The 72089-nt window shown below is 36.2% G+C and overlaps 5 protein-coding genes and 1 non-coding gene across 8 annotated transcripts; 3 read left to right on the top strand and 3 right to left on the bottom strand.

The window, feature by feature from the left end:
- Positions 1–585: 585 nt before the first annotated feature.
- LOC148570194 (small nucleolar RNA R71) lies at positions 586–689 on the top strand. The gene has a single exon (XR_015908043.1). It is a non-coding gene; the product is annotated as a small nucleolar RNA R71 (small nucleolar RNA).
- Positions 690–5175: 4486 nt separating this feature from the next.
- On the top strand, positions 5176–5793 carry LOC148570193 (uncharacterized). Its single transcript, XM_088506896.1, has one exon. The coding sequence runs from the start codon at positions 5176–5178 to the stop codon at positions 5791–5793; it is 618 nt and encodes a 205-aa protein (XP_088363022.1).
- Positions 5794–26987: 21194 nt separating this feature from the next.
- On the top strand, positions 26988–32032 carry LOC107630050 (polyadenylate-binding protein-interacting protein 9). The gene is made up of 10 exons (XM_016333071.3): positions 26988–27624; positions 28239–28346; positions 28458–28502; positions 29216–29288; positions 29425–29537; positions 30017–30076; positions 30463–30510; positions 30617–30685; positions 31550–31611; positions 31701–32032. The coding sequence occupies exons 1-10, from the start codon at positions 27334–27336 to the stop codon at positions 31756–31758; spliced, it is 927 nt and encodes a 308-aa protein (XP_016188557.1). The 5' UTR covers positions 26988–27333; the 3' UTR covers positions 31759–32032.
- Positions 32033–41081: 9049 nt separating this feature from the next.
- Positions 41082–47181, bottom strand: LOC107630051 (disease resistance protein RPS2). 3 transcript variants are annotated; one of them, XM_016333072.3, is made up of 7 exons: positions 46933–47181; positions 43654–46431; positions 42848–43129; positions 41968–42733; positions 41789–41823; positions 41555–41707; positions 41082–41460 (listed from the first exon to the last, which is right to left on the bottom strand). In XM_016333072.3, exons 2-6 carry the CDS (start codon positions 46396–46398, stop codon positions 41675–41677), a joined length of 3861 nt encoding a protein of 1286 aa, XP_016188558.1. In that variant the 5' UTR covers positions 46399–46431; positions 46933–47181; the 3' UTR covers positions 41082–41460; positions 41555–41674. The 3 variants fall into 3 exon arrangements, with proteins under 3 accessions (XP_016188558.1, XP_088365055.1, XP_016188561.1); XM_088508929.1 differs by lacking the exon at positions 46933–47181 and adding an exon at positions 46685–46816; XM_016333075.3 differs by lacking the exon at positions 41789–41823.
- A 7811-nt stretch (positions 47182–54992) lies between these two features.
- Positions 54993–55850, bottom strand: LOC110270081 (uncharacterized). The gene is made up of 2 exons (XM_021118595.2): positions 55185–55850; positions 54993–55097 (listed from the first exon to the last, which is right to left on the bottom strand). The coding sequence occupies exons 1-2, from the start codon at positions 55848–55850 to the stop codon at positions 54993–54995; spliced, it is 771 nt and encodes a 256-aa protein (XP_020974254.1).
- A 3493-nt stretch (positions 55851–59343) lies between these two features.
- Positions 59344–61767, bottom strand: LOC107630052 (gibberellin 2-beta-dioxygenase 1). The gene is made up of 3 exons (XM_016333076.3): positions 61220–61767; positions 60775–61126; positions 59344–59851 (listed from the first exon to the last, which is right to left on the bottom strand). Exons 1-3 carry the CDS (start codon positions 61618–61620, stop codon positions 59588–59590), a joined length of 1017 nt encoding a protein of 338 aa, XP_016188562.1. The 5' UTR covers positions 61621–61767; the 3' UTR covers positions 59344–59587.
- Positions 61768–72089: the final 10322 nt, after the last annotated feature.

Here is a 72089-nt window from a genome sequence, read left to right as displayed (position 1 = left end):
GCTAAGTCAGAGAGGTTCTGCTTAGAATTCTCTGTCTGTTGCTCAGAAGATGATGGAAAAGGCTTGCTATTGCCAAAACCTATTTCTCCCACCATTATTATTATTAAAGCCTTGATTAGGCTTCTGCTGATCCTTCCATGAGAAATTAGGATGATTCTTCCATGAAGGATTGTAAGTGTTTCCATAGGATTCTCCCATGTAATTCACCTCTTCCATTCCAGGATTCTCAGGGTCATAAGCTTCTCCTTCAGATGAAGCTTCTTTAGTACTGCCGGATGCAGCTTGCATTCCAGTCAGATTCTGAGAAATCATATTAACTTGCTGAGTCAATATTTTATTCTGAGCCAATATGGCATTCAGAGTATCAATCTCAAGAACTCCTTTCTTCTGAGTCATCACATTATTCACAGGATTTCTTTCAGAAGTGTACATGAACTGGTTATTTGCAACCATTTCAATGAGTTCCTGAGCTTCTGTAGGCATTTTTTCAGATGAAGAGATCCACCAGCAGAGTGGTCCAATGATATCTTGGACAATTCAGACAGACCATCATAGAATATACATAGGATGCTCCATTCTGAAAGCATGTCAGAAGGACACCTTCTGATCAATTACTTGTATCTTTTCCAAGCTTCATAGAGGGATTCACCTTCCTTCTGTATGAAGGTTTGGACTTCCACTCTGAGCTTGCTCATCTTTTGAAGTGGAAAAAATTTGGCTAAGAAAGTATTGACCAACTTTTTCCAAGAGTTCAGGCTTTCTTTAGGTTGTGAGTCCAACCATATCCTAGCTCTGTCTCTTACAGCAAAGGAGAAAAGCATAAGTCTGTAGACCTCGGAATTAACCCTATTAGTCTTAACAGTGTCACAGATCTGCAAGAATTCAGCTAAGAACTGATGAGGATCTTCCAATGGAAGTCTATGAAACTTGCAATTCTGCTGCATTAGAGAAACTAATTGAGGCTTAAGCTCAAAGTTGTTTGCTCCAATTGCAGGAATTGAGATGCTTCTTCCATAGAAGTCGGAAGTTGGTGCAGTAAAGTCACCAAGCATCTTCCTTGCATCTCCACCATTGTTGTTATTTTTGGATGCCATGTCTTCTTCTTTTTCGAAAATTTCTGTAAGGTCCTCTCCAGAGTGTTGTACTTTAGCTTCTCTTAGCTTCCTCTTCAGAGTCCTTTCAGATTCCGGATCAGCTTCAACAAAAATGTTCTTATCCTTGTTCCTGCTCATATGAAAAAGAAGAGAACAGAAGAAGAAGAAGAATCCTCTATGTCACAGTATAGAGATTCCTTTATGTGAGTAGAAGAATGGAAGAATAGAAGAATGAGGTAGAGAGAGAATAAGAGGAATTCGAACACAGAGAGAGTGAAAAGGTTCGAATTATGAGTAGAAGAGAAGTGTTAGTAAATAAATAAAATAAATAGAAAGAGATGAGAGAGAGAGAGTTATTCGAATATTAAAAAGAGGGAGAAGAAAAATATTTTTATTTTTATTTAATTAATTAAGTTAGAATTCAAATTTTAAGAAAAGAAATAAAATAAAATTAGAATTTAAAACAATTAGTTAATTAAAAAGAATTTTGAAAAAGTGGTTAGTTGTTTTCGAAATTAATGAGAGAGAGAAGTAGTTAAGTGGTTTTGAAAAATATAAGAAATAGTAAACTTTTTAAAATTAAAATAGACAAATCAAGTGGTTAATTGAAAAAGATTTGAAAATCAATTTTGAAAGGATAAGAAGTTAGAAAAAGATTTTGAAATTAAATTTTGAAAGAGATATGATTGAAATTTATTTTAAAAAAGATTGAAAAGAAAATTAAAAAGATTTGATTTTTAAAATTAAAGTTGATAACTTGACTAATAAGAAACTAAAAGATATGATTCTAGAATTTAAAGATTGAACCTTTCTTAATAGGAAAGTAACAAACCTGAAATTTTTGAATCAAAACATTAAATGTTAGCAATGATTTCAAAAATTATGAAATAAAAATTAAGAAAAAGATTTTGAAAAATTTATTTAAGAAATTCGAAAGTATTAAGAAGAAAAAATGAAAAAGATTTGATTTTTGAAAAAGATTTGAAAAGATAGAATTTTTAAATTGAAATTTTGGCTTGACTAACAAGAAACAACTAATTTTAAAATTTTTTGACAAAGTCCCAAAATTTTGAAATTTATGAGTGAAATAAGGGAAATATATTATTTTTAATTTTTTTGAATTAATGAAGAAAGAGAAAAACAACAAAATGAAACAAAACATAAAAATTTAAGATCAAAACAAAAAAATGCATGCAAGAACACTTTGAATGTCAAGATGAACACCAAGAACACTTTGAAGATCATGATGAACATCAAGAACATATTTTTGAAAATTTTTAAAAAAAGAAAGGCATGCAAGACACCACACTTAGAAATTTTTAATGTTTAGACACTATGAATTCGAAAATGCACAAGAAAAACAAGAAAAGACACCAAACAAGAAAATTTAAAGATCAAACAAGGAAAATCATCAAGAACAACTTGAAGATCAATGAAGAATACAATGCATATATTTTTGAAAATTAAAGAAAAATTAAAACATGTAATTGACACCAAACTTAAAATTTGACACTAGACTCAGACAAGAAACACAAAATTTTTGGTTTTTATGGTTTTATTAATTTTTTTGTATTTTTTTCGAAATTATTTTGGAAAAAGAAATAAGAAATTCAAAAATTTTAATAAGAATTCCAGGATTCCTGCAATGTTATTCTAAAGCTTCGGTCTAAAAGAATTAGACATGACCAAATGGCCAGCCAAGCTTTAGCATAACAAATACAGACATGTCCTTTCTACAATAGAAAGTGGAAACCTCAGTCCAAAGATTAGACATGGCTTAACAGCCAGCCAGGTTTCAACATATCTCATGAAGCTTTAGAATTCATTCTTAAAAACTCTAAAGAACACATTTTTTTTTGTATTTTCGAAAATAAAAATAAAAAGCTTAAACATAAAATAAAATTACCTAATCTAAGCAACAAGATGAACCGTCAGTTGTCTAAACTCGAACAATCCCCGGCAACGGCGCCAAAAACTTGGTGCACGAAATTGTGATTATACTTTTCACAACTCCGCACAACTAACCAGCAAGTGCACTGGGTCATCCAAGTAATACCTTACGTGAGTAAGGGTCGATCCCATGGAAATTGTCGACTTGAAGCAAGCTATGGTTATCTTGTAAATCTCAGTCAGGCGGATTCAAATGGTTATGAGTATTGATAATTAAAAGATAAAAAACATAAAATAAAATAAAGTTACTTATGTAATTCATTGGTGGAAATTTCATATAAGCGTTTGGAGATGCTTTGGTACTTCTGAACCTCTGCTTTCCTATTGTCTTCTTTCAATCATGCGTGCTCCCTTCCATGGCAAGCTGTATGATCATCTCGGATGAAAAATACCAGGTACGGTTTCTGCACGGCTCATCAACTGTCGGATTTCTCGTCTCGGATGAAAAATACCAGGTACAGCTACCACACGGCTAATCATATGTCGGTTCTCACTAGCGTCGGAATAGGATCTCTCTATCCTTTTGCACACTGTCACTGTGCCTAACATTTGCGAGTTTGAAGCTCGTCACTGTCATCCCGTTCCAGATCCTACTCGGAATACCACAGACAAGGTTTAGACTTTCCGGATCTCAGAAATGCTGCCAATTGATTCTAGCCTATACCACGAAAGTTCTAATCTCACGGACTCAGTCCGTGGATTAGAGACCCAAGAGAATATACTCCGGTTGTTGTCCAATGACTACGTTGAACATCATGTAGACCGCTTGTGGTTGTCAAGCACGCGGATCTTGGCTAAGCGAGTAACAAAGATAGTGGGTGATTGTCACGGGTCACCCCTTCATTCTGACTTAACTGAATTAAGTACAAGAGTATATCTTGGAGAAGAAGTAGGCGTGAGTTGAAAGAAAAACAATAGTACTTGCATTAATTCATGAAGAACAACAGAGCTCCGCACCTTAATCTATGAGGTGTAGAAACTCCACCGTAGAAAATACATAAGAGAAAAAGGTCTAGGCATGGCCGTGAGGCCAGCTTCTAAGTCCTAAGATGATAAAGTTCATCAAAAGATGATAAGATGATAAGATCCTCAATACAATAGTAAAAAGTGCTATTTATACTAAACTAGTAACTTAGGTTTACAGAAAATGAGTAACTAAGTGCAGATAGTGCAGAAATCCACTTCTGGGGCCCACTTGGTGTGTGCTTAGGTTGAGCATTGAAGCTTTCACGTGCATAGGCCATTCTTGGAGTTAAACGTCAGCTTGGGTGCCAGTTTGGGCGTTTAACTCCAGTTCTGGTGCTAGTTCTGGTGTTTTACTCTAGAAAATAGTCTTTGGTGGGCGTTTGAACGCCATTTTGGGCCATCAAATCTTGAGCAAAGTATGGAGTATTATATATTGATGGAAAGCCCAAGATGTCTACTTTCCAAATCAATTGAGATCGTGCCAATTGGGCTTCTGTAGTTCTAGAAAATCTACTTCGAGTGCAGGAGGGTCAGAATCCAACAACATCTGCAGTCCTTTTTCAGCCTCTGAATCAGATTTTTGCTCAGGTCCCTCAATTTCAGCCAGAAAATATCTGAAATTACAAAAAGACACACAAACTCATAGTAAAGTCCAGAAACATGATTTTTGCATAAAAACTAATAAAAATATAATAAAAAGTAACTAAAACATGTTAAAAACTATGTAAAAATAATGCCAAAAAGGGTATAAAATATCCGCTCATCAACCTCGAACTCGTGTTAAATACCTTAAGGAAACATCGAATGCGCCTCAATCCAACAAACTGCACGTTCGGGATGGAAGCTGGAAAATTTTTGCGTTTCATGATCACCCAATGGAGGGTCAAAGCAAACCCAGAAAAGTGCAGTCATCCTTGAGATGAACAGCCCAGCAAATCTCAAAGACATCCAAAGACTAACTGGACGACTAGCCGCCCTCTCCTGATTCCTCGGATCCTCGGCCCAAAGGGCCATCCCTTTCTTCAAACTCATGAAAAAAGGCATTAAATTTAGGTGGAAAATTGAGTGCGAAGAAGCCTTTTGACACTTCAAAAAAGTACTGCCAGAACCCCCCGTACTCTCCAAACCCAAAATGGGGGAAACACTTTACCTCTACCTATCCATAATGGGAGAGACACTAGCCGCGGCACTCGTCCGAGAAAACGAGCATAAGGTACAAGAGCCAATATACTTCATAAGCAAGGTCCTCCAAAGCACGGAGACACGCTATTCCCGGCTTGAAAAAATTGCCTTTGCACTACTCACGACCTTGCAACACCTCCGACAATACTTCCAGGCCCATCCCATCACGGTCCGAACCGACCAGGCAGTCAGGCAGGTGCTACAAAAGCCAGACCTAGCAGGAAGGATGCTCGCGTGGTCCGTTGAACTATCACAATACCAGATTGGATTCGAATCCCGAAATGCCATCAAAGCACAAGCTATGGCCGACTTCATTGCCGAAATTACCCCGGGAAATGAACCCACAAAACTCTGGAAACTACATGTGGATAGCTCGTCCAACACCAGTTCGAGAGGAGCAAGAGTGATACTGGAAAATAAAACTGAAATCGTCATCGAAAAGTCCATTCGATACGAATTCCCGATATCTAACAATCAAGCCAAATACGAGGCCCTCCCGGCCGGACTAACATTAGCCAAAGAAGTCGGGTTGATAGCATTAGAAATCTGCAGTGACTCCCAGTTAGTCAGCTCCCAAATTAACAAAGACTACCAAACATAGGACCCCTTGCTACAATAATACCTAGTAAAAGTAAAAGAGCTAATCGCCGAGTTCGAGCGAGTAACCATCCAACATGTTTCCAGAGAACAGAACACAAGGGCGGACTTACTCTCGAAGCTAGCAAGCACCAAGCCAGGCCAGGGAAACCGGTCACTGATCTAGGAGGTCACCAAAACACCGTCCATTTCGGTCATGACCACGGTCGACCTCTCGATCTCAAGCCAAAACTCATGGACCTCCCCAATTCTTCAATACCTTATGAACGGAACATTACCCAAGGATCCCAAGGAAGCAAAATGCTTGAAACAAAAAGTCGAGAACTACACCACAATAGCGGGACAGCTTTATAAGCGCAGACTCTCGCAACCTCTCCTAATATGCGTAGAACCCGGCAACACAAACTACATACTTCGTGAAATCCACGAAGAATGTTGTGGCCACCATATAGGAGGGAAAACCTTGGCCCAAAAAGTCATCTGAGCAGGCTACTTTTGGCCTTCCATCATTAAGGACTCCCTCTAACTAGTCAAAAGATGCGGCCAGCGCGAAATCCATTCCGATTTCCACCAAGCCGCCCCACACCAGCTAAGCACCATAATGACGGATCGGCCCTTTGGAACATGGGGAATCAACCTCGTCAGCCCCTTCCCCACAGCTCCCGAACAACTCTGATACCTCATCGTCACCATCGACTACTACATTAAGTGAATCAAAGCCGAACCTCTGGCCTCCGTCACGACTGCCCAATAACGAAAGTTCTTTTTGAGACATGTCATTACCCGATTTGGGATTCCTGAGGTTGTAATTTCAGACAATGAAACCTAATTTGCGGACAAGTAATTCAGAGAATTCCTAGAAGAACTCCACAGCTCCCACTGATCAGTTCAGTGGTACACCCACAGACAAACAGGCAAGTCGAATCCGCCAATAAAATAAGAGTAAAAGGCCTTAAAAAGCGGCTCGACTAAGCAAAAGAACTTTGGGCCGACGAGCTCAAATCGGTCCTCTGATTGTACCGAACCTCCCCCCAAACTTCAACCGGAGAAACTCCCTTCCGGCTAACTTACGGCCTGGAAGCCACCATTCCGGTTGAAGTTGGGGCCCCCAGCCCACGAAGAACCATCAGGAAAAACGACGAAGAAGCAGAGCAGGACCTCACAGACGAGGTCAGAAGCATAGCCCACCTGCGAGAGCTAGCCTAAAGCAAAGAATAAGCATAAGGTACAATCGCGGCCTAATCCGATGGGATTTCAAACCCGACAACCTCGTCTTACGATGAAACAACATCGATCGTCCAACTCCCAGGGAAGGAAAACTCACCCCCAGCTGGGAAGGCCCCTACCGGATAAAAATGGTAATCGAAAAAAGAGCCTACAATCTTGAATGACTTGACGGATCCTAGATGCCAAGAAGCTGGAATGCCACCAATCTACGGCACTACTACACCTAGGAACATCAATCTCAAACTGGAAAAAACCATATTTTAATTTATCCTTGTTTTTCTTTTATTTCTTGTTCATTTTTTCTCATTATCGGGTACACTTTCCTATCCATCTCGGGAGGTTTTAACGAGGCCCAACATCTTAATAAAAAGATCATTTCCCCTTTTCTTTAAATACTACCCTAACCGACAGCATGAACCCCACACGGCTACCCCCGGGAATCGATCACCCTCAAGGCCAAACAAACACAGATATCCATGAAAATAAACAAGTAACAAAAAGGCTTAAGCATGGCCTAAATGGCCCTATCAAAATAAACAAGTCTTAAAACCGGCTTAACACGGCCTGGACAGCCCCATCAAAACAAACAAATCACAAAACTAGCTTCACATGGCCCGAAGGCCCTATCAATATAAACAAGTCACAAAAACATAGCCCAGATGGCCCCAAAGCAAAATACGCAAGTCATGAAATCGGCTTAAAGACATTAAAAGGCAAGTATCATACAAATGGCCAAAACGGCCCACCATAAACGAAGTCTTACAACATGAAATTATTGAGCCGAGAAAATGAACTACAAACTTACAAACATCAGAAAATAAGAAAATGCTCTACTCTAAATCGACGATCTGGCCATCTCGGAAGGTCTTGAACACCCCCATCACGGACACATCCGCTTTCGGCGCAAGAACCAAAGCTTGGGCCCTCATTATCTCCTCGGTAGCAGATACTGTACCCTTCACATCGGCCAGCAGTTCCCCCTTCTCCTTCCTCAAGCTCGCTACCTCAGCCCGCAGAGCCTCCGCTTTGGCAAGCAAAATGGTAACCTAGGATTCAGCATCTGAAGCCTGCTTCCACTCACTCCTCCTAAATGGAAAAAAAGCGAAGTCTCTAGCTTGGAAAGACGGAGCAGCTCGGCCCTGGCACCCTCAGCATCCTTGACAGGCTTCAGCCGAGCTGTCTCTGACACTTCCAGCTCCTTCTTCAGCTTGCCAATGTCAACGTGGGCCTGACGCAGCTTCGCGTCTAGCAAGCTCACTTAGGCCATCACCGGCTCTGCCTTCTGAACTATCACGACGGAGTAGAGGAGGGCACAATACACCGACTTTGCCTGTCCGGCGACGTCGCAATCCGCAAAAAACTCGTCAGTACCCAGGAGGAGATGCTAATCAACGAAAGCTAGAGCATCAAAGCTCCGATCCATCATAGAAGGCACTGGACCCTCCTCCTCGAAGTTCTCGCTGTTTCCCTCCACCGGCCTCTTTGGCTTTTGAAATGCTTCGGCAGCTGAAACCACAATCACCTACTCCTCGGTCCCCTCAACCACCAGACCAGCGGAAGCCGGACCCCCAACCGAGACTACCTCCTGAAAGACAGTCTGGGAGTCCTCTTGAGGTCGGGTAGAAGGAGTGGAAGGAGAAGCATCCAAACCCACCTCCTGGTCCATGGTGGCCTTCAATCTCGTCAAGGTACTCAGACCACCGGCCATTTAAACTAAAAAAATCAAAAGAAAAATTGTAAGTCGCAATCCTAGAAAAATAAAGAATAAAGGAAGAGTTATACACTGATATAAGTTCGGCACGTTGTGAGATCTCCCATGACATTCCGAGGATTCAAAGGACGCTCCCCAAAAACGTGACAAAGGACATCAACGATGTCCTTGTTTTCTAGGGACAACCCCTCATAGGTGACCCACGTCAAATACGACGCCTCGGCACCGAAGTTCTAATACGTTGCAAACCGACACTCTCCTTCCAAAGTCAACCAGAAGGGATGGTGCCCCCGAGTAGAGTGCACCTTAAAATACTCCCTCTTGATCCCATGAAAAGAGTCCTCAAAGAAGGCCAGTTTTGGACTTTCTGAAGCTGATTGAGTGCTATATTAAAGAAGGCCTAACTCCATGTGAAAGGGGGGAGAAATTAGGGTTAGTTTAGCATTATGTAGGTTGTTTTCTAGAGAGAGAAGCTCCCCCTTCTCTCTAGAATTAGGGTTTCTTAGTTTAATTTCTTGTAATTTCTACTTTTAATTCTTGTTTTCATCTAGTTTCTTCTACCTTTCTTTATTTTATTGTCTTAAGTTCCTTATGTTATCTTGTTAATTTCTCATTTTTCTTACTTTTTATGTTTATGCTCACTCTTGTTATTTTAATTTACATTTAATGCAATTTATATTTTTATGTCATTTATTGCTTAATTGAGTTGCTATCTTTACTTTCCTTGCTTCGTAGTTGTAGCATTTATTATTTCTTGTCAATTTATCATGCTTTCTTTTCATGCCATCCAAGTATTTGACAAAATACTTGGTTGGATTTTTACCTAGTTTTTCACACTCTTGGTTGGAAAATTGGGTGATTGGGTGAACTTGAGTGGTGGATGTCCATTCCACATTGTGTGAGGATTGTTAATTGATTTGGTTTCCACTAACACTAAGCCTTCCATTAATAGAGTTGGTAAGGACTTGTGGATTGAGATCAATTATGCCCTTTTAACTTATTCTCGATGTTAAGATTGACTAATTGGGATTAATCCACATAATTACCATGTTTGTGGTCCATAACTAGGATATGAATCCTTAATTTCCCAATTCCTACCAAGAGCCCTTTTTAGTATTTAATTTCCATTTTTATTGCTTTTACTTGCTTCCATTTAATTTCATGCTTGTTTCATTTATTGCCATTTTAATTTCTTGCCCCTTACAATCAAAACCCCAAAATTTTCCCATAGCTAATAATACGACATTTCATTGCAACTCCTAGGAAAGACAACCCGGGAGTTAAATAATCTTTGTTAATAATATGTGTTTTGTATTGTGACATCTTTAGAGAATTTAAATTTGATTTGAGTATTACTAGTTGGTTTGGAACTATACTATCAACGGAATTATTTTATTCCTAACCATACGAAAATGCTCTTTCAAAATTTTGGCGCCATTGCCGGGGAGTTGCAATGGTATTGTTATTGGCTATTGTGCATATGTGATTAGTATGAATAGCTTATTTTTGGTTTATTGTACATATGTTGCTTGCTTATTTTTGGTTGATTGTGAATATGTTAATATGTGAATATGTGAATATGTTGATATGTGAATATGTGAGTATGTTAATATGTGCATATGTGGATAGTTTGTTTTTGATTGATTGTTTGTTTTTGTTAGTTTTAGGAGTTCATTTTATTTGTTCATATTACCTTTGATTTTTATTTTCCTTTTATCATATGAATTCTCACCCATTGTATTGTGAGTTTTGTTGCTATTGTGTATAGGAATTAGGAATTTCAATTGCTTGTTACCTAGATTGAATGAAAGGGACTCACCGCTATACTACAAGATGTGGGTGCACAAGCTTTGGAATCTCAATTGCCTTAGAGAATACAAGCTTGGGTGAGAGCTTTTCAATAAAGTCCAACTTAAGAGCTCTAAATAGAAGTGCTAGGTGGAAGACACCCCACCATGGTAACATTGTTCCTACCTTTTTCTTGTTTATAATTTTGGTTTGTTGCATGTTTGCTTGTTTAAGTTAGCTTAGAATTAGTTTAATTTTGAGTTTAGATAGGTTAATTTTGGTTTGAATCATGAATTTATGGGTTCTTGCATGTTTTGGTGTTGAGTTTTGATTGAGCTAAGGCTTGGTACCTTAGAATTTGAAAGAAAAATTTTTAGAAAACAGGGCATCTGTGTGTGTGCACACCTTTGTTGCGCACACAACTTCTATTTTCTGCGTCCTGTGCGTGTGCACCGACCTGTGAACACGCACAAGAATGGTTATGTCCTCTGTTCGCAGTGCCAGCACAGCTTGTGCGCGTGAACCCCTGCCCCCTTTTCGCTCTCATTCGTGCGCACGGACCTGTGTGCGCGTGCACACATGATCATGTAAAAAAATATCACCTGTGCGTGCACACACCCTTGTGCGCACGCACACTCTTTAATTCCTCTTCTGCCCGGGGCGCTCGCATAGAGTGTGCACTCGCACACCTTCCCTTTTCCACCTAGTGTGCGTACGCACACGTAGCTGTGCGTACGCACGCCCTTGTTTTCTCACCACTGTACTTCTTTTCTTCTCTTCTTTTCCCCTCCACCCCTCTCTTTTCTTGCTTTTTTCTTGTTTTCTACTTATCTTAGTTTGTTTTATTTGTATCTCATTTTCACTTTAGTAATTACATTAGTTCTTGTTTAGTTATTTGTTAATTAAATAAATTGCAATTGTTGCATGATGTTGATTGGGTTGCTTCTTGCTTTCTTAAATTTTGATTTCATTATGTTGATGAATATGTGCACTGAGCATTAAAGACTTGTTTAATTGCCTAGATGAATTGTGAGTTTGATTCATATGTTATAGCTACCATATGCATTAGACTATATCCTTTTGTGGCATCTTGAATTGTGCACTTTTACTTTAGTGAATTGAGTTGAATTACTTGTTCATCATGGTTTTACAATCAATACAAGCACATTACAAGACACTTGTTTGTTTTTAATGCTTTGCATTTGTTTGAGTGATTTGACTTGATTCTTATCAAGCTTATCACTTTTTTGCAACAAGTACCTTGATTATGTGGCTATTGCATTATGTGTCATGATGAACAAGTAGTTTGTTTTTCATTATTGAATTGATTATCGTTGATTGTGTCATTTTCTATTCGCCTTGCGCTTTCACTTACACAACTTCAATAACCAATGTCTTATATATTCAATTCACTTTAGTTGTGGCTATCTAGGTTTGTTTGTGTCCTATCTCTTGCTTATTCTTTACTTGCAACCTAGGCCACTTAATTGAGGAACACATGCTTTTTCTGTTGTTATGTGGTTACCTTTTTAACTGACCGATGTGTTGTGTTCTAGACCGTGCGCATGTAGAATATATACATTGTCTTTTATCATACCACACTACTATGACTTTTTCCTCAATTCCTATTTTCTACAATAACCCAGAGCCCCGATGCCCACCAGCTAAAGGTGGAGCCTCACATCTCTTCACCCCCAGATTGAGTGCATGCACGGAGGACCGTGCAACATTTAAGTGTGGGGGAGGATCTGCAATTTTGGGGTATAATTTCTTTTTCTCAACACTTTGCATTAAATTCCTAGTTTTTAGTAGTTTTTGTCTTTTGTGAATATTTGTTAGTATTTTATTCCATTATACTTTGCTTGGTTTGCTTGTATATATCTTAGCTTGCTTATAGTTTTATTTTAGTAAATATTTGCATTTGTATTTGCATAGTAGAGTAAATAAGTTTAGTAAAACAACAAAGAATTTTCAAAAAATCCCTTTTAGGGCGTTCCATTAATTAGATTTGGAAACTTGCTTTGAACTTGCATGAAGTATTTCTTAAGGAACATAGAAAAGAGCATGAACAAATTACCTAGTGAGATTTGAGTTTTAATTGTGTGGTTGCATATTTTTAACCATTAATTTTGTTCTTTTGTGTTATACTCTTTTACAATTGTGATCTTAGATTTGCTTTAGTCTATATATCCTATATTTGGTGTTTTGAATGCATTTAGTATGATTGAGGCTATTTTTGAATTTGAACTCACTAACCCATATGGCCAACCCTTACATCTACCTTTGAAAACCACTTTTGAGCCTTTTAATTCTCCTTTGTTCTAATTTTAAGCACATCTTTTACCTTAAGTGGAAAACCATTATGTCCATGAATTGTATCTTTGATTAGCTTGGGTTTGAGTGTGTGTGTTAATCAAGTGTGGGGGGGAAGAATTTGTGGGAAATATTGGTAGAAAGTTACTTTGGGTGTTTGATGTTGGGCGAAAGTTGATCGATTAAGAATTCAATTTAGGAAATACTTTGCGAGTATAGTTCTTAACCAACAAAAATTTGCTCATCAATTTAGAAAGATTGTCACAAAAATTAGAATAAAAATACTGGGAGTATGAGTCCCAGGTCGTCTCCCAACGAGTTGCCAAAAGGGTGCTATCTTATTAATCAGGAGTTTTCTGGGGAATTTTGAGTTTGGACAATGGGCAAATAAATGATTGTAAATTAAAGCAATAAAAATTAAAAGAAATTTATATATTCAGCAATAAAAGGCTTTGACTAGGGGAATGATTAATTGGAAGTTCTATCCTTGTTGGAATTTTCTCAAATGTAGTATAAAGAGGTTGTTATTTTTACTTAGTTAACCCTTACTAAATAAAGGAAAGTCAAGTGATTGAGCTAGCTCTTATTCGCAAATCCTAGTCCTCTCCCTTAGGAAGAACTAGCATTAGTAAATAGAGAATTAGCCAACAACTTCCAATTTAACTAATCACTTGAGCATTCCAACTCAAGTGTCTCCTCTTAATCAACCCCATGTCAAGTAGGGAATCTACTCCATTGACATGAATATAACGCTCATAAAAATATAAGAAGACATGATAAATTAAATAAAATAGGGATTGAAAATTAATTAAAGGAAAAAGTAATTCTCTGTATTAATAAATTCTAAAAACAATCCAATTGCAACTCTAAACAAGAATTAAGAATATGGAATAGTAAGGGAATAAGAAAACAAACTAGAATAGTAACTTCAATGGAGGTGATGACTCTTCTCAATATCCAAAAGCAAAAGCATAAAACTATAAAACTATGAATGTAAAGAAAACCAAGAGGAAGAATAGTTTCTCTCTAGATTCAGATCTAAAACTAAAAACTATGCTAATGAGAATGTGTGTTGAGTCCCTACACGTTCCCTGGCTCTAGTATGTGTTTCTGGGCCGAAAACTGGGCAAAACTCGGCCCGAAATCGCCCCTAGCGTTTTCTTTTATTTCTGCAGATCGCGCATGTCACGCGTACACGTCGCTGGTCGTCTTGGCGTGTCACGCGTACGCGTCATCCAGGCGCACGCGTCTTTGTGCAAACTCTAATCCACGCATCCGCGTCAGGCACGCGCACGCGTTGCTGCAAATTTCTCCATCTCACGCGCACGCATGAGCCATACATGCGCGTCGATGCTCGCTGGTTATCTCCTTAGTTTCTTGTGTTCCTTCTATTTTTGCAAGCTTCCTCTCCATTCTCTAAGTCATTCCTGCCCTATAAAGCCTGAAACACTTAACACACGGATCACGGCATCGAATGGTATAAAGGAGAATTAAAATACACAAATTAAAGACTTCTAGGAAGCAAGTTTCCAATCATAGAACAAAACTAGGAAGGAATTATAAAATCATGCAAATCATATGAATAAATGGGTAAAGACTTGATAAAAACCACTCAAATGAGCACAAGATAAACCGTGAAATAGTAGTTTATCAAACTCCCCACACTTAAACATTAGCATGTCCTCATGCTTAGCTCAAGGAGATAAAATAAATGAGTAGGAAAAAGTAAGACTCATGCAATGCAATGCAACCTATGTATGAATGCGACTATATGCTAAGATGATTATGTCTACTTGGTTAAAAGTAAATAAGTTCTTCAAGACAAACATAAATCAAATTCCACTAATTCAAATCATACAGTAAAGACAAGTAAACTTGTAAGAAGACAGCTCATAAAAGCAAGGAACATAGAATCAAGCATTGAACCCTTACTGATAGTGTATATGCACTCTAATCACTCAAGTGTATAGGGTAATCCACTCTAGTCTTCTCTAGTCATGCTTTCTAAACTTTGTTCTTCACCTAACCAATCAACAAATATTTAATGCACCAATGCAAACATCATGAGGTCTTTTCAAGGTTGTAATGGGGCTAAGGTAAAGGTGAGGGTATATATATAGCTAAGTGAGCTATAAATTGAATCCTTGATCAACCTAAGCTTTCACCTATACACACACTCTATATATTTTTAAATTCATGCCTAACTACCCAAAGTTCCCACTTTTGCATTACATACTCATGCATCAACTCTTCTTTTAATTTGTATCACCTATGCATTGATCTTTTCATTAACTTAACAATTGGGGTAATTTTGTCCCCTTATTTATTTATTTATTTATTTATTTAATTTTAATTTTTTTTAAAGGAAATAGAAAAATAAACATAACTTATCAATGCACATGGTTTTTTAATTTTTCTGGTCTTACATGAGTAGGTACCCAAATTCCCAATATTTTATCATAACACATTCCTTATTAACCCATATTTCCACAGTTTTCTCATACTTAATTAACACACAATCTCTATCTTAAGCTAACCAAAGATTCAATTTGGGGTAATTAATTTATTTTTCTGCTTAAGGCTAGTGATGTGGTAAAATATAGAACAAAAGGGGATTAAAAGGCTCAAAGTGGCTAACAAAGATAAATTGAATGGTAGGCTATTTGGGGTAAGTGAGCTAATAATCAAACAATGGCCTCAATCATATGCATGCATATAAACACATTAAACATTGGACATATAGGATGGAACAAAATAAAGATTACAATTATAGAGAAGTAAACACACAAGAATAAAATATTATAGTTAAATAATGTAACCATGTAATTAAGCTCAAATCTCACAGCTTGTGTGTTCTTAACTTAAAAACCATGTTCCAATTTACAATCTTCAACAAGTTTTAACACAAAAATTTTAATTTAGATTAGTAAAATTTTCAAAAATAGGGTCTTAAAAAGAAACTTATTGTTTTTCAACCAAATAGAACATGCATGCAAATACCTATTACTATGCGATTTATCCTATCCTAACAAAAGAAAAATAAATTATTGGTGTTAAGAAAGAGAAATTACCTCCGGAAGTCAGGTACTGACCGACCTCCCCACACTTAAAGCTTGGCACCGTCTTCGGTGCCATCAGTCAGGAACAAAGGGGGCTGGTAGCAGCATATCCACTGTCGGGATTGTCATGGCTCCCTGTGCTAGTAGATGAAGTGGAGTCCAGAGTGTCTGGGTCTTCTTCAGGTGGTTGGTTGCCAACAATCAGCTCCTTGAGGTATGTAAATCGGCGCTTGTTACGACGCTCCCTTTGCTTTGCTTGCCGGTCAAGCCGGTCCAACCTCTCAAGTATCTGAAGGAGCAGTTGATTTGTTGAAGGTGCTTGTGATGTGGAAGGAGAAGAAATATCTCTGGCCGGTACTGCAGGCTGGCTAGTAGTGGCTGCTGGGGGTCTGATGTACTTCCTGTTAAGGACGTACTGATCATCCCGTAGAATCATGGCCTTGGTGTCCCCAGCTCTGTAGGAGACTCTGGCTGCTGAGACTAGATCTGAAACCAAGGTGGGAAAGGGTAGGTTACCTGCGATCTGTACGTGTCCCATGGCATGCCGAAGGTGTCTTGGTAAATTGAGAGGCTGGTCTGTAAGGATACACCAGAGGAGAACAGCCATATCTGCAGTGAAGGAGGACTCGTGAGTGCTCGGAAAGATGTAGTGGGACATAATCTGTGCCCATACTCGAGTCTCCAAGGTAAGTGCTGAAGCCAATATGCCCTTAGGTCGGGATCGATGGTATCCATAGATCCATCTGCTGCCAGGTTGTGCTATAATTCTGAGGGCGGTGTCCCAGTCAAATTGGTATATCTGGCGCTTGAATGAGGCTTCTTGGAATGCGTCCAATCCTTCTGGAGCAATGGAAAGATCTAAACTGAATGGCCTCTTCAGTTATGGGGACTTGCTTCTGACGGACATAGACAGACTGCAGGATTGGCATGTGAAAGTTGGAGTAGAATTCAACTACCAATGAGAGATTAACCTGCCGTGGCTGTCTCCGTAAGAATCTCCATTGTCTACGTTCAATTCGGGGCTCTACAAAATCAACAATGTGGGTCGGGAGGATGAGAAGGTGCTCATTGTTATAGTTTCGCTCAGCCAGAATGGGGAACATCTGCTCACAGTAGCGGTTAGTGAACCGCACGGTGTCCCTTGCTGGAAAGGCTTTCTCTGTGTCATTGACCTTGATGATCCTCTTGATCCTCTTTGTTGTCAGTTTGACTGCTGTTGAGGATGGTTCCACAGCTAGTGCTCTTTTTGTTCCTTTTCTTGCCGGTTATTTGGGAGTAGCTTTCTCTTTACCCTTCTTGGTGGCCATCCTGAAAAGGGAAACGGAAAGTTACATGTAAAGCTAAGGGTTAAAGCAAGGAAGAGGACGGTACAAGTGATAATCAATGCCAAGGTAAAGAAGGATGACATTAACACATGGTCGCGACTACATGTGATCAGTTCATCACTGGAAATATAGCAAGTGCATATAATGGCAAGTGGATGCAAGATGTTTATTGGCATGCTGGCAAAGGCATGAGTAGCATAGGTCAAGCATCAATAATTTAAATGTATTATCACTTGTAACAAACTAACAAGCACGTTTGTATTGACAATTAAATTCAATTAATAAAATATTTAAGGGATTTTGTGAAAAACAGGCGTTAGAGTAGAAAGATAGAATAATTTAAAAATGCACCATGCCATACGGGCTTTTTCACAAACACTTGGCATGCATGGTAAATATGTTATTGAAAGTATTAAATTTGAACATGCAAGCAACTCTAAGAAGTAATATAAATTGTCAAACAATGCCTCAATATATTCACAAGCAAAATATAGAAGAAAACAATCACCCAAATAAATTTCTAACACCAATTAAAAAGATGTAAAAATTAAAAGAAAGAAAAAGAAAACATAGATAATGAAAGTAAAAAGAAAAAGAAGAAGAAAATAAATTAAAGTAATAATGGAAGAGTAAAAGGGAAAGAAGAAAAAGAACCTTAATAAAGAAGATGAAAAAGGAGGAAGAAAGTAGTAGAAAGTAGAAAAGAATAAAGAAGAAAGAAGGGAGAAGAAAGAATTAAGAAGGGAGAAAAAAGAATTAGGATTGGGGAAGAAAAGATAAGAACTCTGGCGCTGATGTAAGTAAATTGTGCGTCGCAGGCGACGCAGACGCGTGTATCATGCATTCGCGTGGGTTGCGCTATTTTCAAGTGACGCGTATGCGTGGAGGACGCGTACGCGTGACCTGAATTGTGCTATTGGCGCGAGAGCAGCCTCGCGCACGCACAACTCTCTGTTTTAATACGCACATTGCCAAAATTTAGGGTGACGCGTGCGCCTGAGGGACGTACACGCGTGAATGGCCTTATTTGGAAAACGACGCGGACGCGTGAGGGACGCGTACGCGTGATAGGGCTTGTGCTTCCAGCACAATTCCAGCCCCACACCATCATAACTCTCTGGCCATACACCCATTTACGCCGATTTTGCAGGGGCACGCGTGCGCGTGGGTGACGCGCACGCGTGGAGGGCTGATATTGCAAGCGACAGTACGCGTCAGGGACGCGTACACGTGAGCGTGTTTGTGCCTTAGGCACGCCTCCAGCCACGCTCCCGCGCAACTCTCTGTTCATTCTTCTTTTTTGTCGCATGCACCTATGACGCATACGCGTCAGCGACACTTGCGCGTCGTGTGCTTCTTTTTTTTTTATGCAGAATACAAAATGAAGATGCTGATGCAGATGTTATGAATGACACTAATAAACATAAAGTAGAATAAAATAAAATAAAACTAAGACTGAAAAGGAACGATCATACCATGGTGGGTTGTCTCCCACCTAGCACTTTGCTTTTACGTCCTTAAGTTGGACGGTCTTCAGGCTCATTCTACTTCTGTTGGTGGGTCTTCCAAGAGGAAGACCTCTAGCTCTTTGTGTTCCTTCATCCTTTCACCATGATAAAGCTTTAGGAGATGTCCATTGACCTTGATGAAATTGGGACTTGAAGGATGACTCAGGTGGAAGACTCCATATGGCTCTGCCTTCTCTACTATGTAGGGTCCTTCCCATCTGGATCTCAGCTTTCCTGGCATGAGTCTCAGCCTGGAGTTGTAAAGGAGAACCATATCTCCAGGTCTGAACTCTCTTCTCTTAATATGCATGTCATGCACAGCCTTTACCCTCTCTTTGTATAATGTGGCATTGTCATAAGCTTCGAGTCGAAGGGTCTCCAGTTCTGTTAGTTGCAGCTTCCTTTCAGCACCAGCTTTCTCAAATCCCATGTTGCACTCCCTCACAGCCCAGAAATCCTTGTGTTCTACCTCTACTTGAAGGTGGCAAGCCTTTCCGTATACTAAGTGGAAGGGGCTCATCCGGATGAGGTGTCTTGTACGCTATCCGATATGCCCAGAGCGCATCAACAAGTCTGGTGCTCTAGTCCTTTCTATGAGGTTTTACTATCTTCTCCAGAATACGCTTTATTTCTCTGTTAGATACCTCTGCTTGCCTATTGGTCTGGGGATGGTATGCTGTTGCCACTTTGTGAACTATCACATGCTTTTTCAGTAGTCCTGCTAATCTCCTGTTACAAAAGTGAGTGCCTTGATCACTCACGATTGCTCGTGGTGATCCAAAGTGACATATAATATGGTTTCTAACAAAGGAAACAACAGTGTTAGCGTCATCAGTACGGGTAGGAATTGCTTCCACCCATTTAGAAACATAATCTATGGCTAACAGTATATAAAGGTAACCACTAGAGTTTGGAAATGGACCCATGAAGTCAATGCCCCAAACGTCAAAAATTTTACAGAATAGCATAATCTGTTGGGACATCTCATCCCTCTTGGATATATTACCAAACCTTTGGCATGGGGAACAAGATGTACAAAAGGCAGCATCATCTTTAAAAAGAGTAGGCCACCAGAATTCACAGTCTAAAATTTTTCTAGCTGTTCTTTGAGGGCCAAAATGTCCTCCACTCTTAGAAGAGTGGTAGGCCTCTAAAATAGACTGGAATTCTGATTGGGGCACACACCTTCTAATTACCTGGTCAGCACCACACCTCCATAATATATGGATCATCCCATATATAATATTTGGACTCACTTTTCAGCTTGTCTCTTTGATGCTTAGTAAAATTGGGAGGGAAAGTATGGCTAACTAGATAATTAGCTACAGGTGCATACCAAGAAACTACTTCAGATACTGCATGCAAGCTATCAACTGGAAAAGCATCATTGATAGGAGTGGAGTCATCCTTAATGTGCTCAAGGCGACTTAAGTAATCTGCCACTAAATTCTGGGTACCACTCCTATCCTTAATTTCTAAATCAAATTCTTGCAGCAACAGTATCCAATGTATTAGCCTTGGTTTAGACTCTTTTTTAGTTAATAAATACTTTAGAGTTGCATGGTCTGAATACACTACCACCTTAGTACCAAGTAAATAGGCTCGGAATTTATCCAGAGCAAAAACAATAGCCAGAAGCTCTTTTTCAGTGGTGGTGTAATTAGACTAAGCAGCGTCTAAGGTCTTAGACGTATAAGCAATTATGAAAGGATCTTTACCTTTGCGCTGAGCCAGCGCCGCTCCTACTGCATGGTTGGAGACATCACACATAATCTCAAATGGCTGACTCCAGTCAGGTCCTCTCACAATCAGAGCTTGAGTTAGGACGATCTTCAGCTTATCAAATGCTTGCATACAATCCTCATTCAGCTCGAACTCAACATCCTTCTGTAGCAGTCTGGATAAAGGCAATGCTACCTTACTGAAGTCCTTAATAAATCTCCGGTAGAAACCTGCATGGCTAAGGAACAAACGGACTTCCCTCACGGAGGAGGGGTAAGGTAAACTAGAAATGACATCTACCTTTGTTGGATCTACAGAAATACCAGTATTAGAGACAACATGTCCTAGAACAATCCCTTGTTTTACCATAAAATGACATTTTTTAAAATTTAATACAAGGTTTGAACTAACACACTTGTCTAATACTCTATCTAAATTATCCAAGCAAAGGTTAAAGGAATCACCATAAACGCTAAAATCATCCATAAAAACTTCCATACAGCTCTCAATAAAATCTGAAAAGATACTCATCATGCATCTTTAGAAAATAGCCGGTGCATTACATAAGCCAAAAGGCATCCTTTTGTATGCATATGTTCCAAAGGGACATGTAAAAGTAGTCTTTTCCTGATCTTCAGGAGCTATATGAATTTGAAAATAGCCTGTATAACCATCTAAGAAGTAGTAATGGGATTTACCTGACAGGCGATCAAGCATCTGATCAATAAATGGCAAGGGGTAGTGATCCTTGTGAGTAGCTTGGTTGAGATGCCTATAATCAATGCAAACTCTCCATGAATTCTGCACTCTAGTTGTCAGGAGCTCTCCATGCTCATTCTTCACTGTTGTGACTCCAGAGTTCTTGGGTACCACTTGTACTGGACTGACCCATTCACTATCTAAGATGGGGTAGATGATATCAGCTTCAAGTAGCCTGGTCACTTCTTTCTTGACAACTTCTAAGATGGTGGGATTCAATCTTCTTTGGGGTTGACGGACAGGTCTTGCTCCCTCTTCTAAGAATATTCTATGCTCACAAACTTGAGGGCTGATGCCTACTATATCCGCCAAGCTCCACCCAATTGCTTTCTTATATCTTCTCAGCACATTAAGCAGCTGCTCCTCCTGTTGGAAAGTGAGTTTCCTTGCAATGATAACTGGGAACTTATGATTATCCTTAGGGTAAGCATACTTGAGGTGGGGAGGAAGAGGCTTTAATTCCAATTTCTGCTCATGGCTAGGCTCTGGATTATCTGGAATTAGTGATAATGGCAAAGTGTCCTCATTGTGTTCAGAGGGTGTCCCCACACTTGGACCTTGCTCTATGTGCCTCTCTTCTGCTTTTTCTTGGTGAACTTCAGCTACAGTTTCATCAATAATGTTGCACTGGAAGATAGAATGATCTTCTGGAGGGTGCTTCATAGTTTCATTTAAACTGAAACTCACTGCTCTACCATCTATCTCAAAGGATTAAGTTCCCGAGAATGCATCCAGCTTGAACTTCGAAGTCTTCAGGAATGGTCTTCCAAGCAGGATTGATGATGGTCTTCCTGAGTCATTAGGAAGCATTTCCAAGATATAGAAGTCAATGAGAAATGTGAGTCCCTTAATGCTCACTAGTACGTCTTCAGCAATTCCAACCACTGTAATAATGCTTTTATCTGCTAACACAAAACGAGCTGCCGACCTTTTTAAGGGAGGGAGCCTCAAAGCATCATATATAGACAATGGCATTATACTAACACACGCTTCTAAATCACACATGCAGTCAGAAAATATTACACCCCAATAGTACAGTTAACCATAAATGGACCTGGATCACTACATTTTTCAGGTATACCCCCCCCCATTAAAGCAGATATAGAACTACCTAAAGGAATAGTTTCTAATTCATTAATTTTATCTTTATGTATGCATAAATCCTTTAGAAACTTTTCATATTTAGGTACTTGTTGAATAACATAAAAAAGGGGAACAGTTACCTAAACCTTTTTGAAGATTTCTACCATTTTGGGATCAAATTCTATCTGCTTTCTAGACTTCCGTGCAAGGTGTGGAAATGGGATAGGAATGGCGCCACTTGCAGCTTCTGCTTCCTTTGGTACTCCATTCCTTGGCTGAGCTGCTTCTTCTTCAACCATGTCTTGTACTTCCTCTTTCTCTTCAGCATCTTCCCCTTCAACCATGTCTTCAACTGGGGCGTGTTCTTGTGGGCTTGGCTCCTCATGATTCCTCTCTTACAGTGTGGTTTTAGACCTCAAAGTGATGGCATTGATGCCACCCTTGGGGTTAGGTAAGGTTTGAGAAGGAATTCCACTAGAGCTTGAAGGCTGGTTGGTGGAAGCTGGTAATGAATCTATCCGGGAGACGAGAGCTTGCAAGGTGGCATTCAGACCATTTAAAGTAGAGTTCAGTGTAGTCTGCATGTCTTGTTGTTCTTGTGCAAGAGAACGAAGCATCTCGTCATTCGATGAGGAAGTAGGATAAGTGATCTGAGGGACCTGTTGTTGGTTGTGCTGGGGTCCTTGGGACTGCCTTAGGTGAGGTGCTCTGTAAGGCTGGTTCGGATTCTGCTGTTGATAGGAATGGTTCTGTTGATTCCGGTTCTGCTGATTGTTATTGTTATTCCACCTCTGATTTTTCTGGTTATCTCTGCCTCCTCTGTTATAGTTGTCCCTCCAGCCATGGTTGGAATTATCTCTCCAGCCCTGGTTGGAGTTGTCCTGCCACCCTTGATTATAATTCCCACCTTGGTTAGAGTTGCCGCCTTGTTGATTGTATCCTTAATTCGGGTGGTCATAGAAGTTATGAGTAGCTACCACAGTGTTGTCTTCTTGTTGGAGCTGCGGGCACTCATCAGTGTAATGACTATAATCAGCACAAATTCCGCATACTCTTTGGGAAACCAACTGTTGGCTTTGTTGTGGTGGGGGAGGCTGTTGTTGTTATTGTTGATTCAACTGCATCTGCTTCAGTAAGTTGGTCATTTCACATATAGCTTGTGTGACGGCAGTAGTCTCACTGCTAGAGAAAACCTCTGCAATAGCCTTTGAGTGGATGTTCCTGTACCTGTGATTCTGAGTGGACTCAGCTAAGTTGCTGATCAGTTGCCATACTTCATCTGCAGTCTTGTACTTTTTCAGGGAACCATTACTAGCACCATCCAGTGTAGTCTTATCCTGAGGCTTCATGCCTTGAGTGAAGTAGCTGATCAACACCAGCTTGTCAATCATGTGGTGGGGGAATGCGTCTAGAAGATTCTTGAAATGCTCCAAGTACTCATAGAGAGTTTCTGATTCACCTTGGATAATGCAGGAGATCTCTTTCCTTAATCTATCTGTAACTTCAGCTGGAAAGTATTTTTCTAAGAATTCTCTCCTGAGCGTATCCCAGTTGGTAACAGTTGCTTCAGGTTCGGAGTAATACCACTCCCTCGCTTTTTCCTCAAGAGAAAATGGGAAGACGGTTAACAGGATAGAAGTTTCATTTGCACCATGACGCCTAACAGTAGAACAGGCTGTCTGAAAATCCCTGAGGTGCTTGATAGGCTCCTGAGCAGGTAAGCCATGAAACTTGGGCATCAAGTTGATTAGTGCAGTCTTCAGTTCAAAATCTGCAGCCAGATTTGGATGACGCACTTGATACGGTTGCAGTGTAAAATCTGGGGCTCCAGCTTCCTGGAGAGTAATCCTCCTAGGTGCTGCCATATTATCTGCACGTGAATCAACTGAATTAGTAGTAGAGGAGCTTGTTTCTCCCTCAGATGGCGGTTCAGATTCGCCCTCAGATGAGATTGGTGAATCGATAACAGTCACTTCACCACCTTCAGAGGCTAACCGTCACCGAGCTTGCCTAATACGTGAAATAGTTCTTTCAATTTCAGGATCAAATGCGGCTAAGCTCGGATCAGGCAGTGAATGCGTCATTCAATGAGAGAAACATATAGCTCATGGTAATAAAATAAAATAAAATACGCAAATAAATAAAATTAAAAATATGTACACCAACTAATAATTTAGCACACAATTGTAACTCCTCGGCAATGGCGCCAAAAATTGATGTTGGGCGGAAGTTGATCGATTAAGAATTCAATTTAGGAAATACGTTGCGAGTATAGTTCTTAACCAGCAAAAATCTGCTCATCAATTTAGAAAGGTTGTCACAAAATTAGAATAAAAATACTGGGAGTATGAGTCCCAGGTCGTCTCCCAATGAGTTGCCAAAAGGGTGCTACCTTATTAATCAGGAGTTTTCTGGAAAATTTTGAGTTTGGGCAATGGGCAAATAAATGATTGTAAATTAAAGCAATGAAAATTAAAAGAAATTTATATATTCAGTAATAAAAGGCCTTGACTGGGGGAATGATTAATTGAAAGTTCTATTCTTGTTGAAATTTTCTCAAATGTAGTATAAAGAGGTTGTTATTTTCACTTACTTAACCCTTACTAAATAAAGGAAAGTCAAGTGATTGAGCTAGCTCTTATTCGCAAATCCTAGTCCTCTCCCTTGGGAAGAACTAGTGTTAGTAAATAGAGAATTAGCCAACAACTTCCAATTTAACTAATCATTTGAGCATTTCAACTCAAGTGTCTCCTCTTAATAAGTCGATCTACTAAACGAACCAATTTAATCCACTAAACCTTAAATCGAACCAGGAGAAATGCGAGATTTGCGAGAAAAATTTGATGTCATTATTGGTTATTTAAAATTTGATGTTAAGGCTTGTTTTATATATATATATATATATATATATATATATATATATATATATAACAAATTTGATTAAACTTAATACAAACAGCTTGAAATTTGATTAAACTTTGTTAAAAAATTCATTTAATACAAACCAAATCCTAAATAAAATTAATGTTCAAATCAGATAAATTTTTGGCTCAAAATTGATTCAAATCGCATAGCGAACATCCCTACTAGGCCTACTACGGATACAGAGCCAAAGGGCAACTGCTTTCTAAGAGCAACTCTAACCACCAAAATATGAGGCCCTATTTTTGATAAAAGTAGAGGCCAACCATTGAAGAAGAAGAAAAGAAAGTTCTTGCATGCTTTTCAAGAGGAAAAAATCCTTTTAAACATGATTTTTTATTGTCCAATAATAACTTACCACATGGCAAGGTATTATAAAAATAAATAATTAAATCATAATTAATTTATTAATAATTATAATAATTAATTATATTAAATAATTATATTTTTATTTAATAAAATCATTTAAATATTAATTAATTAAATAATTATATTAAATAATTATACATCTATTTAATTAATAATTTATATTAATTACCTTAGTTAGAAGAGAAAGATTTTACACTGTACTATCAATTTCTCTAAAGAAATGCTCAACTTTGGAATATGTAGCAGCATGGACAGTTGAAAGAAGATTTAATTGAATACATATGACAATTTCAAAATATTTATCGTTAACTATAGAATTCGACTATACTTTTTTTTTATATTACGTATTTTATAAATTAGTTTAATTTCGAATTATATATTTTGCAATATTATTATATATGAAGTTATTAATTTTTTTAATATTAATATTTTTAAAAGTAAATTATTTTTAAATTTATGAATTTTAATAATATTATTATAAAAATAATAACTATATTAATTTTAATTATTTTAATTAATTAATTAATTAATTAAGTAGATTCATAATAGAAATTAAAGTCAGCTCTTTTAAATGAAGAAGAAATATATGTTTTGAATTCTTATTTAAAATTTATGACATAAAAATTAATGTGAAATTATTCTTTATGACATGTGAATAATAAATAAGAACTGAAATGAGTTTGCTATTAGAGATGGTCTAAATGTAAGGGTGTTCAAATCCAAACCGATTCAAATTAAATCGCTTATCCAATGCGATCCAAACCGAAAACCGATTAAAACCGCACTAATTCGGATTTGATTGGATTCTATTTTTTGCAAACCGCTGAATTGGATCGGATTTCGGATCTACTTTTCATAACCGATCCAATCCAATTCAAACCGCACAATGTGCTATAATATTATTATTTTATTATTATATTTATAATTATACTTATAACATGTTCAATTTGTTATACATTTTTTCTATTATTCATGTATTATTATTATTTAATAAATATTTTATGTTGAAAGTGTTATTTATTTATTTATTTTAACTAACCTATAATTTTATTTCTATTGTTATGTTATCGTTAGTTTTTTAAGATATTGTTAAGACTTATTATGTCATTGTTGATTATTTAAATTTGATGTTGAGACTTGTTATATGTATTTATTTTTTTTTATTTAAAAAACCGCAAATCCAAACCGATCCAAACTGCTTGTAATCGGATCGGATCGGATTGGATTTCCAAAAAAATTTCATCCAATTCAAATCACATCGCACATAAATTAAGCGTTCGGATCGAATGACTTTTTCCTTTAAAATCGAACCAACCCGTACCGCGAACACCCCTGTCTAAATGCACATCTCTCTCTATTATTTGTCGCATCTGACGCACCTACTCATGCTACGTCTACCCCGCTCTCTTCTCACGCGCTCTGATTAACCCTTCCTTTTCCTAATCTGCCTCTTTTGCCTTTTTTTTCATAATTCCTTCATCATCCATCTTCATACGGGTTTTTTCCCTACCCATTTTTTTCCTTTATGGACTCTCCTATTCTAATCAAAATGTATGTACCTCACCAAAATTTCTCAATTCTATTATTTTTTCTTATTTTAAAAAGAAAAAAAAAATGAGCGTTTTCTTTCTCGTTTCCTTTTATCCCGGGTGCTAGCGTGCTGCTGAATAAGAAAAATGTTGTCCAATTAACTAATTTTGTTTGTTTTAATATTTCTTTTTAATTTTAATTGTACTTTCCATTTCCGAAAGTGTTGTTATGTTGGGAGGGTTTTTTGAGCGAGTGAGTGAGTGGATTCCATCCATGGCTGCAGTTGCTGAGGTTCCCACTGACATTGCAGCTCCAAATCGATTGGACTCAAAGCCAAAACCAAAGGCAGAATCTGATGAGTTCAATGTGCAAACGCTTGTTGACATCTTCAAAAAACTGAACCCTTTGGCCAAGGAGTTCTTCCCTTCATCTTATTCTCACCAGGGTCACTATCAGTCCTCACCCAACCCGTCTCTGCCCAATAATTTTGATGGTGATAGTAACAAAAGGAACCGAAGGGTATGGTTTGTTTTCTCTTTGATCTCCCTTCTCTTTTTGGTGTTTCTGTTAGGTTTTTCGGCAACGGGTTTTGCCTACTTCCTTTCTTTCATTGCAATTGTGATTCTGAAAAATTGGGTTTTGGATAATAATTTCTGAATGTACCACCTTTGCTTTACCGCATGGGTTTTATAATGTTTTAATATAATGTAACTGAGTATGAAAATTATTATTATTATTTAAATATACTATGTTTTTGTATGAATGAGGTTTTTATTTTCCAGGTATTATAGTGTATGTCACATGGGAAAATGCTTTTGTTTTATTTTTGGTTCATTTTATTTGCTGATTTCACGTATCATCAGTGAATTGTTATCGTTTACAATTTATTGCTTACGAGGATGAGAATTTGATCAGGATAATTTTACAAAAGCTTGAACGATCCTTGATGTTGGTGGGTGTTTTCTTTTTCATTTTTTTTTTTGGAAAAAAAAAATTATCATTCATGTATGGGGAATGCAATTTTCTTGGACAGTGGTGATGTCTTTCAATCAGTAGTCCTATGTGAAAGTTAGTGGTAGTGTCTTGGTTAGTTCAGTGGTTGATGAAAAACTTGTGCTTTTCACATCTTGCAGAGGCGAGCTAATTATAACCAGGGAGGTAGAAGGTTGAATGGAAGAGTGAAGGCTCAGAGAGAGGATAGTGTTAAAAGAACAGTATATGTTTCTGATATTGATCAGCAGGTGAGTGAGAATCGCTTGCATAACTTTTTATCTAGATGATGTAGTTTGGTTAGGGTTCTAATCTGATTATATGATACCACATTTTTTTAACATTGTGTTGTTGTGATATAGGTTACCGAGGAGCGCCTTGCTGCCATATTCAGCACTTGCGGGCAGGTAAGTTATTGAGCCTAATCGATAGCTTGGTTATTCATCTGTGTTATGTGTTTATGTTCTATATGATATGATTTATTACAATACTTGAATAAATGTAAATTAGATTTTGCAAAAGTTTTGTTTATTCTTGGAATGTTTGATTTGTGGAAGTAACTTTTAAAGCACTTCTGCATTTTTTTATTCCATGATTTTATCTTGGTTGTTACCTGGCATTATCAACACTTCTATGGACGGTTGTCCTTTTTATTTCCCTCAGTGCAAGTCCAATGTGCTAAGCATAACTGACATGCTTCTATTTTGATATGTTGGTTTTCAGTACATTGTCATTCAATGCAAGTTCGGATATAGATCAGTTTGAAATGGACACTTGTCTCCATTGTGTGCATGATAAACACAATTTCTTCTGTTGGCAACCAAAGATAATTATGGTCAATCCATGAGATACATATTCTTACGTGTTAAATATAGTTATTGTGAATCTTAATTAACCTCAAACTCAAAAAGAAATTGTTTCACATAAGGAATCTGAATTATTGATTGCTTTCATTCACAAGTATCTAGTATTGGAGATATTTTCTTTATTTGATTAAATTTCAGTGGACTTCCTAATTTCTTGTTATGTGATGCAAATTTGATAATTCAAGTTTTTCATCTAAGTATACATTTATTCTTTCTAAACTATTACGACATGTGGATCATTTGAATTGTTGAAGGTAATTGACTGCCGAATTTGTGGTGATCCTCATTCAGTTCTTCGTTTTGCATTTGTGGAGTTCACAGATGAAGGTAAGTTTATGTTACAGCAAATCCAAACTGGTTAAAACCTTACCCCAAAGATATGTGGGCACATACAATCATGCATAGAAAGGTTGCTATTTGTTTCTTCAATTTAACGCATTTTAAACAAAATTTATGCCAACAGAAGGTGCAAGGGCAGCTTTAAGACTTGGTGGAACTGTGCTTGGATATTATCCTCTCAAGGTCCTTCCATCAAAAACTGCTATCCTTCCAGTGAATCCTACATTTCTTCCAAGGGTATGAGAAGTTATCCTATTTTGTTTTCTGTACCCTCATTTACAAGGTGATTTAGTGCAAGTCCTTTGGTGTCTAGGTGTAGACTTTTCAGAAAGGACCCGCTTGCAATTGTTTGGCATTTTAAAAACAGTTGTGAAATTTTCATGTTTTACAATTTATGTATCAGTGTTGAATTTGGGGTATATTTGCAAATTATCCCAATGAATATCTTTAGTTTTTTATATTAAGTAGTTTTTTTTATAATGATACACCTATATTTGGTCAAAATTGTTCATAGAAGTTGTGAATATTTCTTGTTTTACATGATTACATCTTGGTGGTGTTATTGAGGATAATTTGTCATATTATCTTTCTGATATACTATTTTTCTCGTCAACAAAAACTTATAAAAAAAATAGTTGCATGTTGATCATGATGGAAAAATTATTGTTCAAACTCTTTAGTATATCAAACTGTTCACTTTATTTTGTAACATGCAGTCAGCTGATGAGCGGGAAATGTGTACCCGAACCGTCTACTGTACAAATATTGATAAAAAGGTACTTCATTATATCTTGAGAAAGACCACTGAGGACATGTTTGTTAGTTGAAGTCTTGCAGGACTGATCAAACCATTTCCTTCCCTCCCTTCATCTCCAAGATCCCAACTCACAAATGCACCCTAAAAGAATTATCAGAACCCTCTTTTGTTTTGGTTTATTTTCCATTGCATGGTTTAATCACTCTTTAAGTATATGCATTCTTAAATAATAAAAATAATAATAAGTATTATCGTTATTCATATTCTCTATGAAAACTGAATGGAATCATGACTTTTGTGTTTTTATCCTTTTCTGTCTGTAATATCTTTATGAATATAATCATATTGCAATATGCCAGGATAAATACTTTAAAATGTTACATTCTCTTAAATATGTGATTGTAGATTTCTCAAACTGAAGTCAAGAGTTTTTTTGAATCATCTTGTGGTGAGGTAAGACAGTAAGACATGAATAATTTCTAACACTATTTGCTCAAAGTATGGAATATGCTTATTTCAGAAGTCACATGGTGGCTGACATTTCGTTTCTACGATACAGGTCACTCGGCTGAGGCTGTTAGGAGATCGTGTGCATTCGACTCGAATTGCTTTTGTTGAATTTGCAATGGTAATTCTCCATCATGACATTTATTGCTACATTATTTGTCTGATTTGGATTGTTTTTATTTATTACCATAACTCCATCCTAAATAATATGCAACATAGAACGATTAATTTACGGATATATGCTTGTATTTTTGTTATAGCTGGTAACTAAATTTTCTAACATTACATTTCACGGTTTTTGTTTTCTATCCTTGACTTTAAAATGCTGGAACAAAAGGTGAAATAAAAATATGGAAAATCATTGACTTTTTACTCTTATATTATACCTTTTAAACCGTTGTATTGAAGTACTCAGCAGCTGGCAATGCAGGACCTTAATTGCGTAAAGTGTACATCTATTAACTACTTTCCATTAACATGTTTGTTTAATCACTGATTTTATTAAGAATAACAAACTACTTGCCCTATTAGTTGATGGAGTGGTTATGTCCAATTAGCATAAAATTCATGTGACTGCTTTAACTTTCACTCTCATCTTCTGGTATATTTTTATTGAGGAGATATTTGCTAAAGCAAAGCAGTTAATTACTTGAATTTAGTATGGGGAACATTGTTTTGTGTTACTTTACGTGTAAGGTGCCATCATGTTAGAGATATAGAACTTTGTCGAATCTTCATGACATGGACCATAATTTTTACAAATCTTGACAATCTTCTTAAAGATCACGACAAATATTGAATTCAATTATTTTCTTGAAAAGAATAGATGAAAATTGAATTGGCCATTCGGACTCAACAAGGCTTTGAAATGCTGCTTTGGTCATGCTCAAGAATGATTTTCAAGCAGTCAAACTATTAGGATTGTCATGTTAACTTTCTGAATGGTTTTAGTAACCATTATCCTGGTCGGATTTTTCTTGAACAGGCTGAAAGTGCCATCGTAGCATTAAGTTGTAGCGGGATGCCCTTGGGAACCCAACCTGTCAGGTTTGGCCCCTTTACTAAGAAGAGTTTGTTATGCAAATTTCAATAAAACAACATTTTGATGTTTACTCATTTTCCTTCTCATCCTATAGGGTGAGTCCTTCTAAAACGCCCGTGAGGACAAGGGTTGCTCGTCCAGCACCTCAGTAACTGATCAACATGGTGTCGTCGTCCAAGACACACTTCAACTCAGTGAACTTTTTACAGTTGGGACTTCTGTGGAAGGGTGGTTAAACTTCCCTTTATTTTTGTAACTTTTTTGTTTTTGTCTTTTGCAGCGAAACTTTTTGTTACTTGAGCACATGATGTTTGCTCTAAGTTAAACTTTCTTAAGAACCCTCATCTTGTAGGAAACATTCCCGTGATCACTCAAGTTTCGGCTATTTTATGGTTATGAGCATGCACTAATCTTTCATTGCTTCAATAAGCTTGGGTATATAATTTCCATCATCTGATACCATGAATTAATACTAGAATGACATTAATCTAAATTGGGGGTTGTTTTCTTGAATCTCGCTTTTGTGCATATAGTGAATTAGTGATCCATTATTAGGGATATTGTGGCAAACAAAAAAAAGCATGTTGAGGGAACCACCACTTTAGAGGTGTTCATGAGTGGGGTCGGATTTAAGTAAATCCAGACAGTAAATCCAGACCTGGCTCTAAAAGGTTACTGGATTTAATTCGAAAATAAATCAGGTTAAATCGAGTTGTTATGATGTAAAATTAGTATATACAAATTTATAAATTTTTTATATTAAAATAATAAAATTTTATTTTTAAGAATTAAATTTAATAAATGTTAGATCGTATACCAAAATATATTATTATGCACCGTTCTTTTGTGGTTCTTTTGTGGTGGTCTGTGTGTCTTGTTCTATTTCAAAAAGTGAGTTTCATCTTTGATTCCCACTCATGCTGGAATTGATTCTAAAGAATAGATGTTCTTTATCATCATGATGCCAAGAATTTTTTTTTTTTTACTTTTTTATTTCATTTTATTTTCAAGAGTATCCTCATGCCAATGATTTTGCTGTTATTAAAATTGTCATAGTAGTTGCGCATGATAGAAGGCGAAATTGGGCGGTGGGTAGCTTTCGAGTTAAACCCTAAAATAATCTTTGAGATTAGCGTTATACACTAAAATTACGTCCTGAGATTGATAAAAATGCATTATATTAGTTCCTGACCCATTTTTCATTAACGACGTGATGACATGGCTTGATGACGTGGACTGTAAGTGACACGTGTCACTCCATGATTTGGCCGCGTGTAATGATATGATGATGTGGTGATCAGTGACATGTGGCATGCTGATGTGGATGGTTGTGCCACGTGTCACAATGTTATTTGGCCATGTGTCCGTTTGTTCCACGTGTCGCAAGTTCACATGCCGTCCATTATGTCATCATTGTAGATGCACCAAATTAGTCCCTTAATTTGTATTAAGTGACTCATTTTAGTCCCTAAAATTGAATGTCGTGCACTAAACTAATCCTTTCACCAGTTTTTTCTCATTTTTTTCTATAAATTCAAAATTCTCAATATTTTTTAATCCATTAATTTCAATTCTATTTTTTCACATGTTAATCAAATAAAAATGCTTTTATAAAATATTTTTTCTCTTGCGAATATCCTAACCGCCGACTTGGAGTTGATGTGAAGCTGTGAAGACATTCAAGCACCTTCACTACCATCTCCGACCTCTTTGAGTGTTTTTATAAAATATTTTTTCTCTTGCGAATACCCCTAACCACTGTTTTGGAGTTGACGTGAAGACATTTCAAGCTTTCCTCATTACCATCTTCAACCTCTTTCGTCTAGACTGCAGAGGTTGGAGATGATAATGAGGGTGCTTGAAGTGCCTTCAATCTAGCTTATTTACACATAATGAAACGTGTATTTCATAAGAACAAAAAAGGATGTTTATTTTAATTATTGATTTCTTGTTAAAAACACATGTTTTTTTATGAAAAAATGTGTCTAATCAATCATATAATTATTTTTTTTATAATAACATACTTATATATTACAAAATTTATTAATGTTAATTATTAAAAAAATTTTACAATTAAAACTAAAATCTTAAAACTTTTTATGAAAACACTTGTATTTAAATGATATATGAAAAAATAGAAATGAAATTAGTGCATCTAAAATATTGAAAATTTTAAATTTAAAAAAAAATGAGAAAAAACTGGTGAAATGACTAATTTGGTACAGGACATTCAATTTTAGGGACTAAAATGAGTCACTTAATGCAAAGTGAGGGACTAATTTAGTAGGTGCATCTACAATAATGACATAATAGACGACACGTGGACGAATACTGTTGCGACACGTGGCACAAACGGATACGTGGCCAAATAACATTGTGACACGTGACAACCATCTACATCAGCATGCCACGTGTCACTGGTCACCACATCATCATATCATTACACGTGGCCAAATCATGGAGTGACACGTATCACTTACAGTCCACGTCATCAAGCTATGTCATCACATCGTTAATAAAAAATGAGTCAGGAACTAATATAGTGCACTTTTCTCAATCTTAGAGATATAATTGGTGCCATTAGAATTTCAAAAATGATTTTAGTGCACCACACTAATATCAAGGCATTTTAAAATTTAATTCGGTAACTTTCATGCGAAAGGAAGGAAGATGAAACAATAAAAGGTATACCAATCTCTTTAATTATTTACTATTTTCATTGGAAAAATATATCCTCATTATATGCTAATCAGTTTAATATGCAACAATAAAATTTTGTCCCACTAGTTAGGATCTTCTACATAGATTATATTATGCTATTACTTTCTATCATAAATCATGTATAAATTAATTATATTTATGCTTAGATCCCTTAATAGACAATTCAATCAAAATCTTTTTAGATCTCCCTCAATTCGTATCCCACTTAATCAATTTTGACAAGATACTCTTGTAATCTCTTCCTAATGCGTCAAAATGATCTAAGATTACTATTATACTATTTTCTCAATATTAACTAGAGTGCCATTTTTAATATAACCATATACTTAAGTGATACCACATGTTATTAGCAAGTATATATATGTCACATGATATTACATCTCTTTCGCCTTCACATATAATAATAAGGGTGTTGCTATTTTAAAAATCCACACTTATTTTAACAATTAAAAACTACATATTTTTCGTATTTGAGTACAATGCAATGCAAAATACTAGAGAGCAAAAGTCCTTTATTTGTATCCCTTTGTTTAACTGAAAGAAAGGCATAATTTTAAAATAATTTATGTAACGATTTAATTTTTAGCACGTCATGATTAATACTAATACTCTAATAGTTAAGTGTTACTATTCGATTTATTTTAGAGATTTTAAATTAAATATATTAAACATATAAATATGAGTCTCTATCACTTATCAAGATCATGTGTTAGTTAAATATAAAAAGATAAGTCTAGACAATTCAAAATATACAGTATATAAACAAAAAGTAGTGTCATATAAACTTTGAATAGACTCGGTTTAAAGAGTACATGGACATTCGACAGCTTTTATATATATATATATATATATATATATATATATATAAAGTATTTTAAGTGTCATGAATTTTGAATAGACTCAGTTTAGAGAGTAGATCGACATTCGACAGCTTATATACATATATATGTGAAGTTTCTAGTGATCAGAATATTAATAGTTAAAGATGGTCAAGAATTGACCTTTAAATAAAATAATGACACCTGTAGATTTGGTTTCACAATTTTTCAATATTTTGAACAATAATTATTAAAAAATTATTTGTGAATAGAATTGTCATTTGAGGTTACCTTATGTATTGTTGGGTCTTGAATAAAAATATTATTAGACCATTATACAAAATAAAATCAAAACTACTTAAGTATAAGGTCTAATAATTTTTTTGGCACGATTGTAAAATAAAATTTATTTTTTCAATAATTTATTCCTTAATTTGTTTGTATTTCTCTAAAAAAAATAACCTTAAAAAATTATTATGATACCCTAAAAATTTTATTAAGGGAACAAAATTAGTATTTTTTTACGAGATATATTTGTAAGCTTTATTTTTTATGTTTGTTTAAAAAATTGTTGGATTGTGAGAGTGTTCGTTTTTTTTTAATAATTATACAAAAAAATAATAATGAATTAATATAAATATATTAACATTTGTAAAATATATGTTATAAACATTAAAGTCAGTTACCAGTATAAAATATATGTTAAAATATAAATACACATTTATTATCTATTTATACTACTGGTTTTACAACTAAAATATGCCACATGTCACTTTTTATTGTAATTAAAATTAAATTTTTTCTCTAAAATTAAAGAGTTCTCTCCTCTCTCTCCCTTTCTCTATCTCTCTCATTCCTTCACTCACTTTATCTCTCTTATATATATATCATTATCAATTACTAATTACAAATTTGACAATCAAAATATACAATATGGCATTCTCTAATTACATTCAAACAAAATTAAAATTTTAAAATTGAATATAGCTATATTATATATTATATTTATATACTACTAACTAATTTAATAACTAAAATATGTCACATGACACTCTTTATTAAAATTTAAAGAAAATATTTTCCTCCGAAATTATTAAATCTCCTTCTTACATTCTCTTATCTACTTCTTTTTTTTCTATTTCTCTCTATTCTCTCCTTCTTACATTCTCTTATCTACTTCTTTTTTTTTCTATTTCTCTCTATTCTTCGCAATCTATATATAATTTATATTTTATATTAGAAATTTGACAAATCAAAATGTGCCACCAAATATTCTTTTATTGTAATTAAAATAAAAAATTTTTAGCTTCCAAAATTAACAAACTTCTACTCCCATTCTTCTTTTTTATCTTTCTCTCTCTTTTCTCTCATTCTCTATTTTTCTCTATCATTTTGTTCTATAAAAAATAAAATTAACAACATAATATAATTTAAATAAAAAATCTTATTATATACATATTTTTTTATTTAGCTTTAAATTTTTACTACTTATCTTTCTAATATATGTTTTCATTTTTTTTCAAATATTTATTGTATATAATTTAAAAAGAATACTAATATTGTGATTAAAAGTTAGAATTGATATAAATTTTTTTATACTAATATCTAATTATATTTTTATATATATAGAGTAACAAATATTATTTTTAAATAACAAGCATAAAAATTAATTATTTTTATTTGTACAACAAACTTAACATATCATCAAATATAAGAGTATACAAATTAAATTCTTTCAAATTTTAGATAACGAATGTTAAAATTAATTATTATTAAAAAATTAAACTCTTTTATATGAAATACTAAAAAACTTATTGTTAATTTTGGAAGCTAAAGAAAAATTTTATTTTATTACAATAAAAGAATATTTGGCGGCATATTTTGATTTGTCAAATTACTAATATAAAATATAAATTATATATAGAGTGCGAATGACAGAGAGAAACAGAAAAAAAGAGAGATAGATAAGAGAATGTAAGAAGGAGGTTTAATAATTTTTGGAAGAAAATATTTTCTCTAAATTTTAATAAGAGAGTGTCATATGACACATTTTAGTTATTAAATTAATTAGTAATATATAAATACAATATATAATATAGCTATATTCAATTTTAAAATTTTAATTTTATTTGAATGTAATTAGAGAATGTCATGTTGTATATTTTGATTGTCAAATTTATAATTAATAATTAATAATGATATATAAAAGAGATAGAGAAAGGGTGGAAGAGGAGGGAAGAATTCTTTAATTTTGAAAAAAAAAATATTTTAATTGCAATAAAAAAGTGACATGTGACACATTTTGGTTGTAAAATTAGTAGTATATAATAGATAATAAATGTGTATTTATATTTTAATATGTATTTCATATTGGTGGCAGACTTTAGTGACTAATTTTAGTATACACATAGTATAATCCTATATTTAGTGAAGTTTTAGTCTTGTATGAAATGGTTAAATTTATTGAAAAAAACTTCTACTGTAAATTTTACACAGAATCATCAATTCTGCAATCAAATCACAAAAATTTACTGAATGATTAATTTACAAAGAGAAAGAGATTTTATTATTTGAACCTAAATTTAAAAAAAAAAATTGTGATCGTTTAGTTTGAATTTTGGTTTTTTTTTTAAATTTATGTTTTTTTATCTCTCTTACACAATTATATATTGACATGTACTTTTTTTTTATATTATACAAAAGATAACCAAGAAAATATAATGGTATAAAATATTTACGAAGACACTATTATTAAACATATTATAAATAATATTGTCAATATATTAAAATAGCAAGAAGATACTTTTTAATTATTAAATTTTTTGATATATTAATTAAGTTATTAAAATTTTATTAATATACTTAATTTTACAAATGTTAATATATTTATATTAATTTATTATTATTTTTTGTATAATTATTAAAAAAAAACAAACACTCCCACAATCCAACAAAATTTTAAACAAATATAAAAATAAAGCTTACAAATATATCTCGTAAAAAATATTAATTTTGTTCTCTTAATAAAATTTTTAGGGTATCATAATATTTTTTTACGGTTATTTTTTTTTAGCGAAGTACAAACAAATTAAGGAACAAATTATTGAAGAAACAAAACTTTATTTTACAATCGTGCCAAAAAAAATTATTGAACCTTATACTTGAACAGTTTTGATTTTATTTTGTATAATGGCCCAATAATATTTTTGTCCAAGACCCAACAACACATAAAGTAATTTCAAATGACAATTCTATCCACAAGATAACTTCCTAGTAATTGTTGCACACTCACTTAACCCTTTAGAATATTGGAAAGTTGTAAAACCAAACCCAACAAGTGTCACTAATTTATTTGAAAGTCAACTCTTAGCCATCTTTAGCCATTAGTATTCTGACTACCGGAAACTTTATATATATATATATATATACTCTATGATTTATGATATTAGGTTTCGGCTCACATAAGAGCCATCCTACAGTGAAACCTATCTAACTTATATAATTATATATAAGAGATATTAACCCTCTAAAAGTCTATACAAGACGAGAGCAAAATACTACTAAACTAATGATAGATGCTGACCGGAAGATCTCATCCACTGACATAGAAAGTCACTCAGATATGCATGTGATATTACTGCTACTAACCTCCTCTACTGCTTTCCGTCACTAGGTCCACATATTGTCCCAATTTCTGGATACTCATAGAATATCACGTTTGTCCCCATTTGCGAAACGTGGGAGGTAAAGGGGATGAGAACCTAAGGTTCCTAGCAAGGGACTACATAGGAAACCTAAGGAGTCCACAGCCTAACTCTAGGAATTCACACAGTTACCTAGGTAAGTCACGCAAACAAGTACAAGTACGATTATATAGTAGAATAACAATCACAAGTACAAGGATGCAGTCACAAACACAGAGAAATGCAGTAACTAAGTATGATGCATGCTTGTTTCTATGCAGGCCACGAGCTCACGTGTCGATTGATTATTCGCAATATGACGTTACCCGAGATTATGCCCGAATATGATTTTTCCAACTCTGTAAGTTTTGCATACGTGCCTAATGGGCATAGCTACATACATTTTGGAAACCGACAATCGTCACAGAATTTAACGCCATAGTATGCTAACAGTTGAAGAAATAGTGTCCATTCTGATTGGTGTCTTCACCATCAATCTCAATCAAGCAGTGGACAAGAGAGACGCAGCTGCTACCCTTACCAAGCATATAATCTGAAAAGGTGTACATTCTGAAATCTTAAGTCTCTGACATTTTCTTCCTATAATACCTTGTTTGTTTTTCAATGTGAAATCATTTTGTTCTCAATCTTTTAACATAATTACCATGGCACCCTCGCTTTTACTAAGGGGCATTTTTGCCTTTAGTCTTTTTATAAAATTTCTATTTTGCTCTTTTTCATTAAATCTTTTCTTAGTTATTTTTCTTACGTTTTGTAAAGACACTCTTACTTATAAGATTGTTACATTACCACTTTATTCTTATATTTTATCAAAAAGACTATTTTATCCTCTAATAAGTTAATTAACTGTTTTTATGTCTTATTTTATTCCAAGATTACTATTATACCCTAAGTGTTTTAAGTAATATTTTTTATTCTTATATAGTACCAAATTATCGAATTGACTTTATGACTTCTCATTTATCAATTTATTCCTAACACTTTTAATTAATACCAATTTTATTCTTAATGACACAAAAAGACTATTTTACCCTTAACTTCTTATGCTTATCTTACTAATTATCATATTTCCACTTCAACCTAAAATTTTACTAAAGTTTTTATTTAAACTTAAAACTTTATCTTAATTACAATTTTAACCCGACTCTTTCATATAATTATAATTTTACCCTTTAAGACTACTAAGATCACAATTTTAAGCCTAACTTGTTTTAGTTACATTTTACCCCTCTGTTCTCCTTAATGACTGAATTACCCCTTGTGTTGCATCATACTAATTTCAAAGAACTAAAACCTGATTTCTAACCTCTTTTTAACCTTCTTATTCAATACTTTTTACGCTATTTCATGGCTGAATTTCCAAGGCATTTTTCCATGTTGTTCTTCACTTTTTAGTGACTTTTAAAACTTAAAACTTAAATGTCAATTACTGCAACTTTTTGGCCCTTATGTATAAGAAACATACGCATAAAAAAAATTATATTTCACATATATATCAAGCCAAAAACAACTGTGCATCATACAATTTCCAGAATAAGTTTTTATGCACAAGATCATCATAAAATGGCTCATATGCACACAAAATCAAGCATGAAGATAATCTAACTAATCCTAACTCTTATCTCTTGTTCAAATCAGTCATTAAACACTTTAAACACCAAGAATCACCTAAACAAAAGCAAAAAGACAAGTAATGAAAATTAAGTCCTCTTGGCCGAATCATGGTGCTAAAAAAGTGATGAATTTCACCCACTTAGAACTTGAATTTTGAGTGCTTTTTGGCGTGCTCCCTTAAGGCATTCACGAGTGATTTTTTAGACATGAAAAAGAGCAACATAACCCCTTAGTTTTAGGTTCAAAACTAAAAAAAGAAAGGTGAAGAGTGATGGTTACCTTTGTTGAAATTTGTATGGAAGAACAAGAAAAATCAAAGAAAGAACAAGGAATTGGACTTGGAAGGCTTGAATCCTTGAAGAACCAACCAAAAGCTATGAAAGAACACCTTGAATTCTTGTTAGAAAATGTATGAGCTTGGCAGAAATGCACTCTTTTTCTCTCAAAAACTCGGCTCTCACTACAAAATAAAAAAAACGCTGAGAAAATCGTTGGATTTAGCGTCGGACGTTAGCAGCAAATTTTATGTACTGTCGAATTTAGCAATAAATTCGTCACCCTAAAGTATTACTGTCAGAGTTGATGTTCCGACGATAAAATTTGGAGGAAAAAAAGAAATTTTGGCACGCTGGCTATCGTTGGATATACCAGCGAATAAATCCGACGCTGAACCTTGTTTAGTGAAACGTTACATTTTGGTTACATGCACCATGTTACCGTCGGATTAATGCATTTTGGTTACACGCACCATGTTACCGTTGAATTAATCCGCCAATAAATTCAACGGTAATCGTGCCCTAAATTTGAACCACGAACCCTCTTCTCATTCATTTCGAAATTGTTTTCTCTCTCTAATCTCTCACCTTCCTCTTTCTCTCTAACCTCTCACCTCTCACCTCTCATTCTAGCCCCTGCCGCCGCTGCTCGAAACACCCCCTTCTCTCTTGTCTGTTCCCGCCACCGCCGCTGCTCAAAACACCCACTTCAAAACAAACATCTGCAACAATTGAATAAAAAATTCAGCAGAACAAACACCAAGTAACTACAAAGTTCACAAAATAATACCACCAAAATCCAGAAAGATTGTTTACCTCTTTGAATTCAATTTGAGGATTAGGGTAGAGATGAGACCAGATGAGAAGGACAGAAAGTAGAGTGCGAGTTACTTCTCGTCCAAGGGAGAGGCCGCCGCTGGTGATGGACGTAGCCCTTCACACATCTATGAATCGCTTTGGTTTAAATCTCTATAATCACAGAAACATAACGTATCACATAACAAATGCATTCTAGGGAAAAATTAAGAATTAAGAGAAAGACTTGCATACTCTTTTAGCACATTTAATGCGTACTTCAAGAGACTCTGAAAGAGAGAGAATGAGAACAACCACTCATTATATTCAAAATTAAGAATGTGATTATAATTACTCCTCTAGGAAGCATTAATTGTGCTCCAAAACGATGCATGCATTTCTCCAGAGAAATCACGAATTCAGATTAGATATACCTTTGGTGAAAATTTTCCTTATCGTAGTATTCAAGTCACCTTCCCAGTGCGATTGATCTCCTTTCTCGTTCAAATATATCCTCCTGAGGATTGATGCCCTTAAGATACCATGCGAGAATGTCTCCATTGCTGGACACTCCACCAAGTATAATTGATTCAATAATGGAAATCTGAAGTAGTGATTTTCGTTACAAAACCATCGAAGTTCCGGCAAATTCAAAAGTTTTATGCAGGCTAATTTTGGGAAGACAAGCCCAAGAGGTGACTCTTGCTCTTCCCCTCCTCCATGTTCATTTCCTATAATTTCCTCGACCCCACAATCGCTTATCTCAAGGACCCCGAGTTGCAGAAGATCTTTTGCCATAGAAAGTGGAAATACATGCTTCAAGCTTTTGCATGTGGTTACCTTTACCATAGATAGGTTTTGAAACCTTACACACTCTTGAGGATCCTTATTCATTAAATGCTTCAAGTTTGGTAAATGGCCCAAAGATAAAGCTCTCAACTGAATGTCCACTTCGTTAATTCCACCTTCTATTTCGTATACAAATTCCAGCGCATCGCAATACCATACATCCAATGAGTCCAGACTTAGTAATTTGTCTAGTACATGAGACTGGAACACGTTCAAGATGCTCGAACAATATGTGATTTCCATCTTTTTCAATTTACTAAAGGAATTTTGAGGGAGTTGACTTGGCCATATTGACTTTAAGCTTTCCATTTCAGAGATCACAACTGTCTCCAAGTTTGGGAAAATTGGACCCTGTATATGCCATTGATAACTTATGTCAGATTCACGATTGAATACACACACGCCGTATGAGAAAAGAAAAGGATACAGAGAAAGGAACAACTTGAATCATTTAGAAACGCTCACCATTTCAGTAGGAACAGACTTTCTAGCAAGTCGAACGTTGTCTGTGTTTCCATCTCGGGAAAATATATGCTCTACTAATTTGCATGAATTAATTAAAAGATGCTGGAGGTTGACAAGTCTTGCAGCCACATGGTATGAAAAAAGATATGCCAACCTTTCACAACCATCTACCGTCAAAGTTGTCAAATTTTGAAAGCTAGTTTGTGCTGAAAGTTTGTCATCCCATATCTTGTGTACATTGATTGAGCACAACTTCAGGTTCTCTAAATTTGGAAATTCAACCTATAAAGTATAAACATAATCATTGCCATAAGAAATTTGAACTTATAGTATGATTATCTCTGGCAAAAGAAAGCAGTGCCATGCTGTTCTAAGTTACAATTTTAAATATATATCCCGTTAAAGCAAGTAATATCTCATGTCACACATTCATCATGTAGAAGAGGCAAATATTATTTTCCCCTTTCCTTTATCAAATATTTTTGTTTCAGCCTAAAGAACTCGCAATCAATATGTTCTTCTATGCTAAATTAATGGCTTTATACGATGAAACTATCTACGTCAGGAAAAAAACATATCATCAAGAACAGTGATATGACTTCATTAGATATACTGAAAATGTGGAAGTAAGAAGACTGCTTCACTCCAGTTTAGAATGTGCTACTGTTTTTTTAATTGTCCTGTGTCTCTTTAAAAGTATCAAGAAAGATAGACAATAAAATTTTCTAACACAAGCTTAACAAGCATAAGATGTTCTAGACTTCTAGTCAAAAGTTTACTAGAGAAGAATTAGTGCATTTTTCTACCTTTTCAGTAAAAAGTTGAATGGTGTTGTTAACAGAAGGCTCGGGAGAGAGACTAACGAGGGAAGGTAAGCATTCAAGTGTGAGAGAACGCATTTTAAGGAACTGAATCTTGTCAGTTTCACTGTCATCCTCTTTTATCTTTTCAGCCACAATCTTGGTCATGAATTTGCATTCACAAATTTCGACTTCAAGTAGTTCAGAGAGCTGTTCAACCATGGAGTGTGGGAAAACAAACTCGATCTGATCACAGCCTTTTATTTTGACAACCCTTAGTTTGGTAAAGGCCTGTGCTGGAAGAGGGCCACTACATATCCTTTCCAGGTTACTCAGATTGTGAAGAATCAATGACTCCAAGTTGGGGAAGGCATGATCACGATGAGCCCACTCGATCGGGCCAATAATGCTCCACATATCATCACAATTTTGGATACTAAGATGCTTCAACAGCGAGAATCCATCATCGTTCAATTCATATAGTACTTCCCTGACACCCTTCAATTCAGCAAGATGCAAATCTTCAGCTCTATTCATCAGCATTTTGATCCCATAATCCATGAGTATTCTTGGATCCATGCTTGGATTAAGCTTAAATACTCTTGAAACTTTGAAAAACCCGGACTCCACCCCAAACGAATTCCATCCATTCCCAATTGAAATATTGTAACTATGTAATTTTCCAAGGGCAAGCAAGTCTCTAGGGAAAACTGATGCATCATTGATGTGAATATTCAGAGTTGTTAGTTTATGCAAACTCCCAAGCTCACTTAGACTTGAATCATTGCCTTGGTTTTTGCATCCCTGGACCTCCCATTGAATATTGCAGTTCTCTATAAGGAGCTCTTCCAAGCTAGTCAGTTTTGATATCAGGTTGTGGGGTATAACTCTTAGTGTTGAGCAATCAGTCAAATCTAGAAACCTTAGATGAATTAATTGTCCTATTTCCGCAGGAAGTTCTTCGATAAGCTCGGATTTTTCAAGGCTGAGAATCTCCAAGTTTTTGAGCTCTCCAACAACAGCTATGTCTTCCAACATGCATTTACAAAGATTCAATGCCTGGAGGTTTGTCAAGAGACCAAGAGACGAAGGAAGCGATGGTGTACAATTCAGACCTCCTAAAGTTAGAACCTTCAATTCTCTCATCTCAACAAAGAAATTATCAGGAAGTTTCAAATAGTTACCTTGACTACAGAGTTGCAGTATCTTCAACGTCGGACATTCTAACTTCTCTGGAAGTTCATTGATATAACACCAATCCAAAAAAATATGTTGACAATTTTTAAGAAAATCCATTCTAGGCCACTCTTTCAATTCAGTGTTTCTCTGCATAGTAAAGAAAGGTTTAGTTCTGGATGCGATTGCAGCAGCCACAATGCGAACAATGTGCAGAGCTTCAACCTGATATCTTTCCCCTTCAAGCAATAAACTCGCTGCTCTCAGGTTGTCTATTAATTTGTAAAGTCTGTTTCTTCCGTCTGCCAATGAATCAACATTTTTATGCAGACCCAAACACCAGCCATATACTAACAAATCTTTGGTGCTATAATAATTTCCCAATGAACCCAAAAGGAGGAAGAATGTTTGGAGTTCATGACTTTCCAAATATTCATAGCTTTGCTCTACAGCAGAATGCACTTTGGAATAGGAACATCCATCAAGATCAAAATTGGTTAACTGCTCCAATGCATCCTTCCAAGCATAGAAATCCTTATTCTTTAATGCCTCCGCCACCGTCACTATCAAAAGGGGCAAACCCGCGCAGTTTTCGGCTACTTTCTTCGCTATCCGTTGAATGCTGTCATCCTTAGCAGCTTCCCCTCCCTTCTTTTCAAACAAGTTCCAACTCTCACTCTCAGACAGAACTTCAAGTCTAAAAACCTTCTGCGCACCCAACATAGCATTCAACACATTAAGATCTCTGGATGTCACCAACAATTTGCATCCTTTGTGGTCCTCACCAGAAGGAACACCAACCTCAGTCAAGTCAAGCTTTCCCCAAACATCATCAAGTATGACAAGAATGCTTTGCTCTTGCCTAATCCTTTGCCGCAACCGGCATGCTTTTCCCATCTCAGTCAGCTCATCAAATTTCAGACCCAAACCATCAGCAATTTCAGCTCTAATAGTCCTCACATCTGGTTCACTTGTCACAGTTGCCTCAACGACCACATCAAACGAACCACCCTTCTCGGCTTGCCATGCTAGTTCCTTAACCAGGGCAGTCTTACCCACCCCACCCATTCCATACACACCAATCATGGAAGCCTCAGAATCCTTCAAGGCCTGCATGATCTCATTCAACATTGCAGTTCTAGATTCCAAGGCTTCATATCCTCTAGAAGCTGAACTGACATTGCATTTCAAAGCACAACGGTAAGAAACCTTGTCAAATGTCTCTTGCCTGAGCTCAGATAGATGATCCATCAAATTTCTTGCCTTCTGGCTCAAGGTGTACTTAGAATATATATCTAAGCATCCAATTCTTTCTTGCTCTTCGTGACGAAGGAATGCTTGAGCCTCTTCTATTGCTGCACGAACTCGAGTAAACCAGTTGCGCACTGTGTCTTCAACCTGCTCACCATTCCTTTTGGCAGCTTCAACAGTGTGCCTCACTTCTTTCTCTTCCCGCTGCAACTTCTGGACCTCATTTTCAAGGTTAGTGACATAAGTGTTGTACAGCAATACATAAGTAAGTTGTTTTAGAACAGGTACAGCCACATTTGATGCTATGCTAGCAATTGTATCCATCCGTGTTAGGCTTCTTGATTGTGTATTCCTTGACTGCAAAAGAATGGAACCAAATTAAGGAAAAATTGTTTGTTCTGAGCATTCAACCACTGAGAACCATACATAGCGCTAGAAGCTTGCCGTAATTTATCAAACAGTAAAATATACATTTCAAGTACTTTAATTATATCAAAACTTGTTAGCGAAATCTTGAAATGAGTTAACTCTTAACCATAAATCGTGTATTATTTAATTGTAATCTTATCCAAATATTTGATCTCACAAGAAATCTCAAACATGAGCTCACCTAAATGAAATAATATAATTGTGATCTAGAGTATTACTGAAGAGATAAAATTGCATTGGTGAATACTTGTAGATTGTATCAAACACTAGAACAAAACTAATAAGCATTCAGATCCTTCTAGATTGATCGGTCATGAACCAAATTGACTAAATTAGAGGTAAAATTTAAAGAGAGCTTCAAAGTATGGTATGCGTTAATAACTTAAACACCAGAATTCATGAATAATAAGGCTTAATCTTGAAACGTACCTATTAGTTTGCTCTGATTATCAAAATGCAATCGTCTCGTGCTCCTCGAGTTAGGACTTAGGTACCACGCTTTAATGCTAAGACCACCGTCATAAGGAGTAGGAGACTGAAGTAGGTGAGGAATTGACAACGACAATTTTACTTCGTTATCTTTATTTTACTGTTTCGACAACTTCTATCGTAATTCTTTTTACAACACGTTTCAGAATGAAACTCTTCCTCTGCACTCGATATTATTATTTAAGCGATAATAATATCGCGTGCTACATGCTTATAGTTTGAGTACAGGGTAAATGCTTCGACTCTCAAATTTTATTATTTTCTCAAACTAAGAATATTAGAGGTCCAGGAAAATTTATTGTTTTTTATTAGTTTTTTTTTTTTTGGTTGTTTTGTTGTTCGTGAATCATGATACATTTGTTTAAGTGGATGAATAGATAATTTAAATTAGTTATTTTTTTGTTAGTAGTTAGTTAATAATATTTAAAAATATAAATTAAAGGAATATTATTAAATTATTAAATTAAAAAAATTAAATTAATAACTAAAAATATTAGTCAAAAATAATAAATTTTATTAGTTTTTAAGTTTTTATTTATTAGTGCTATATGTATACTAAAACATTAGTTATTAAATCACTTATTGAAATATAAAAATAAAATAAATAATATATATATTTGTAAATAAATACTTGACTATTGATTTAGTGGTTGATATTTTATTTGCAGATAAGTGTATAATACTTTCGAACTTTTATTAGATTAAAATAGTTTCTATTTTTAGTTTTAATGCCATTTCTTCTTTCTTAATTGTCACCATACAAATAATTTCGTTTTATTATCTTTTATGCAATAAATTTTATTATATTATATTATTTAATAATAAATTATATTTTGACGTCACGCATATTGACGAAGAGTATTTTAGTATCAGTTTGCACACGTCTTTTTTCTCAACAATATTTTTAAAAAGTATTATTATTAAATGTTTAAATTTATTAATGTTTAATAATTAAATATGAAAAAATTTATTAAAAATTATAATATTTCATATTATATCTATATCATAATTATTTTGATTCTATTTTATTATATTCTTATTAATCTACTTAATATATTAAAATTAAATTTTTTTAATTAATAAAAATAAAATATCAAATTTTCATGAATTTTTTTTCTCTCAAATAAAAGTACTTTTTTTTATATAATAATGATATTTATTATTATTTATTACATTTTTTTATTTTTATTTCTGATATTTATTAAATTTTTTTTTTAATATTTTAGGTATTAATTATTGTTATTTAATTAACTTATTTTAGGTATTTAATTATTAAAATTTTAGATATTAATTATCAACTCGCTCACTCTTCTAATTCGTCCATCTCCACACCTTGCCAGTTTTTCTATTCTTACTATCTAATTATCTTTCGAAATATCTACCTCTACTCCATTCCCTACACTCTACCTACCCTGTCTTCTAAAAAAATCTCTTCCTTCCAATATGCTATTCTATATTCATGATGTGTTTCTTTCTTTTACTGTCTCCCATAGGCTTCAATTAGAAAAATAAATGGTCTTCAATATCCAAACTCATATTGCATCCTCCTCTTTTAATAGCCTCCATGCTTGTTTAGTCAAGTGTGCTACGTTTTGACATTCTAAGTCTTTAAATTTTAAGCCTCTATTATTTTTTATTCCTTATCATTTTGCCCAACTCTTCCAATAAATGCTTCTTTCCTTCCCATTATTTGACCACAAGAATCTGACAATCGCTGTTTCAATTCTCTTGTAGAAGGATTTAGGAAATTTAATAACGCTCATGGCATAGACTAGAATCGCTTGTCTACTGCTTTTATCAAAATCTCCTTTCTAACTTGATTTAATAATTTCTCATTCCATCCTTGCATTTTATTTAGTATCTTCTCTTCTATCCACTCCAAAACTCTATTCTTTAATCTTCTCCATCTCGCTGGCAATCCTAGATATCTCCCGAGTTTCTTCCACGACGCTATTTCGGTGATCTCTTCTATGTTCACCCTACTTTGGATAGGTACCTGACTTCCAAAATTCAGCCCGAACTTCTTAGTGTTAATTCTTTGTCCTGATGCCTCCGTATATTTATTAATAATCTAAATGAGTTGATAAATTTTCTCTTCTTACGCCCCTACAAAAATAATACAATTATCAGCAAATAATAAATGAGTAATGACCGGCGTTGTTGTAGCTAACTTAATTACGGAAATTAGATTATCCCTCGTTGCCTTTTTCATGAGTATAGTAAAGTTTTCAGTAGCTAAAATAAAGAGATAGGGTGATAGAGTCTAAGACCTCTTTGGGGGTTGATCTTGCTTGATAATTTTTCATTTATTTTAAATCTATAACTAGCACTTTTCACACAGCTAATCATCAGCTTCACTCACTCATTACTAAAACCGAACTCTTCCACGACCCTTTTCAAAAAATTCCTTTCCAATCTATCATAAGTCTTATTCTTGTCCAATTTAATAGCTATGTCCTTGCTTCAAAGACTACTTTTTTGTTTAATTTGTGAAAAGCTTCTTATACTATGACTATATTATCTTGTATGAGTCTTCCTTTTAAAAAGCACTTTGAATTGGAGAAATAATAACGTCTAGCACTTTCCTTAACCTCTCCACTAAGATCCTAGTTATAATCTTGTACAAAAAATTACCATAGCTTATAGGTCTAAGGTGATTCAAGCTTTCCAGTTGACTCATTTTAGGAATCAAAACAACAGTTGTCTCACCTAAATCTTCTGGTATGATATTGTCTTTAAAAAATTGTTTAACTACTCTCCACACTTCTTTACTCAAAATATCCCAATGTTGCTGAAAAAATAATCCATTTAATCCATATGGACCTAGAGCTTTTAAGCCACCCATACTAAAAGTCGCCTCCTTAATTTTTTCATCATTGATCTTTGCCATTAGCTCCTAATTCATCTCTCTAGTGACACTCCTAAGTATTTTCCTTACACAATCTTCTAAGTTCTTGTCCCCTATAGAGGTAAACAACTTGGTAAAGTATCTTTCCACTAACCTCATGATATTATCCTCTCCTTGTATCCACTGTCCTGTCTCATCTCTCAATTTCTCAATTATATTCCTATTTCTTTTCTGAATTGTTGTTGAATAAAAGAAAGCTGAATTTTTATCTCTCCATTTTAATCATTCCAGCCTTGACCTTTGTCCCCAATACTTCTCTTCTTGCTTTCATAGCTCTGAGATTTGACTTTTCAATTCATTCTCTCTCCTATAATCACTTTTAAACATATCGAATTTTTGAATGTGTTGTAATTCTATTTTCTTTTTTTCAATTTATTTATCTGTTCTCTTAAATTTCCTTTTATTCCACTCTATTAACACCCTCTTGCATCTATTTCTCTTTCTTATGAACTGATTCTAACAATTTCTATTCCTATCATCTAATTGCTAACTCCGCTTAATCACCTCTTTGCACTCTTCATGCTTTGCCCAAAACGCCTCAAATCTGAACTCCTTTTTTATCTGAACTTGCGGTTGTGTTTCCAAAATTAATGCACAGTGATCCGAACTTACAGCCGGAGAAACTTTCAAAATCGCATTCTGGTTAATTTGCAGCCAATTTCAATTTACTAACACCCTATCCAGTTTTTTCTTAGTGTAAATTTATTTCTTGGATTACTAAACCAAGTAAACTTACTACCTTTGAGATCAACATCCATTAATCCATTATCATCTACAAACTTTCTAAAAGTTTTTAAATAAATTCTTGGTTGTGGTTGAATGCTTAATTTTTCACCGTGACTTAAAATATCATTGAAGTTCTCCAAATAAGCTTGAGATTCTTCCAAGTTCACATTACTTACTGTGAGCTCCTGACATGCTCCGGAGTTCTACACAAAATATATTATCAAAATAAAACCTTCTTTTTATTCTACTCATTTTTTCTTGTCTAGTCCTAGTTTGTATTACAAACACTATGAGCAGCTTAACTTTTTTGCAAAGATCATATAACTCCGAGATTGTCGGGACAGTCGTTATTCCTCGACAATTCCAACTAATGATACTTATGGTTGAGGGTGGGGCATGCTAAGACCCGCCTCCTCGGCCATTTGTATTCCCTTTAAGTGACCAGAACCATACATAAATAATTCATACTCTCCTGTGTCTAGTACAATGCTGCTATTCTTTATTTTCTTAGGCTCCCTGTCTTCTTGCTCTTCCTTCCATTCCTCATTTGTAAGCATTGGCACATGTTTATTTTCTCGTTTTTCTTTTTAAATTTAGCTTCAATTCCATCTTCTTTGTAAGTTATGTTTCCCAATCAGCATGTTCTTTTCTTCCATCATCTTCATCTTCATCGCTTGCCAATTCTACATAATAGACGTTCTCACTCGAGTTTACATGCCGCCCCACAAATTCATCTTCTCTGTCCTATGCTTCATTGAATAGCTTCTTGAGTCCTTCTTCTCCCATTCCACTCTTCAACATTTTTTTAAATTCATTCATCCCTTCTCGGTCAACATTCACATATTTTTCCTTTTTTTTTGCTGTCATAAGTCTTTAGTTCCTAGGTATGGTTTCTTTTTCTATTTTTTTGGATCAATTTCCAATCTTCTTTTTGTTAGCTATTCACCTCTCCTTCATCTGTTGCATATAAATTCAGCCCACCTCCTTCAATACTCCAAATCTGTAGTTGATTTGCCAAAATATTGGACCCAACATCCTTTTTTGGCCCGTAACTACTCACCTCCTGAACCTCTTTTTCCTTTTCTTCCTTTTGGGCCTGTTTGGTATGAGCCCATTCATTTTTTTTCTCTCTTATCTTTCTAGTGAGACTCTTAAATTTGTAGGTTGCTCCTAGATCAAGCTGCATATCTTCATCTCCCTGAAAATTAAGGATTTTTTGTACTTCTTCTACCTGCTCTTCTGCTTCAACCATCTCTTCCTCACTCTTTGTTTGGTTTTCCCAGACACTCTCCTCCGTGATTTTTTGCTGCAGAATTTTTTCAGCCCTAATCTTGCTCTCCTCAGTGCTTTGCTCCTCACCACTCTCTCTTTCAAGATTTTGTTGATCACGCGCTTGCTCTTTCCCATCTTCTCTCCATCCATGTTGTTTCAAACTTTCTCCTCCCATGGTTAAAACTGGTCGAACTTGGCTGACTCCTAATCCTGGTGAGTACCTCTTCTTAGATGCATCCCAGCATGCTATGGCTGTTGGATTCTTGCATATTTTTTTCTCATGTTCTAATATTTCACAGTTAAAACAGTAACTGTCAGGCAGCCTCTCGTACTTGAAAAAAACTCACAATGGTGACATTTTCTCTCTATCTAACAGAAATCCGTAGACAAAGCCTTGGTAATATTGATGCCAATCCTGATCCTTAGAAAAGACCTCCTGAGAATGCCATCCACTATTGGATCTTCAGCCTCAGCCAATACTCCCAGCATTCCTCCGATAAGAATTCCTGTCTCTTTATTCATGTGATCATGTGGAATGCCATGAACTTGAATCCAAAACTCCATGAAAATCATGATTAATTTCAAAAACTGATTCACCCTCCATTCATAATCTGAGATTGACCAGATTTTTCCTGACATTCCAGGGACCATTTTGAATAATCTACTAACCCTCTCTTCTTGTCTTTGAAGTTGAATAACATCTTTTTCAGACCAATGTCAGTAACCATAATTCCTTGTGGATTTTTTCACATTCCCAATCATGCATTCCTACAAGTTTTGAAGCTCGGCTCTTTATTACTTATTATCTTTTTCACTACATTCAAATAATCTTTCTTATACCCCAATTCTCCTGGCTTGTTGAGATTGATGACTTTACCTTCTATACTATTCATGTTATATGTTGCTAATTTTTGACGCTGTATATTTCAGGTTTTGCAGTAATTTTGATGGATCAAATAGTATAATAATTGTGTGAGAATACCGTTTGTGAGATTTGAACAGGATGAAAAAGCTCTTTTTTGGAGAAGAACCTGAAGTTCTTAGAGGACTCTCCTATTGAAAGAAGAAGAGCTTCCTATTAGAGTATTTGACCCACAAGATCTGGATTTTAACTTGTCTGTGTGCCTAAACTTATAAGCTAAATCATTTTATCCCTTTTAGACCTATATTGCCTTTTTAGACCCATATTGCAACTTTTTTTTATTTTGTAATCACTTATGATATGCATGTTTTATATTGATGTTGATTTAAATTCTTGCTAAAATTTTCAAGTTTTGTAAGTTTAACTTTTAATTCTTTGAAGCAGTGGATTGGTGTAATTTTCTGCACTATAATTGTTTGTTGATGTTTAATTTGGAATGGATGACTAAAATCTTAGTTTTGGCTTAAGAATAAGAACTTAGGAGAATGATGAGTTTAACTAATTTTCGTGATTGATAATAATTAGGTTATTTGAATTACTTTAATTGATTCAACTCCAACAAACATTCCGCGTCCTAGTTGGTTAACTTAACTTGTTGGAGCTTTGCTAATTATATTGAATTAATAAACTCCAATAGATTTTTCAAATTTTAATGATTTACTTATTAGAACGAGTTAATCCAATTACATTTATATAATTTATATGACAATGATAGATAATCCTCCTAAAAATTAACATAAATATGTCGAAACACTTTAGTTGTGTCTGAATTTAATTTCTTGAATCTTATTTTAACTTCATGTCCACAATCTCTAAAACCCCTTAGTTCGTGATTATTATGATGTCTCCTCTCCAAAATACGACTTGGACGAGTTAAACCCAAAGTGATTCCTGAGATTCACGGTTTGCACCAATTTAGTCCCTGACTTACCAATTGCACCATTTATGTCCCCAACTTTATTAAAATTACACCAAGGTCGTCCCTAGCCACATCTCCGGGCAAATTAACTACTGCCGACAGTGACCTGGCACTGAAAAGCCACGCTGGCGTAGATAAAGGCAAGCTGAGGTGGCAATTGAAACTGTTTGACCCAATGTGGTCCCTATACCTAGTTTTAATACCAATTTCTAGCATGGCATCGTTACCCCTCTTCATCTTCTTCTCTCTGCCCAGGAACGCTCTTCATTGTCTTCATTGTTCCTACTCGTTGAACTGCAATGAAAACCATGATTGGGTGTGCGAGCCAGGGTCAAGAAAGCTCTACACGATCGACGACGAAAATGCGGAGTCGGACCAGACCGTCGCGGGTACCAGAGCGGTGTGGGTGCGGCTGCCAGCCGGTGCTTCGTTGGTCCGGAACAACTACCAACCTAGATAAGCCCTTCTTCAGTTGTCCAAATTACAATGTGAGTTTTTGGTAAGAAAAATTGATTAGTTGTTTTCTGTTCTTTCCTTATGATATGTCATATTCAGACTAAGGGCAAAACATGGTGTGGATTTTTTCTCTGGGCTGATGATGTAGAAGAAGAAGAGGAACATGAAGGAAGAGTGGATGCAGCTGCAGTTGACAATGAGCAAGTGAGAGTGAATTTAGCCTGGAGGATTAAAAAATTGAAAGCTGAAGTGAGGACCCAAAAATCTATGATACAATTCTTAGGCATAGTGGTGTTTTTCACTGTAGTTGCTGTATTGATTATGACTTTAAAGTTCTGACAATGTTGTATGTAATGTGTTTATGGATGAATGAAAGTAAGAGGTGGTTTTTTTTATCTTGAGATATATGCCCTGTTTTTGATTGACTGGTTATCATAAAGAGAAATAATTACAGATCATCTGACATCATAATAGCATAATGCATAATGCATAATTACAAAAGTAGCAAAGATAAACATATTTGAGTAGCAAACATTAACCTATTTGAGTTGCAAACATTAAAGGAACAAAAGAAGTGCCACAGCATAGTTATCAAGGCTGGCAATACAAAAGTTATGACAATTGTCCTAAACAAAGCAACTATCTACTAACTGCCTTTAACAAAACAACAAAGTACTGTCCTAAACATCCTGATGTCAAAGTCATGAATTGTTCTTTTTCCTTGGTGCTTTGAAATCGGGAGTTGGAACAAACTTCATAAAGTTGTGCAATCTGGAAGATGTAGCCACACTGACTCCTTACATTGGATCCACACTAATGAATTGAGGTGGTGGTGAGCTCTTTCTTTTGGTGGGCAACTTCTGTGGCCTTGGTGGTGCAGGTGCAGCAGGTCCTGCTATGTCCTACAGCAGATAAATAGTTCAACACATGAGCCCAGATAACAAAAAAATTATACTTGTGTGCTGTTGTAACGTGGAGAAGTGTATTACTTGTGATCCTTCGTAGTTTGGTTGTGATATGTCAATCTCCACAGCAGGAGGGTTATTAGCTGGTGTAGCATCAGTTTGAGGGGGAGGGCCAGCCTCAGAAGCAGAAGCAGCAGTATTAGTTTGAGGGGGAGGGCCAGCCTCAGAAGCAGAAGCAGCAACATTTGATTTGGCTTTATCTGCAGCAGCTACTTCATCTAGTCTCTTCTTTAAGCACCCTCTCTTAGTATGCCCTTTTACCCTACAATACCTACATGTGAATGGCTTCAAATGCCTTTTCAAACTTTCACTTGGTTTGGCTTTCTTATTACCATTGTTGCCCTCATCAGCATCTTTTCTCCTTTTCTTTGTCAAAGCTCCAGGCCTCCTCCTAATGTTAGGGGCCTGTGGTTGAGTGTACAAGAATTTCTCCCATAATGATTGGCCAGGAAGAGGAGTCTTTATCTCCTCTAAGTGCCAAGAATTAGCACCATCAGATACTGCACCTGGGTCAAGTGCTTCATACACATCAACAATTCTTGGAGTTCCCACAAACCCCAAGTCCACCTCTCCATCTGACACATCTTCAACCAATGCATCATCTGGTTGCATTATGTTCTCTCTTGTCTTAGTAGCAGCATATGTAGCTCTCTTGATGTCCTTTACTTTCTTATTTCTTGATTTGGACATACTTGCATTATCTTCACTGCTAGAGCTATCTTCTTGTATTGGCTTAAAGGAACTATCCTCTGAACCATCATCATCACTGGAATCATCATTTACATTTAAGTCAACATGAAGAGCTCCCTTGCCCTTATTAGCAGACCTTCTATATGTTTCCAACAGCCTGAGATCTTGTAATTCTCCTAGGTAAAAATTGAGGTTTGGATTTCATTTTTGCTTTGCTTTTATCTTTGGCTGTGGAGCATGCCTTGGTAGTCTCTCTTAGCTTGATTTTCAGGCTTGGGTTGGGCTTCTGATTGGGCTTCTGATTGGGCTTTTTAGTCAATTTGGGCCTGAAGATGGATGTTGTGTTGGGCTTTGACTTAGGTTTAGGATTTGGATTAGAATTAGGCTTCAGATTGGGTTTCTCATGAGCCTTAGCAGGCATTGGATTTGGAGTTGTGTTATCATCAATGGGGTTTGAATAGTGACATGGTTGGTTTCAAGGGGGTTGGAATAGGATTGTTTATGGGGTTTGGGTTTGCATTTGGGATAGAATTCGGTTCTGTAGTTGGGTTCGAGGTGTTACCATCAGTTTCGGGACCCTCACTTGTGTTCTTCTTGCTCACCAAGTCTCTCTCACAAGTATCATCAACCCATACTACAACTTCCTTCCTTGCAATCACCTCTGGTGTGGACACCCCATGCTCAAAGTACACATCAACAACTCCATCATTATTCTGTGCAGCAAAACACATCTCTCTTAATTCACCATCAGATGTAAGAGCCCTCAGTCCACCATCTAAGCTCCTCCCAGGAGGCAGCCACCAACATTGAAGTATGTTGTCATACCCAAGCTCCTTGTAATAGTTCCTTACGAAGAACACATCCAACGTGTCCTCATCTAAATCTCCTAAGCAAGTTCTGTTATCTGGTGAGTACACTAGTATTCCATCATCATTTTTTTTAATGTTCCCCCATGATGGAACATGATATCCATCAAAGTCTCCATTTGCATTATGCAAAAAACCAAATTGAGGAACCAAACAATCAGATTCGCACATGTAAAAATAAACATTGACATTCAACCACTTATAAAATACTAGAAACACCCATCAACCAACCCAACTAAGATTGCATTCAAAACAGAGCATGGAAAAAATTTCACCCTTACACACAAAAATCCTAACAGATAATAAAAAACTTTTAACTTTCATCAACCAAAATCAAATTTTCAACAAACACAGACATTGATGCTATTCTTTTTGTTGAAAAGCATTATTTTTTCGAGTTCAAACGTACCTTCGTGTGATTGCGATGAACTGCTTCTCCTTCCTTCACCAACAACGACCGCACAACACTATCACAGTGGCAGCGAATTCCACGGAGCTAAACGTTTTCAACCTTCAAACCCTATACAATGGCCAGCACTCAGGATTTCATGGTGCATTGTTTTGGTTTTCAGGACGAAGAGGAAGATGAAGTGATCATAGAACTTGGGTTATTTGGGTTTTGTTTCTAAACATACATGAAACGACGCCGTTCCATCCATCCACATTTTTAGTGCCAAGATTGCACTCCAGCGTGGCACCCAGTGTGGCTTCTCAGTGCCAGGTCACTGCCGGCGACAGTTAATTTGCCCGGAGATGTGGTTAGGGATGACCTTGGTGCAATTTTAACAAAGTCGGGAATATAAATAGTGCAATTGGTAAGTCAGGGACTAAATTGGTGCAAATCGTAAATCTCATGGACCACTTTGGGGTTTAACTCCAACTTAGACACATAACTGCCAAATTCAATTTTAATGGTTACGAGAACCTATACGCTTTTTAATTTGACTCGTGGTGAGGCAAGATCACAAGCAACGGCACTTGTTTTTTAACAATAAAAAACTCAACATCGTTTTGCCGCTTTTGAATTTTAATATGGAGGCATAGCTGGTGCTAGACGCTGATATGGGGAGGAGGGGTGCTTGAGATTGGGTCAGAGAAAATAGAACTCGGACCGTGCGACTGGGAAGACGCAACTCGGACCGTGCGAGTTCCTGCTGCCAAAGCGGACCGTCCGATTTGTTGCTACCTCCATCCACGTGTCGTTGACCAGGTGCTCCCTAGAGACGGTGCCCATTTAGCACAACCAACCCCCTCTATTGCATGCGTACCAGGAATTTCACTTTCCCTTTCTTCTCCAGCCAGCTTTGAAGCCTTCATCTTCTTCCTCCCTCAACCATTTCTGCTTCATCTGTTTGAACTAAAAAAACCCAAATGTCAAAGAAATCAAAACCTAGAAATGTTGATCGTCCGGAACTTTACATTGAAAAAATTACTTTAAATTATTTTTTTTATATACATACAAAAACAGAACCTAACAAAAATAATATAAAAAATATTTATTATATAAATAAATAAATACAATAAAAAATATAAAAGAGAGTATTATAAATTTCATAATATTAAACAAAAAAAATATTCTATAATTTTTCTAATATTATCCGTACTCTTTAATTTAGTATTATTTTGGACTATAAATTTTCATTATTTATGGCTCTATTGTTACTTATAATTAATTTTTTATTTATTTTGTCCTTTTTTATAAGATCATAGTTTATATTATACAAAATTTTGATAATAAACATAGTATATAATAATTACAATTACAAATTTTACAAAGTAAAAATAAAAAATAAAATAAATTAATATAAAACAAAGATAGAGTACATCAAAGAATAATACACTTTCTCTATCATCCATTCCTATCATTCACTAAAACAAAAACAAAAATTTTACCAGCAACTATTTTTTTCCAACTCAACAATACAGACTCCACACCCTGAGAAAGAAGAAGAGAAGTCGAAGAAGGTTAACAAACTTGGATCTGGTCGGCTATCTATGGTTCGGGAACTTCATAACTATATATATATACACACAACTCTGACCATGCGACTACTAGAACCTACTTCCCCAACGAACAAAACGGACCATCCGATTTGTTCCATGAGAAATGGCAGGGTCCGATTTCCATGATGTGAGTTTCATCTACTCTAAGCAAAACGGACCATCCGATTTGCATATAAATTTTGGAAACAAAGAATTTGGAGGGTCCGATTTCTCCACACCAACTCTGATAAAAAAACTGTCCCACATAACGGTGTAGAACCCCATCTTCTATAACCCTGTAAAACACCTACACCCCTTCCATAACCAAAAAAATAGCCTCGTTTTGCTTCATCAGTGCATCCTCTTTTAGTATTTTTATGGGTACACAGTAGAAGTCAAACTAACATCAAGTCATTTTTAAATCGTTTAGGAGTTAGGACATAGCAGGTATAGGATGAACAAAATATGATGGACAATACTGATATTTACTCCGAATATTTGAGACAAAAATAAAACTTTGCATAATAAATTATATATGTTAGAATTATTTGTCTATAAGTTTTGGATGTCTAATTTTTATTAAGCCATAAATTTGAGGAACAAGGGAAGCAAGGCCGGATAAGTCAGAACAACAGACACGGTCATGAACTTAAACTATACTTGCAATATGAAGCCAATAATATTGATACAAAAGCAAAGGGGTTAAACACAAGATTTCTACCTATGACGCCACGACTTAAAGGAACAAAGTCTTATATGTATATTACTAAAGTCCTATACACTATTGACAAGTGGCCTAACATAAAAGCATAGAGACATCAAATACACAAACTTATTTAATTGTAAAAACAAAAAATAAAGACACATACAAATGCAGTCATGAGAGCATTATGAGGAAGCAGAAGTAGCGGAAATTCTCTCGAAGCGACTAAGCCTGTTATCTGCGAGTCTTGTGGCATAAGCAGAACTCTTGTACTCAAACCAAGTAAACTCATTGTATAAGCTTTCCTTTCCATTCAATAAGAGAGATGGCAATGGGGCTATTCTCTCACTCAGAGGTGGACCACAAAAGTAAATCATTGACAGCCTTGATTTCAACCCGTTCGCCAGAACCCTGTGCCGTACGCTCCGAAACCGTCCATTGGTCAAAACCTGTGGATGCATATCCCCGACCAAAACAATCGTCAAATGAAAATGAGATATTTGGGATGACTAGACAAAGTGGCTGGCATATTCCATTTCAAATATAGTATGCAAAATCATGCTGACACAACATGATACGAAAAACATTTTGTTTTCATGTTTTTCGTACAAATTCCATGTCATCTTGAATAAAAAATGTTTCCTACACCAATAAAAGTCGGTTAGTATATTAAAAAAAAAAAGTCAAAGAGGCGAATTCTTTTTCAACTAACAACTCAGCTAACAATTGAATATCAAGAAAAACATCTAAAATTAAAAATAATAAGAATATCTAAAGCATAAATAAAATTAAATTTTATAATTTATAATATAAAATTTAAGACATAAAATTTAAGATTTAAAATTTAGGATGGTAAGTAAAGAATAATTGACAACAATGATAAATAATAATGGCTATAACAACAAAAAATAGTGGTTGACAGGTTGGTGATGACTAGTGATGAATGAATAAAATTATAGTGTTTTGAAGGAAAAAAAAAGTGATAAAGAATAAAAAAATTACTTAAAAAAAATATTTTTTGTCTTATTTTTTTGTATTGTTGGGTTTTCTTAAAAGAAAATGTAATTTTTATTTTTGTTTTCTAAAAGAACTCTTTGCAGTGCTGGCTATGGGTGTTGGTTTCCTAACATGATTGGGAAACATAAATTTGAGAGTCGAATCAATAAACAAAAATTCTTTTAGATGATGTTGTAGTGTTTACGTGTCGCTTTATGAGTATAGTGTTTTTATAGTCCTTATGAAACGATTTGAAGATGAGTGTATCCACATGTCAAAGCAATTATCCATAGGAACAGGAGGAATAAGCATATGTCTCATTATTGGCTTCCAACAATAAACTAAACTAACATGTTGTGTATTATGTCTACTATACCTGCAGAGCATCACCGACATTGACAAAGAAAGAGTTGTGATCAGGTGGCACCGAAACCCAACTCCTATCTCTCAAACAAATTTGGAGTCCCGAACTGTTGTTGGACCTCAACAGCGATATGATTTGTGGGTCTGTATGCTCACCAAAACCAATCATGCCTTTGCCATTATTATTATTGAAGTTCTCAGGATATGGAGGGTAATGGTTGAGCCTGAAGACTGAGTCACTCTCCTTGTCCATCATCATCTTGCTGAACACATTCTTTTGCTCAATGTTCAATCCCTCAGCCATCAGCTCAAGAATCACACATGCCATCTTCCTCACAGCACACATGTAATCACTTAGCACATTCCTGCCAGAACAATATATATATATGATAAATCAATGAGCTTTTTCCTTCCTTGTTTGATAGTGAAAAAACATTCATTTTGGGAATATAACGTACCGAAACTGCTCTGCTTTTGGACCAAAAACAGAAGAGAGTCTGATGAAGTTGTAGTCATGGTTGTTTGTGAGAAGGAGGTATTCGACCCAACCAAGGTCACCGTTGCGTCCAATGTTCTTGTTGCCATATCCAAATGGATTGGGAGTGCCTGCTTTCTCCTTCTGAGTGAGGGGGAGGGAGAAGAACTCTGCGGCTTGGGACTCCAGGTTGGAGATAGCTTCCATAGGGACAGCATGGTTAATGACCTTGAAGAAGCCATAGTCCTCACACGCCTTCAATATGAGAGTCTTTGCTTCCACGGGTTTGGAAAGGTCCACCACAGGGACGATGGATGTAGGGAATGTGGGTGTTTTCCTTATGCAGGAGTACTGCTCTGTTGTTGGTTTGGACAACACCACCATCTTTCTTCTTGTTTTTGTGGTTTATGTTTTATTTTATTTCCTCAAGTGCTAGATACAGAAAAGAAAGACAGTTTGTTTTCAGAGAGGTTATGGAGAGTCAAATTAATGTGAATTGAAAGATGTTAGAATTGAATGGAAGATGCTTGTGAGGAATGGTTTAGGCTCTTCGCTATTTATAGCCAGAAAATTTCGTGGGGGCAGAGGGGAAGAGAGACACTAGAGAGGGTGGGGGCCGGGGGATAGCGACAGACAGTGAGAGAGAAGAAAAATTGGATTGTTCAACGTATAATCTTTTCAAGTAAATTCATTTTGCAAGCAATACTAAGTATAGTAATATAAAACTAATATATATATATATATATATATATATATATATATATTATGTATATGTGTTTGTGTGTGAATTTTAGGATTTTTTATTTAAATAAATAAAATAAATGTAATAATTATCAAAATAAATAATTTTAAAAATATTTACCAATTTAAATTTCTTAGTTTTATCTCGTTTACACTGTACATCAGCAAGCCTGTCCGCGCATATAAATAGAAGTCGTTTACAGCGGCAGTTTGGGTCTCATTTTGACTGAGTCAACCTCTTTTTCTCCTCTTTAGGGCTGCACACAGATCGGATCGGATCGGATATAGCCTATAATTCTATCCGATCTGCACTACACTCATCGGATCGGATCGGATACGATATCCGCATTTTTTCAAGTTGGACCTGATCTGATCCGATCCGCATATTTGCGGATCGGATCGGATATCGGGAATATCCGCATAATTCAAAAAAATTGTTTTAAGGACCTTTTTTGTTCTAAAAAAATTTGTTTTTTCACCAGTTTAACCCTATTTATTCCTAAAATATTATCAATAAAGTTTTCTTGAATAACAAAAGAAAAATAATAACACAAGATCTAAGTTTAACTATTCTAAGTTAAAGTACAATATAAAAAAATTAAAAACAAGATATTATAAAATTTATAAAACAACACACTAAAATTCATATCACATTAGGATTTACTTTCTTAAACTATGTTATTTATATGAGGTATGCGGATATGCGGATTGGATCAGCGGATATCATTGCCAAATCCGCAATCCGATCCTACCATAGTGCGGATCTAATATGATCCGATGGCTCTGCAGATCGGATAATATCCGTAAAATTCGGATTGGATGCGGATAATTACCGCGGATATGCGGATATTATCCGATCCATGTGCAGCCTTACTCCTCTTTTATCCCTTTCTTACCCTATTTTAGACTGATACAGTGATGGCGCGCTAGGTAGGAAACGACGGAGACATCAACAGGTTGAACGACACATCGCATTATGTTGGGGCGGCCGACTTCGAGGTTAGTTGCATTCTATTTGTTTAATCTAAGTATGTGGCCATTGTTAGGGTAGTCCTGAATTGAGAAGAATGTAGTTAAATAGTTTAGTGATAGGTCTCTAAAAGGAATTTAGAACTCTATTTGCTTGTGCAAGGTTGTTATGACTTAATTATTGGTTTGGAACTTCTTTTTTCTTGTGCTAGGTTGTTAGTATGTATAACGTTCTAATTATGAAAGGTATCCTGGCATATGTAATTTAGAGACATATGTAGGCTAGAAACATGGAAGTATGTTCTTAATTAGAAGTAACTGTAAGTTAGATAGAAATATTTGCTATGTATCACATGTTAAGCTGATCTAAACACAAAAAGTAAAAAAAGAGTAAGAATTCAATAATGTGCATAAATTTATGATCGTCTCTTTATAAGGCTGAATTTTTATTTTATTGTTCAGAGGCCTTGCATTCTACTGCTCCGGCGAGTGAGCCGTACCCTTCCTCTACCGAACGCCATCGTCCCGTATCTGACTGAGGTTGGATTTGGTGACACGGTGTCACTCAGGGACTTCACTTTTGACAATTCCCTGATTTCGGCAGTCGTGGAGCGATGGCGTCCGGAGACGCACACGTTTTATCTCCCTGGGATGAGGTCACTATCACCCTGCAGGACGTGGCGTACCACCTAGCCTACATGCACACGGTAACCTGGTTGGGAGTGCCTCCGTGACTTCGGTAGGTGGTACGGCATGGAGACGTTGGCTATGATGGAGTAGCTGCTTAGTTCCAGGCCTCCAGTGGCGGCATAGGCTGCGCAGAAGAAGGAGTCTTTCACATTGAAGCTGGTGTGGTTGTGGGATCTTGTCCGTCAGATGCCCCCGACCAACGACTCGAAGACCCTCCGACAGTACGCCAGGTGCTATATTATGTTAGTGATCGGAGGGTATCTGATGACAGACAAGTCCAACAACCTGGTGCACATACGTTAGCTACCGCTTCTCCGAGATTTCGGGGAGTGTAGGGCGTTATCCTGGGGCTCGACTGTGCTGGCCTGGATGTACCAGTCACTCTGTTCGGCGGCACAGCGGGGCGTCACGGATATTGCCAGATGCACTCCGCTGTTGATGGGCTGGATTTTTCAGAGATTTCCTCAGTGGTGTCCACCAAATAGAGGAATCTACCAGTACCCGCTGGCTGCGAGGTAACCAATGTTTATTTTTGTACTTGCATCAAATATTGTTGTCAATTCATATGGTTTGTTACTAAACGAATCGTATATATTTCCTTTACTGTCAGGTTGGTTGGATTGCAGCAGCAGAGTAGGGATCAGCATTAGGCCAGGGTCCTGCATTGGAGGGTTTCGATCGACTGGTTACGGTTCGATGAGGTTAGTCATGAAATAAAATATATTGTGATTTTAAATACTTGTGTTGTAATACGTTATATTTTCGATAGTTAGATAGATAGCATATGGTTACTGATGTCCGAGATAATTTTTATTCAGTTTGCATGGAGAGTCTACAATGATCCTGCGATGCAGGTTCTGTGCCCGCACTGGTTCTGTGAGGAGCATAGTTATCAAAACTCGGTAATTAACCCGGTCATACGACTGGGTCACCGGGTTACAGATTAAACTGGTGGGTCACTCATTTATCCGGTTGACCCGGTCATAATTAAATAAAATGATAAAATTATAAAATAAATTAAAATCAAAGTTAAAATTTAAAATATATGTCGTCACAAGTATATTAATAATGCCACGTCAATAAAAATAATTATCTTATATATTAATTTCATAAAGTTATTTAAAATAAGGAATATAATAGAATAATTGTGTAAAATATTTTATAATATTAATATATTAAAATTAAATTATAAAAACAAATAATACAATATTATTATTGAAGAATTAAAATAATATTTTACAATATAATTGTTTTAATATGATATAATTATTAGTTTTTTAAGGATGATAAGTATTTGGTAAACAAAAGGTATTTCTTTTTAGTATATATATAATTATTAGCATACTATTTAACAAAGGAAACACTAGTCTAGTGGATTACTTATGCTTTAATTTGGGAAGGCCTCAAGTTTGAACCATGGCTTACATTTTTGGATGATTAATACAAAAAAGTTGTCTCCTATTGTGATCCCGCACACCGCTGATGCACTGTGGAGGCACAGTTACATTGACCCGGTCGGACCAACTTGACTGGTTTAATCTGGATTTGACTAATTCAACCTGGGTCAGACCAGTTTTTTACGGGCCAATAACAAAAACGGTCAGATACTTAACCTGAATCGGTTAAGAGTCCAGTTCACCATTTTTTCAGTCGAACTGGCCGGTCCGGTCCGGGTTTGATAACTATAGTGAGGAGAAGGAGTAGGGGACCTGGTTGTCAGCCGTCACGCTGGTCTGCTTCAATGGGTGAAATGGCAGTTCAATGGGGAACAGCAGGTGCCAGGCACTCCAGTGAATCTTGACAGGTATGAATGGTGGATAATTTTTTGAAAGTTATATGACTGTAGTTGTTTGTTATTCTGATAGTGATACTAGTTTATTTACTTACTGTGTTGAACGATAGGTATCTGACCACCACTGGCTGTGGTGAGGATGTCTGGTGGCCGGAGCAACTCCAGTAGTGGTACGATGGTTAGACCCAGAGGTTCGATCACGGTCGCAAGACGTCACTGTGCATCATACGTTTGACACCGGGCCGACCAGAGAGTACTATGATTGGTGGCGTGGGGCTTGCCGTGTGCGGCATCTATCGGGGCAGGAGGTTTTGGAGGACCCGAGGCTCGTAGAGTTGCCCCTCGACGTTCAGCCCACTACCAACCAGCCGAGAGACAATCTCACCCTACCGAGGGGCGTGCCAGATCGGAGGAGACGTGCGAGGGAGGTGAGAGAGGACACTCAACGATAGGGCTGGCAATGGGTAGGGTAGGGTAGGGTTTAGACCCTACCCTAACCCTACTCGCGGGTTGAAAATTTTATTAAAACTCTACCTTACCCTACCCGCGGGTTGAGAATCTCTCAACCCTAACCCTACCCGCACCCTAAAATTCTAAACCCTACCCTACCCTAGCCTACCCGCAGAAATATCAAATTTTTTCAAAGTAAATATAAAATTCAATCATTTCAAATTTTATACATATTAATAACATAAAAAATAAAAAACTAATGCTCTAAATTACTAAATTAACTAACTAGTTTTAGTGGTTCTTCACTTATTGTAAGTCATTACATAAGGGATGTTGTAGGTTCAACTCTCACTTTCTTCACTATATACCTAATTTTTATAAAATATGTGTTATATATGAAGTGCGGATAGGGTAGGGTAGGGTACACCCTAATCCCGTACCCTACCCTACCCGAACGGGTTGAACCGGGTTGGGTACCCGCGGTAGGGTATGAATTGCCAGCCCTACTCAACAACCTGCTAGGAGGGAGAGGGGCCATAGAGAGCATCGACCAGGTGAGCCGGTCAAGAGGGAAAGGGCCAGACCTCGACGGGATGTTGCTGTTCCCATCTTGCGCCACCGCAATAAGCAACACTCCACTATACCTGCCATATAGATGCATTCCATCTACAGATACAAAGGGCTTGCAATGCTTAAAGGCCTCGACACATGATGGGAATGCCCAAAATACCTTTTTGAACATACTGTAGTCACGTACCAGGAGGTGTCCATCGTAGAACGGTTTGATGCGTAGGTCACAAATGGTACCAGGAAAACAGCTTTGCAGTGCCTGAAGCAGCTTCAGCACCTTATTGTAAGACTCTTTCCAATTCCTGTATATCTGTGCAATTGCCTTCTACTTGTCCATCCACACCTTTCTGTAGGATGGTTTGAAGTGATAGCTTGCCTGGACCGCACCTTGCAAAACCAGAATGCTCACAGAGGGGTTGGACTGAATCAATGGCAAGATGACCCTATAGATCAGACTGCTATCTAACTGACGATGATCTTGAGACATGGTGGGTGCTAGACAACTGTGCACTCCACCAACCCTCCGAACCTCCCTGAACACAACAAAACAATATTGCTTTAGCCATGTCGTCAACCTACTTAATATATTGTGCAGAAGTACTGAAAAGCACAAGTAAAGTTAAGCTTACCAGTATCCGAGGTTCTGCCAAGGGGCCAGACAGAGGCTCCATTGACACCCGTTCTCAGCTTGACGGCACTGCACATGGTACTTTAACCGGTCCGACTCGATCAACCGGTACGCTGCACTCCTGCGAATACTGTAGTTCTTCACACCCTGAAGCACTGCCTCTCGGCTTCTAAACCTGTGGCCGACCCGAAACTCTACACCGCTGTCTAGATTGTAATATTCTTTACCCATGTCAGAAAATGGAGTCCTCTCATACATGGCGTCCAGATCCAAACTGTGATAGAACCCCTCAACAAAATAGGGTGGTTGAGAGAAGGAACAAAAGCCTTCAAGAGATGACTAGGGCCATGCTTTGCGAGAATGAGATTCCAAAATTTTTATGGGCTGAAGCTATAAATACAGCTTGTTACATTTTGAATAGAACTATTATTAGAAAAGGGTTGAAGAAAACTCCTTATGAGCTATGGAAAGGAACCCCTCCAAATCTTAAGTATTTTCATGTTTTTGGATACAAATGCTTTGTACTTAACAATAAAGAAAACCTTGGTAAATTTGATCCAAAATCCTATGAAAGGATGTTTGTTGGATACTCCACCACTAGCAAGGCCTATAGAATTTACCTCAAGAAACATAGGACCATAGAGGAATCCATACATGTCTATTTTTGTGATTTTAATTCAATTCCCAGTGCTGTGATTGAAGATGATACAGATTTTGAAGATATTGTCAACAAAGAAACCAGTGAAGAAAATCCTAAGTCTGCCCAAAATGAAGAATCGGTCAGTCCAGTTTTGTCTCGTCAGAATGGAGGAGATATTTCCATTTTGTCTCCTGAGCCAGCAAGAGAATCTGAAACAGTAAGACCCACTGAATCTCATCAAAGCTCAACATCACTTCAGAAGCCAAGAGAATGGAAGTCCATGAGGGGTTATCCTCATGACTTTATCATTGGTGATCCCTCTCAAGGTGTAACAACAAGATCCTCAACCAAAAGTCAGTCCGAACCAAGCAATTTTGCTCTCTTGTCACAAATGGAGCCCAACAATGTAAAACAAGCTCTTGAAGATCCATCATGGGTCAAAGCCATGCAAGAAGAGCTTGCTCAATTCGACAAGAATGAGGTTTGGACACTAGTACCTCATCCAGATGGTAAGAAAGTTACGGGTACTAAGTGGGTGTTCAAAAATAAAATAGGTGAGGATGGAAAAGTTATTCGTAACAAGGCTAGACTAGTGGACTAAGGTTACGATCAAGAAGAGGGTATAGATTTTAATGAGTCTTTTGCTCCGGTAGCAAGAATGGAAGCAATTAGGTTGCTTCTTGCCTATGCTGCCCATAAGGGTTTTAAAATGTTTCAAATGGATGTAAAATGTACTTTTCTAAATGGCTTTATTGATAGAGAAGTGTTTGTGGTACAACCCCCCGGTTTTGAAGATAAAGAATTTCCAAACCATGTTTTCAAACTCTCTAAGGCTCTTTATGGCCTTAGACAAGCTCCAAGAGCTTGGTATGAAAGGCTTAGTGCTTTCTTGTTGGAAAATAAATTTCAAAGGGGTACCACTGACGCTACTTTATTTATTAAAGCATCTAATGATGATATTCTCCTAGTTCAAGTTTATGTGGATGACATTGTGTTTGGATCGGCCAATGAGTCTTGGTGTGAAGAGTTTGGAAAATTCATAACTAGTGAGTTTGAAATGAGTTTGATGGGGGGGGCTAACAGTCTTTCTTGGCCTCCAAATTAAACAAACTCCTAGTGGCACTTTCATTCACCAAGGAAAGTATGCAAATGAACTTATAAAAAAATTTGGCTTAGAAAGTTCCAAACCAATGGGAACACCAATGCATCCAAACACTAAACTTGAAAAGGATGATGATGGCAAAGATGTGGATGAAACACGGTATAGAGGAATAATAGGATCACTCATGTACCTTACCTCCTCTAGACCGGATATTGTTCAAAGTGTGGGTGTATGTTCAAGATTTCAATCTCACCCAAAAGAATTCCATCTTTCAGCCGTTAAGCGCATCATCAGATACATTAAGGAAACTAGTGATTATGGCTTGTGGTATCCAAAATCTGATGATTTTTGTGCAGTAGGGTTTTGTGATACAGATTATGCGGGAGATAGAGTGGATAGAAGGAGCACATCCGGCATGTGTTGCTTCCTTGGAAGCTCACTTAACATGTGGTCAAGCAAAAAACAAGCCACAATGGCTCTATCCACAACCAAAGCTGAATATATTTCTGCAACTGCATGTTGTTCACAACTGATTTGGTTAAAAACGCAGTTGGAAGATTACAAATTAAAGATCAATAGTATACCCTTATTTTGTGATAATATGAGTGCTATAAACATTTCAAAAAATTCGGTTCTGCACTCAAGAACCAAGCACATTGAAATCAAATATTATTTTATTAGAGAACATGTGCAAAAAGGTACTATTGATATTAAATTTGTAAAATCTGAAGACCAACTCGCTGACATTTTTACAAACCCCTCTATGAAGACAGATTCTACACTTTGAGAAAAAGTTTGAGAATGATAGAGTTAAGCTCTATTGATAACTTATGAAATTTTTGACTCTGTTCAGTTTTGTCTCGTAGGAAAGCAGGAGATAAAAATCAGGATGTGTTGAAAGGGCTATGATCAAGGAGGAGACTATGCAGACATTAATTCTTTTGGGCCCCACCAAACTTCTTTGGCTCCACTCTGACCGTTTTGTTAGTTCCTCTTTGTGTAAATCACAATTCCTTTTGTTGTCTCATCAAATCTTGTTGGAAGAGATTATTGTCAAATCAAATCTTTTTCTTCTTCTCATCACTTGATTCTAGGAAACCACTTTTCAATTTTTCATTTCAAATAAAAGGAAACTCCCCTTGGTTAATAACCGCCTATTAATGAGTATTAACTCCCTCCAATTCTCTCTCCACTCAACATTTAATGCGTCCCTAACCTCCCTCTTCTCTCCACTCAATTCGGTTCTCTCTTCATCTTCCCCCTCCCACTTCTCCATTTTCATTATCATGAAAAAGAAAACTACCCCAAGGAAAAGTGAACGAGTCCTTCTCTCCCAAAAACCTACCACTCCTCAAACCCACACCCACATACATATTCATTCCACCTCCTCATCCTCTCCCTCATCACCATCCAAGCACACGGACACCATGAGGAGAAAAGTGATAGCAACGAAGACCTCTTCTAGGAAAAAGAAAGAGAAGGTACCCGTGACTGAAGAAGAAGAATCTCACACCTCACCTCCTCCATCACCACCGCCATCACCACCAAAGAAGACCACCCCCAGACGCAGTTCACAAAAAATAAAAAGCTTTGTGTTGCACAACACCAGGGAGCCAGCAAACTTGGAATCATTGGACTTCAAAAATAAGTTCAACAAACCTCACTCACACTATGACCCAGCCAGGTTCAATTCGTGTGCTTATGAATTCCACAAGGAAGTGTTGGAGAAGCACCACCTCTGTGCTACCTACCTAGTGAATCTGGACTCACTCACAACAAAAGGAATCAACGTCTCTCCTCTGTTTGATAATCTAAAATGGACTTCTCTGCTCCATATTCAGAAACATGTTTACCCTGGATTGGTACGAGAATTTTATGCTAATATGAGATTGATCGATGGTACCATCCACTCTTACGTAAAGAAGGTATACATGACTCTGAACTCTGAAACCATCAGCAATGCCCTAGGCTACACAAATGAGGGACCAAGAGCGTACATGACTGAAAAATGGGACTCTCAGGTCGGGGTCACATACAAGCAAGCCCTTCAACAAATCTGTGAGAACTTGTCTGGCTTGGATGGCACCATTCCTACTCACAAGGCCCTCAGACCGACAAACTCTCTTCTGCATCGAATAATCACCCATATTCTGACTCCTCAAAGTAGTTCACATAACAGAGTAACTGTTTCTGACTCTCTTGTAGTTTTTGCTCTTGTTACTTCTACTCCTATCTCATTTGGATACCTTATGATAAGGCACATGTGGGAATCTGTTAAGAGTACCAAAAAGGCAAATCTGCCTTATGGCATATTTCTTACCAGTATTTTTGAATATTTTAAAGTTGATTTAACCAATGAAGCTGTAGAGAATAAGGTCTCAATGATTAAAGGAGGAAGAGCTATGAAGGAAACCAAAGGGAAGAAGTCAGTACCCTCGGACAGTGAGTTTGAGAGTCGGCCTGAGTCTTCCAAGACAACAGAATCGATCAAAGAAATCCTCACTGAATTCTCCAACATGTCAGAGCTAATGGTACAATCTTATAAGGCAGCCCGCAAGCAAGCCTATGAAAATGAGAAGGCATGGATGAGGTGCAAAGATAGGGTAGGTTTAATGTTGCAGAGTTTTGAGGAGGAGATGGGTGCTGCTAGTGAAGAGGAGGCAGATGGCTCTGAGTTCAATTTATCAGATGATTGATCACTGTTTTCTTCTTATATTTGATATTGGCTTGTTTAGGCTCAATTTGATACTGTAGTAGTCTGCTTGGATACTTTAGACCTATGACATTGTGATAAACTCTTGGTATTTTAATTATATTATCTCTTGCTCACTTCAATGTTAATACTCCTCTCTCTTTTATTTTTATATTTTGACTTCTCACTACCAAAATGATACTAAATTACTAGGAGCGAAAGCAAGAAAAGAAAGAGAAATAAAATAGAGAGTGACGAACCAAAAAACATGAAAAAAAGAGAAAAACTAATCAAACACTCACACAATCTCACCTTCCATTTTTAAGAGCATAATTTCTCTAAGGAAACTAAGTTAGCCAATAACTTATCTCATCTTTTTCTTTATTTCTATCTCAAAAACCTCATGCAAACTACCTCTAAGAACTTTTAAAGAAGTAACTAGAACATCAAGATTTCAAGCTTTAAAGGGTGATAAATCTCTCCCTTTTCTACCATATTGAATTCAGCCACAAAGTTAAATAATGATAAAAATTATTTTAACTTTGATTTAAAAGATTTTTGGTGATTACAAAGACTAAG

The sequence above is a fragment of the Arachis ipaensis genome, chromosome B3 (genome assembly GCF_059453495.1).
Source record: "Arachis ipaensis isolate K30076 ecotype BB chromosome B3, ASM5945349v1, whole genome shotgun sequence".
Taxonomy (NCBI): domain Eukaryota; kingdom Viridiplantae; phylum Streptophyta; class Magnoliopsida; order Fabales; family Fabaceae; genus Arachis; species Arachis ipaensis.
The sequence above is the reverse complement of the archived record's forward strand: the minus strand, read 5'-3'. Positions and strand labels throughout refer to the sequence as shown.

Coding starts and splice junctions, on each gene's coding strand:
- LOC148570193 (XM_088506896.1), top strand. CDS start 5,176: ATGGGAGAGACACTAGCCGCGGCACTCGTCCGAGAAAACGAGCATAAG.
- LOC107630050 (XM_016333071.3), top strand. CDS start 27,334: ATGTTGGGAGGGTTTTTTGAGCGAGTGAGTGAGTGGATTCCATCCATG. Junction 30,511..30,616: donor TTGAATCATCTTGTGGTGAG/GTAAGACAGTAA, acceptor TCTACGATACAG/GTCACTCGGCTGAGGCTGTT. Junction 31,612..31,700: donor TTGGGAACCCAACCTGTCAG/GTTTGGCCCCTT, acceptor CTCATCCTATAG/GGTGAGTCCTTCTAAAACGC.
- LOC107630051 (XM_016333072.3), bottom strand. CDS start 46,398: ATGGATACAATTGCTAGCATAGCATCAAATGTGGCTGTACCTGTTCTA. Junction 43,130..43,653: donor TTCAACTTTTTACTGAAAAG/GTAGAAAAATGC, acceptor TATACTTTATAG/GTTGAATTTCCAAATTTAGA. Junction 42,734..42,847: donor AGTCTGTTCCTACTGAAATG/GTGAGCGTTTCT, acceptor TGGCATATACAG/GGTCCAATTTTCCCAAACTT.
- LOC110270081 (XM_021118595.2), bottom strand. CDS start 55,850: ATGTCCAAATCAAGAAATAAGAAAGTAAAGGACATCAAGAGAGCTACA. Junction 55,098..55,184: donor CAAACTACGAAGGATCACAA/GTAATACACTTC, acceptor TATCTGCTGTAG/GACATAGCAGGACCTGCTGC.
- LOC107630052 (XM_016333076.3), bottom strand. CDS start 61,620: ATGGTGGTGTTGTCCAAACCAACAACAGAGCAGTACTCCTGCATAAGG. Junction 61,127..61,219: donor CCAAAAGCAGAGCAGTTTCG/GTACGTTATATT, acceptor TTGTTCTGGCAG/GAATGTGCTAAGTGATTACA. Junction 59,852..60,774: donor ATGTCGGTGATGCTCTGCAG/GTATAGTAGACA, acceptor ATGCATCCACAG/GTTTTGACCAATGGACGGTT.